Source organism: Erythrolamprus reginae, chromosome 4, assembly GCF_031021105.1.
Source record: "Erythrolamprus reginae isolate rEryReg1 chromosome 4, rEryReg1.hap1, whole genome shotgun sequence".
NCBI lineage: Eukaryota > Metazoa > Chordata > Lepidosauria > Squamata > Dipsadidae > Erythrolamprus > Erythrolamprus reginae.
This window is the reverse complement of record NC_091953.1, coordinates 76,463,919-76,536,007: the sequence shown is the minus strand read 5'-3', so window position 1 is coordinate 76,536,007 and position 72,089 is coordinate 76,463,919.

Sequence of the window (72,089 nt, the reverse complement as noted above, 5' to 3'; positions counted from 1 at the left end):
ACTCAGCTCTTGCAAAAGGAGGTGTATTCCAGTGGGGCAATGCTGAGCAACAGGCATTCATAACCCTCAAGAGAGCCTTCATGAGGAAACCCATTCTCCAGCACTGTGACCCTCACTGTCCCTTTGTTGTGGAAGCCAACACCTCCGATGTTGCCATCAGAGCTGTTCTTCTCCAGGCCCAACAGGATGGCAGTCCCTTGTTCCCATGTGCCTACCACTCCCGGAAGCTGATGTCATCTGAGCAGCACTGCACCATCTGGGAGAAAGAACTATTGGCCATCAAATCTGCCTTCAAGACCTGGTGGCACCACCTGAAAGGGGCCTGACATAAAATAGAGGTCCGGATGGACCATAAGAACTTAGAGTTCTTGCAGACCACCAGGAAATTAAACCAGCGCCATATGTGATCGTTCTTCTTTGCTTGCTTTAATTTCCAGATCCAATGCTCCCCAAGTTGACATAAACCCTGAGCAGATGCCCTGTCCCATAAACCCGAGTACCTCCACCCCAAAGTATCAATGCCACTGATGTCTGCACATGCGTCACCAAAGATTTTAGACGCAACCACAGGAGGCTCCCTGAAAAGGTTTTGAAAAGTTGTTAGAAACCTTGAAAAACTCTATGACCTTCTCTATCTTTTTTTGTGTAATCTCTCCCCCCTTTTTTGGAATCTTTTGTTCTCTCTCTTTCCTTTTCTTTTGTTTTTGTTATTGTTAGGTCAATTTCCCTCCCCCTTGCTTTAGGGGAAGGAAAACAAACTCCTCAAAAGGTGGATAGAAGGAGAGAGAAATCTAAGGAAAATAAAGAGAGGTGAGAAGGAAGTTTGGAAAAGCAAATGGCTATTGGATGTTACTGGATTCTGGAACTGAAAAATAGTGAGTAAGAGACAAAGGGAATATGGCTGAAGGTGGAGACAAGCTGGGCATGGAAGGAAAGGTAGATAAACTGCTACAAATGTTTTGTTTGATGGAGCAGAGATTCAAAGCCATGGAAGATGCATTTGGAGGTTTTGCTAAAGATGTACAGGAGCTTAAAAAGGGCTCACAAGAGCAAAAAGAGAAAATACAATCAATTGAAAGGAAGATGGAAGTCCAAGCTGGAAAAGTTAATGATATTACAAATCAACAAAACTCCAGAATAGCAAATTAAGAGGATTGCCAGAGGAGACGCAATTTACGTTTTCGTGGCTTTAAGCAACAGTTTGGAGAAGGAGTGAAATTACCTGAGGCCATTCAGGTGCGGCTTAAATCTTTTTATGTTGATATTGATTTATCTGATATCAAAAGAGCCCATTGGACTTATGGCCATAGAGATATGCAACAGAGAGACATAGTTGTTGCTTTTTCAAGTGAAAGCGAAGCTGAGAAACTTTACAGACATCTCCGTAGCCTGGCTGATTTAAAACATGGAGAAAATGAAATAAGAGTTTTGAGAGATGTCTCTAGACAGACTCTCCTGGAAAGAGCTTCCCTGAAACTAATCACAAGCATCCTGTTTCGAAATGGAATCAAGCTTATATAGGAATTCCGCACATTTTTTTTGGTGTTCCAGGGTGATCAGTCTTTCAGAACACGCTCATTTAAGGAGGGCAAGGAATTGCTGAAAAAGTTGGGGAAAGCATTTGAAGAAGGTGGCAAAACCAGCAGGGCAGCAGCTCCAGCTTCTTCTGAAAGAGAAGGAGAGGATGATACTACAACAGATTCTTGGAGCAGAAGAGGCACCCTGGAAGACCTCCTCCAAATTGATTTAGAGGAGCAGGAAAGGGAACGCCAGCTCAAGCAGCTCGAAAGCCAAGTGGCCGTCTTGAGGGGAAAAAAGGAAAGCAAGATATCCATGCATGAAGAAACTGTTGAAATGAAGCATTTTTAATTACCTTCTCTATCTTTTTTGTGTAATCTCTCCCCCCTCCTTTTTGGAATCTTTTGTTCTCTCTCTTTCCTTTTCTTTTGTTTTTGTTATTGTTAGGTCAATTTCCCTCCCCCTTGCTTTAGGGGAAGGAAAACAATTTATTATAAGTATAATATAAGAAGAGTTGAATTTTAAAGGGGGAATTGAAGGGAGGAGTTGGAAGGAAAGACTTTAAAAAAACTATTTTATTGACTATTAATGGAGCCGGTTGTAGGAGGTGTACTCAATAAGTGCCTTCGTGGAAGGACAACTATTTAACTTGTCGCCCTTCCCAATAAAGGGGAGAGGGAACCAGAGTGGAAGGCACTTGCAGGGGGGTGAATAGGGTATATAAGAGGAAAATATGTAAACTAGGAACATTGCAAAAGGGCAAAGGGAATATGCAATGAGTGATTGGTCTGTTATGACTTTAAATGTGAATGGACTGGGATCGAATTTGAAACGTCACAGGATTCTGAGGATGGCTAGGGATAATAGGATGAATATTATGGTTTTAATAGACATAAACATTTAACAGGAGATATTCTTGAGGATTGGAGAATGGCCAGTGTTGTGTCTATCCACAAGAAGGGCGGTAGAGAAGAAGCTGGTAACTACAGGCCAGTTAGCTTGACATCAGTTATAGTTAAAATGATAGAGACTCTACTCAAAAAGAGGATAAATCAACACCTAAAAAACAATAACTTATTGGACCCAAATCAGCATGGCTTTACTGAAGGCAAATCATGTCAGACTAATCTCATTGATTTCTTTGACTATGTCACAAAGGTGTTGGATCAAGGTGGTGCCGTGGACAGTGTTCCCTCTAATTTTTTTGGTGGGTATAGTGTCTGAGCGGCAGTCCCTTCGGGACTGGGCGGCACTCTTTCCCTCTCACTCTTTCCCTCTCGGCTTCTGGGCAGGTTTGAAAAACTCTGAGTTGATGATGATTTTTAAGTGAGCCATTGCTCACTGCTAATCTTAGAGAGAATTATGGCCGTGGATATTGCTATCTGGACTTCAGCAAAACCTTTGATACGGTTCCACATAAAGAGCTGATAGATAAAGTAGTGAAGATTGGACTTAATCCCTGGATAGTTCAGTGGATTTGCAGCTGGCTGAAGCGTAGACACCAGAGAGTTATTGTTAATGGCGAGTATTCTGAGCAGAAGCTGGTTACAAGTGGTGTGCCACAAGGGTCTGTTCTGGATCCTATTCTTTTTAATATGTTTGTGAGTAACATAGGGGAAGGTTTGGTAGGGAAGATTTGCCTATTTGCCGATGACTCTAAAGTGTGCAATAGGGTTGATATTCCTGGAGGGGTCTGTAATATGGTAAATGATTTAGCTTTACTAGATAAAAGGTCAAAGCAATGGAAACTGCAGTTTAATGTTTCCAAATGTAAAATAATGCACTTGGGGAAAAGGAATCCTCAATCTGAGTATTGCATTGGCAGTTCTGTGTTAGCAAAAACTTCAGAAGAGAAGGATTTAGGGGTAGTGATTTCTGACAGTCTCAAAATGGGTGAGCAGAGTGGTGGGCGGTAGGAAAAGCAAGTAGGATGCTTGGCTGCCTAGCTAGAGGTATAACAAGCACAAAGAGGAAGATTGTGATCCCACTATATAGAGCGCTGGTGAGACCACATTTGGAATACCGTGTTCAGTTCCAGAGACCTCACCTACAAAAAGATATTGACAAAATTGAATGGGTCCAAAGACGGGCTACAAGAATGGTGGAAGGTCTTAAACATAAAATGCCTCAGGAAAGACTTAATGAATTCAATCTGTATAGTCTGGAGGACAGAAGGAAAATGGGGGACATGATCGAAACATTTAAATATGTCAAAAGGTTAAATAAGGTTCAGGAGGGAAGTGTTTTTAATAGGAAAGTGAACACAAGAACAAGGGGACACAATCTGAAGTTAGTTGGGGGAAAGATCAAAAGCAACATGAGAAAATATTATTTTACTGAAAGAGTAGTAGATCCTTGGAGCAAACTTCCAGTGAGATATGGTAAAGATCAGTTGGAGAAAATAATGAGGAACTATTACGAAGAACTTTATAAAGAAGAACAGGTGAATGTTGGAATCATTAATGTTGGAAAAAAAGTGAATGAGGAAGATAGACAAATGTTAAATGCAGAAATTACACAAGAGGAAATAGTTGAATAATTAAAGGGATGAAACCAGCCAAAGCACCGGGCCCTGATACAGGGGAATTTTTATAAGACTTATATGGATGAATTGATATTGCATTTTTAATGATATCCCACAGACTTGGAGGACAGTAGAAATTGTTACCATCCTGAAAAAGGATCAAGGATCAAGATTTAAGGAATCCGGGTTCCTATCGTCCTATCAGTTTGGCAAATCAGGATTATTTATGAAGGTATTGGCGAACAGACTTGAAAATATTTTACCAAAAATTATTGAGGAAGATCAATAAGGGTTTGTAAAGGGAAGGAAGATAAGTGAACCAATAAGACATGTTGCTATTATGATGCACCATGCTACCGTAACCAAGAGAAATTTGGGCATTTTGAAATTAGATGTGTATAAAGCCTTTGATCCTGGCATCTACATGGAGAAACCCAAATCTGAGCTTCCCACACAGTTGAAAGTTCACATCCCTTGTCCTCCACCCACAAACCTGTCACATTGCCCACTCAGGTTGTGCGAATGTGACAAGTCCTTCTTCCGTTTCTACCCAGATGGTGGACATATGATAGCCTTGAACGTCTCAAAAGAATGCTTTGTGGCTGCATTTTCTGCCTCATGAAATCACTCCTCCCAAGTTCCCATAAACATCAGGCCTTCTACAGATAGTGTGGCAGGATGTTGATTTATCACCAACTTCTGCACTGGCTTGACATGGCTTTTACCATCAGCTGTTCATTAGGTGACTGCATTCACTGAATTATCAATCGCTGGCTGTAACTCGCCACCAGAGCTTCACACTCAGGCATCTGCATCACCAGGCCTCACTACTCTCTCTTAAGCCATTTTCTACCACCCACCATCTGAAAGAAATAATGCGTGCTTTGAGCCCAAACAGGAGATAGCCACTGAGTGCTTGCTTGCGGTCTCCCATTTCATAAGAATGTAAAAAGAGCATATACTGAATCAGGCCAAAGCCCATCAAGTTCAGCATTCTGTGTCACACAGTGGCCCACCAATTGTACATGGGAATCATGAGCAGAAAGAGAAGGCAAAACCCTCCCTTTCCCTTGACACCCAACAAATGGTATTCAAGGGAATCCTGCCTGCCTCTGGCTGGGGAGGAGAGCAGAGCAGAGCCAGCTCCTCACCTTCCCTTTCTTTCTTTCTTTTTTAAAAGTAATTTTATTGAATATAAATATTTTAAAAACATTTTCGATCAGCATTTCTGGGAGAGCAGAGCAGAGCAGAGCAGAGAAGAGAAGAGAAGAAAAGAGAAAGTTCCACGAGGAAACAAGGCAAGACATCAAACCGTGATTGATCCCTACTGCCCATTGAACATCACAAAGCCTTAATCTGCCCAGTGCACCCCAGGACCTCCAGCACCCTAGCACCATCAAACTTCTTGCCATTAGCCCGAACCCCCTGCAGAACCCAGCTTACCCTGCCACCAGCCAAGCTATCAACCAAGGCTTGGAGCCATCTGATGCTTGTAAGCCAAGAGAGTGACCAGGGAATGAGGTGAATAACCCTTAGTTTGAACAAGCATCAGGAGTCCTGTTAACAACAAAAGGACCTGTAAACGCTCCATTCAAAGGGAGACTGAAAAATCTTCTAAATCACCTCCGCAAACACCATTTGGGCTAATAAGGCAAGCTTAAACTACCAGGTGCTGGCTGTGAAGGAAGAGGGGGGTTTACTGTGCATTTGAAAGCCATTGTTCTTATCTGTTTCAACTATTTCCACTATTTGCCTCTCTGTTAAAGTTACAAACTGCTTAAGTGAAGTTGTTAAGTATACTTCTACAACCCTAATTGCCTCTCCCTCAACACACTATAAAGTCATAAAGAGGCCCATTGAGCAGGAAGCCAGAAACTCAGGCAGAGTAACCAAAAGACTTTCCTGAAGCACTAACTCCCCCCCCCCACATCCTAGGAGACAGACGCTGGTACAGAACAGCACAAAACAAAGCAGAAATGGCAATCAAAAAGAATATACAACAACAAGAACAAAAAGAACAACAAGCAACAATTGATAATCACAGCTATCAATGCTTTAAATGCAATGACATTATCAATGATCATGATGGCTTCATAAAATGCCAGACTTGCAATCAGTCTGCTCACAAAAGCTGCCTCAATATTTCTAAACAAGAATAAGAAATATCATCCACCTCCATCACTCACATGCACAAACAATTGCCCAAGAAGACATTTTGGAAGTTACCAGAATTGGACCTGAGCACAAGTATAACGATGGCTCAATAGCTCCCCGCTTCTGCAAAGTAGTATGCAAAAATGAACAAATAAAACAGCAATTCATCAAAACCATTAACCACATTGCCAGAAATAACAAGTCCTTCAACAAACTCAGATCCAGACCAGATCTTTCTCTCCTCCAACGTATTCGCTCTCGCGAACTACGGGCAGAACTCAAGAGACGCTATGAACTTGGTGAAACAAACCTTTACATAGATTACCGCACAGAAAGCATCAAACCCAAAACCCATAATTCTACCCACATCTTCCAGTCTAACTTTCAACCTACCATCTCACAACATCAAACTGACACCTGCCAGACTACCATCCCACAACAACAAATGGACAACCCTACCACCTCAAACCAAGAATAGGAAAGTGTGCCCCTTACTTCCTCTAATCACCCCAAAACCAATCCCCAACACAAGACCAATCTCAAATATAAACTATTAAATGCTAGAAGTTTAGTCAACAAGATATCTGAATTCCTCCTTCTACTTGACACCTCCAACTTTGATATAATTTTTATATGCGAAACATGGCTAAATGCTTCCTACCTGTTGTGATTCAGCCTGCGGCTCCTCAGGGACCAGCTGCGTCTCTGCTGGATCCATGCCCAGAGGAGGAGGACAGTGAACAGGAGGGGGAGGACCAGGCAGACGGGGGAGAGGAAAGTCAGGAAGAGGAGGAGGGAGAGCAGCCTGAGAGCCCCGGGGGGGCCTCTCCCCAGCTAGTAGCCTGGACTCATTGGATGAAGACGCACAGGCTATAATTGACATGAGACAGCGACGTGCAGCTCAGAGACGGGATCAATTCGAAAGGTATTTGCATCATTGAATTGGCAACAGCTGGGTTTGGGTGTGGTTCTCCTCAGCAGGGTTTAAAAGGCAGGCCCGCCCTTGCAGCCTTGTGGAGAGTTATCAACTGGAGGTTCTGTGACCCTGCTTCGCTTCTCGGCGTCTCTGATCTTGGCTTGTGGCCTAGAAGTCTGGAAGACTTGGGGGAGGCGTGGGTTTGTTATCTCCAGCGTTGTTTTTGACAGCAAGAATCCTGTTTTCTTTCATGGCCTTCGTGAAACCTCTGTGAAGTTCCAGCGTGTTCCTGTCTGTAAGAACAGTTTCTGTTACCTGTGTTTGCTTTGAATTATATAAACTGCCTTTGCTTTTTACCAGTGTGTCTAGTTTCTCTTTTTGGTTTGGTGTTGGCTTCTGGAGGGACCCAGACAGAACACTACCCAGACTCCATTATCACATCAAAAAACTACCATGTTTTCCGCTCAGACCGTGAATCCTGCAGAGGAGGCGGAGTATCTATATTCTACAAAAAATCGTTGAACCTAAAAATCTTCAAAATTGCACAGGATTTATTGGTACCTGAAACTATTGTCTGTGATTTATCCCTAAATACCACAATTCGCTTCTTACTCTGCTACAGAGCCCCGGACTACGATATCGAACATGCTAACAAATTATCCACATTACTAACGTGGGCAACCAACTGCCCATACCCCATTATCTTCCTCGGAGACCTCAACCTACCACACATTAACTGGTCCTTAAATGAATGCAGCATGGAACCCATCCATTCTACTATATATAATACCATCACCTATCTGGGACTCGACCAACTAGTAACTAACAATACCAGACTTGATAACTGTTTGGATCTCATCTTCTGCAACAGCAAAAGTACAGTATATGGCTTACAAATAATAGAACCATTTTCCAACAGCGACCACAGCGACCACAGCAAGTAGGATGCTTGGCTGCATAGCTAGAGGTATAACAAGCAGGAAGAGGGAGATTATGATCCCGCTATATAGAATGCTGGTGAGACCACATTTGGAATACTGTGTTCAGTTCTGGAGACCTCACCTACAAAAAGATATTGACAAAATTGAACGGGTCCAAAGACGGGCTACAAGAATGGTGGAAGGTCTTAAGTATAAAGCGTATCAGGAAAGACTTAATGAACTCAATCTGTATAGTCTGGAGGACAGAAGGAAAAGGGGGGACATGATCGAAACATTTAAATATATTAAAGGGTTAAATAAGGTCCAGGAGGGAAGTGTTTTTAATAGGAAAGTGAACACAAGAACAAGGGGACACAATCTGAGGTTAGTTGGGGGAAAGATCAAAAGCAACATGAGAAAATATTATTTTACTGAAAGAGTAGTAGATCCTTGGAACAAACTTCCAGCAGACGTGGTAGATAAATCCACAGTAACTGAATTTAAACATGCCTGGGATAAACATATATCCATCCTAAGATAAAATACAGAAAATAGTATAAGGGCAGACTAGATGGACCATGGGGTCTTTTTCTGCCGTCAGACTTCTATGTTTCTATGTTTCTATGATAAACTTCAGTCTCAACTTAAGCCACACTATGAACCACCAAAATAATACAACACCAAAATTCTATTTCAAAAAAGGGAACTACGAACTCATTGAAGCTCACCTCTCAACATTAAACTGGAAAACTCTATTCTCTGAATGCTACACTACTGATGACCTCTATAACACAGTCCTACTCGAAATGAAAATTTATTTATTTATTATTTATTACTTAGATTTGTATGCCGCCCCTCTCCGAAGACTCGGGGCGGCTCACAACATGTAAAAAACAAATCATAAGCAATCCGACAGATTTAAAATATTTAAATATTTAAAAAACCCCATATGCTAACAGTCACACACACAGACATACCATGCATAAATTAAACGTGCCCGGGGGAGATGTTTCAGTTCCCCCATGCCTGCCGGCAAAGGTGGGTTTTAAGGAGTTTACGGAAGGCAGGAAGAGTAGGGGCAGTTCTAATCTCCGGGGGGAGTTGGTTCCAGAGGGCCGGGGCCGCCACAGAGAAGGCTCTTCCCCTGGGGCCCGCCAACCGACATTGTTTAGTTGACGGGACCCGGAGAAGGCCCACTCTGTGGGACCTAATCGGTCACTGGGATTCGTGCGGCAGGAGGCGGTCTCGGAGATATTCTGGTCCGATGCCATGAAGGGCTTTAAAGGTCATAACCAACACTTTGAATTGTGACCGGAAATTGATCGGCAACCAATGCAGACTGCGGAGTGATGGTGAAACATGGGCATACCTAGGTAGGCCCATGACTGCTCTCGCAGCTGCATTTTGCACGATCTGAAGTTTCCGAACACTTTTCAAAGGTAGCCCCATGTAGAGAGCATTACAGTAGTCGAATCTCGAGGTGATGAGGGCATGAGTGACTGTGAGCAATGAGTCCCGGTCCAGATAGGGCCGCAACTGGTGCACCAGGCGAACCTGGGCAAACGCCCCCCTCGCCACAGCTGAGAGATGTTGTTCTAATGTGAGCTGTGGATCGAGGAGGACGCCCAAGTTGCGGACCCTCTCTGAGGGGGTCAATAATTCCCCCCCCAGGGTGATGGACGGACAGATGGAATTGTCCTTGGGAGGCAGAACCCACAGCCACTCCGTCTTATCCGGGTTGAGCTTGAGTCTGTTGACACCCATCCAGGCCCCAACAGCCTCCAGGCACCGGCACATCACTTCCACCGCTTCGTTGACTGGGCATGGGGTGGAGATGTAAAGCTGGGTATCATCCGCATATTGATGATACCTCACCCCATGTCCTTGGATGATCTCGCCCAGCGGTTTCATGTAGATGTTGAATAGCAGGGGGGAGAGGACCGACCCCTGAGGCACCCCACAAGGGAGAAACCTAGGAGTCGACCTCTGGCCCCCCACTAACACCGACTGCGACCGGCCAGAGAGGTAGGAGGAGAACCACTGAAGGACAGTGCCTCCCACTCCCAACCCCTCCAGCCGGTGCAGAAGGATACCATGGTCGATGGTATCGAAAGCCGCTGAGAGGTCAAGGAGCACCAGGACAGAGGATAAACCCCTGTCCCGGGCCCGCCAGAGATCATCCATCAGAAATTATCATCAGACTTCATGTACCTCTAACATGTACCAAATTACAAACAAGAAAAAAATCTCTCTGGAGGAAAAACAAAAAAGGACAACTTTCCAACTTCAAAAGCCGATATAAAAGCATTTGCAATCAAATAAAAACAGAATGCCTTAACTACTACAGCAAACAAGAGGAAAACCTCCTACGCACCAAATCTAATAGAGCTTTCTACAACTTTGTCAACAATAAACTCAAAGACTCTAGACCTATCCCACCTCTCAAAGGACCCAACAACAAAGAATACCATGATGATTCATCCAAAGCCAACCTACTCAACTCTTTCTTTGGCTCTGTCTTTATTAACAGCAATGGCTCATCCCCCAATTTCATCAATCGCACCTCAAACTCCCTCAACGACTTAACCCAAGTAGACTTCACTGAAGACCGAGTTGAAAAGGCATTATGGGACCTTAAACCTTCTCTATCAGTCGGACCAGATGGCCTATGTGCTTACTTCCTAAAAAAGCTCTCTTCTGCCATAGGTGAACCACTAAGCATAATTTTTGAAAATCCTTCAGAACCAGCACACTTCCTAAGCTATGGTCGAAAACAATGGTCATCCCCATCTTCAAAAAAGGAGACCCCTCTCTTGTAGATAACTACAGACCAATTTCACTATGCTGCGTTCCATGCAAAGTCATGGAATCAGTTATAAACAAATCAATTACTCTCCATCTAGAAACTAATAATTTGCTCTCTAACAAACAATTTGGTTTCAGAAAAAAACTATCCTGCAACCTGCAGCTCCTCCATTGCAAAAATATATGGACAACTCATCTACATCAAGGGAAATCTACAGATGCAATTTATATTGACTTCAGTGGTCCACGACAAATTACTCCTAAAACTCAAATCCTATGGCATCTCAGGATCCCTCCATAGCTGGATTACAGCATTCTTGTCAAACAGACAACAAGTGGTCAAAATAGGAAGCACCATATCCACCCCGTCCCAGTTAAAAGCGGTGTTCCCCAAGGTAGTGTACTGGGATCAACGCTCTTCATTCTCTACATCAATGACCTTTGTGATTACATCACAAGCAACTGTGTCCTCTTCACCGACGATGTAAAACTCTTCAACACAACTACTCTCCAAAAAGACCTTGACGCTGTTTCTGAGTGGTAGAACACATGGCAACATCAAATCACAACTAGCAAATGCTCTGTCCTACACATTGGGAAGAAGAATCTGAACTCCAAATACAAACTGAATAATCAAATTATCACAGATAATCCACACTCGGTTAAAGACCTTGGTATACTAATTACAAAAGATTTAAGTGCCAAAGCCCACTGCAACAAAATAGCCAAGAAGGCTTCAAGAGTTGTAAACCTAATCCTACGTAACTTCTGCTCTGGCAATCTCACACTACTTACCAGAGCTTACAAAACATTTGCCAGACCCATCCTCGAATACAGCTCATCTGTTTGGAACCCATATCGCATCTGAGACATTAACACCCTTGAAGATACTTCACCAGAAGAGCCCTTCACTCCACCACTCGAAATAGAATACCCTACAAGACTACACTTTCAATCCTGGGCCTAGAAAGTTTAGAACTAAGACGCCTTAAACAAGATCTAAGTATTGCCCACAAGATCATATGCTGCAATGTCCTGCCTGTCGGCGACTACTTCAGCTTCAACCACAACAACACAAGAGCACACAACAGATTTAAACTTAATATTAACAGCTCCAAATTTGACTGTAATAAATATGACTTCAGTAACCCAGTTGTCGAAGCGTGGAACTCATTACCAGACTCCATAGTGTCATCCCCAAACCCCCAACACTTTACTCTTAGATTATCTATGGTTGACCTATCCAGATTCCTAAGAGGTCAGTAAGAGGCGAGTACAAGTGCACTAGACTGCCTTTCATCCCCTGTCGTATTGCTCTGCTATATCTCCTATACCTTTCTTCTATTCCTATATCTCTTCTTCTATTCTTTCATTGATATGTTCTATTCCTATATCTTCCCTTCTATTCTTCCTTAGATATATTTTACTATGAGTATCTCCACTATAACCTTCATCATGTATTTTACTATGTGTATATAGATATACAGTGATCCCCCGGTTATTGCGTCCCCGACCATTGCGAACAGGGTAATTTGCGATTTTTGAACCCGGAAGTCAAACCACCATCTGTGCATGCGTGCCCTTTTTTCTATGGGCACGCATGCGTAGATGGCGCCCGGCAGATCAGCTGCTGGGCGGCTTCCCTGGGTCTTCCCCCTCTTGCTGGCGGGAGGGCGAAGCCCCCCCCAGCACCCGCTCGCCCGCCCTTCGCCCTTCGCCCGGGAAGTTCGCCAGGAGTCAGCGGAGAACGGCGCGCCTGTTTTAAAACGATCGGAGCCGGCCGACTCCGATCGTTTTAAAACAGGCGCGCCGTTCTCCGCTGACTCCTAAAGCGGGGAAGTTCGCCAGGAGTCAGCGGAGAATGGCGCAACTGTTTTAAAACGATCGGAGCTTTCCAATGAGTCCCGAAGACAAACGTCAAACTTCTGCGTTTGTCTTCGGGACTCATTGGAAAGCCGCGCGGGTGTTTTAAAACGTCGCCGCCGACATGGGGGGCTTGCTAGCACCCCCCCAAACCCGGGTTGGGGGTTCGGGGGGGTGCTAGCGAGCCCCCCATGTCGGCGGCGACGTTTTAAAACAGCCGCGCTGCCCCCAATCTTCGGCTCCTCGCTAGCGCTGCGGAAGTTAAAAACACCATCTGCACATGCGCAGATGGTGTTTTTACTTCAGCAGCGCTACTTCGCGAAAACCCGCTCGTTGTGGGGGGTCCTGGAACGGAACCCTCGCAACGAGCGGGGGATCACTCTATACCCACTAAAACCCTCATTGTGTATTGGACAAAATAAATAAATAAAATAAATAAATAAATAAATAAAACATAGAGGCGGCACATGGACATCTGTTTCAATAACCACCGATAAACTTGGCATCCATGAATCTGTCTAATCCTGCCTTGAAGCTATCAAGGCTGACAGCTGTCATGACCTTTTCTGGAAGTGAATTCCATAAACCAACGACCCTCTGGATGAAGAAATATTTCTCTTTATTTGTCCTCACTTTCTTACCTATGAGCTTTCCCCCTCGTCCTAGTATTGTGTGATAGAGAAAATAATTTTTCTCTATCCACCTTTTCTATCCCATGCATGATTTTATACACTTTGATCAAGTCACCCCTTAAATGCCGTCTTTCAAGGCTGAAGAGAACAAGGCGTTGAAACCTGGTTTCATAAGGGAGGTGCTCCATTTCCTTGATCATACCTGTTGCCCTTTTTTGCACCTTTTCCAATTCCATTATATCCTTCTTGAGGTGAGGTGACCAGAACTGTACACAGTACTCCAAGTGTGGTCTCACTATTGATTTGTACAGAGGCAACACAACAATTACTGACTTATTTTCGATTCCCTTCCTAATCATGCCAAGCATGGAATTTGCTTTTTTTATTGCTGTTGCACATTGGGTTGACATCTTCATTGAGCTGTCCACCAAAATCCCAAGATCCCTTTCTTGGGTTGTCTCAGAAAGTTTGGCCCCCATCAGTTGGTAGGTATAATTGGGGTTCTTTGCCCTGATTTGCGTAACTTTGCACTTTTTAAGGTTAAAATGCATTTGCCACTTTGTTGCCCACTCATTCAATTTGGAGGTCCCGACAATCAGTTTCACTTTTCACTACCTGGAACAATTTAGTGTCATTAGCAAACTTTGCTACCTCACTATTTACTTCTACATCCAGATCATTAATGAATAAATTAAAAAATAAATGTCCCCAAACTGAACCTTGAGGTACACCACTTCTCACTTCTTTTCCATCCAGAGAATTCTCCATTTATTACCACCCTTTGCTTCCTAAAATTTAGCCAGTTACCAATCCAGGACAAGACCTGTCCTCTAATTCCGTGGCTGAAGAGCCTTTGGTGAGGGACTTTGTCAAAAGCCTTTTGAAAGTCAAGATATACAATATCAACTGGGTCCCCTTTATCGATGTGCTTATTTACACCCTCAAAGAATTCTAACAGGTTAGTAAGACATGATTTACCTTTGCAGAAACCATGTTGATTTTCTTTCAGCAATGCCTGTTTTCCTATGTGCCCAGTAATTTTATCTTTAATCATGGTTTCCATCACTTTGCCTGGAGCTGAGGTTAAACTGACTGGTCTAAAATTTCCTGGATCACATCTGGATCCTTTCTTGAAGATCGGGGTTACATTTGCCTCCCTCCAATCCTCAGGTACAGTGCCTGATTTTAGAGAAAGATTACATATTTTAGCTAGAAATTCAGCAATTTCACACTTGAGTTCCTTGAGAACTCTAGGGTGGATGCCATCTGGACCCGGCAAGTTGTTGACACTTAGTTTAGAAAGGCATACAAGAACATCTTCCTTGTTTATCTCAATCTGGTTTAATTCTTCTAATTCTCTCCCTGAGAAAACTAATTAAGTGGCAGGCAAATGCTCTCTATTCTCCTCAGTGAAAATGGAGGTAAAGAAGTCATTTAGCCTCTCAGCAATCTACTTGTCTTCTCTGATTATCTCCTTCTGACCATTGTCACTGACTGTCCCAACTGTTTTTCTGGTTGGGTTCCTGCTTCTGATGTACTTAAAAAGTTTTTGTTATTATTTTTAATATATGCTCCTCAAAATCACTCTTGGCTTTCCTGACTATCGCCTTGCATTTGATCTGCCAGAGTTTGTGATCCTTCCTGTTCTCCTCGGTAGGAAGAGCCTTCTCCAATAACCTCCTTTACAATAACCTCCTTCTTTCCAATAACCTTCATAAGCCATACTGGTATCCTCTTGGACTTTCCAGTCCTCTTTCTTCTTTTAGGAATGCATTTTATTTGAGCCTGTTGTAATGTATTTTTAAACAGTTTCCAAGTATTTTGGAGGGATTTGACCTTTTTTTTTTACTGTTCCTTTTAGTTTCTTCTTTACTATTTTCTTCATTTTGGCAAAATTCCCTCTGTGAAAGTTTAAGGTCCCTGTGTTTATTTTTACTGGCAATTTGCTCTCTATGGTTAAGTTGAAGGTTATTGTGTTGTGATCGCTGGCTCCTATGGGCTCAGTTACATCATGAACCAAATCCTGTGCATTAGTTAGAACCAAGTCCAGGATTCCCTTTCCCCTGATTGGTTCCATGACCATCTGCTCAAGGGAATAATCAGCTAACATGTCGAGGCACGTTGACTCTCTTTCATGTGTAGAACAAGAATTTACCCAATCTATTCAGGGATAGTTGAAGTCCCCCATTATGACTACTCTATTCCTTTTTGAGGCCTCCTTAAATTCATTTTCCAAATAGCAATCTGCCTCTGGAGTTTGGTTGGGAGGGCGATAGCAGATCCCCAACGTCAGATTAGTTTCTTGTCCTGGGATTTCTATCCACAATGTTTCTGTGGGGGAGTTTGAATTTTCTTGAATTTCGGGTTCATGAGATTCTAACTGCTCATTTATGTACAAGGCCACACCACCACCATTTCTCCCTCTCCTGTCCATCCTATACAGTTTGTAACCTGGAATCCTTGTGTCCCATTGGTTTTCATCTGTCCACAAGGTTTATGTTATGTCAATAATATCAATATTATTTTTTTTCACCAAGCATTCCAATTTCCCTATTTTTGCTCAAAGGCTTCTAGCATCTGTGTATAGACAGATGTAATTTTCAGGTGCACTTTCAACTTTGACTGTAGATTTTGACAGTAGAATTTGACTGTAGAATTTGTAGATGTCCTACCACGTTCTTCTGTTTGACTATTATAATTTAGTTGTCCTGTTGACTCACCAATGTGTGCATAACTTCCACCCTCCCTATTTGGCAAACATTTAAAACATTGGGGCTCTATTTGCTGCTGGAGCACTGAGCTTGTGGCTAGTGCAAAGTGTGCTGGGACTGTTGGTCCGGTGAGTAGAAGGACTCACAGTTTCCCAAGGTCTGTTAATATACAGACACCATTATCACCCGGAGCTTGCACTGACAGGCGCCCAACAAGCAGTGGCTCATTGGCCATATAGTTGGGGCCCTCACTTACTATCTAGTTAGGCTGTGGCCATTCCTCTGAAGACTCTGAGCACAGCAACTACTTGTTGGATACGTAGCATAGTTTCATCAGTCCAGGTGGCCATTTTATTTTTTTCCCCATACAATTTTTATTTTCTCCAATATAAAATAAAAAACAATACATATTTTCCAACACAAAATCAAGCCTATTATCAAACATATACATTTTACTTTGTAGTCATTAATTGGAGGCTCTTATATCTCTTTCTTTAACAAAAGGACTCTACAAACATATATTACCTTACATATTCATAAACCTCTTAAAATACAGCTTTTCTTCATCCAATATTAAAACATTACAATAACCTATACATTAATCACTGGTCATCAAATTCACATCTTATTTTGATCTTACAAATCTATTGAACTAATTGTTCTGAAAACAATTTTCTTATAATACATAGTAGCTGAGTAAAATATATATAAGATAAATCTTCATATTACAACCAAAAAATCAAGGAAACTATAATCTTACATGTCTAATAAACTAATCATTCCAGTATAGTTATGTCATATTGTATAATAATAAAATAAATTACCGGTATATATAAAATAAATTTGTGTACAGTATTGCAACTAAAAAACAAAATAAAAAATTAAATATAATTTGAATATGTTTAAGCTAGTTTATTCTTATTTTAATGTGTTATATCAATACATAGTGCTACCACCAATACTCATCTTCTCCATATGGGTTATAATATTTAAAACTCAATCCTCTTATCTCGATTTTACCAGCAATGCCTCATTATTAAAATATCAAAACATCAATGACTATCCACCCATAAAATTTCCCCCCAAATTCTATAATAATCAGAATCTTTTTTGTCTTTAAGTTTCAAAGTCAATCTATTCATTTCTGAACAATCCATAATTTTCCTCAAAACTTCCCTTTCAGTTGGAATTCTATTCAGTTTCCAATTTTGTGCATAGGCAATCCTCACAGCCGTTACTATATATATAATTAAATATATTTCTTCTTTATTAAAGCCTTCTGGTAAAATACCTAGAAGGTATATTTCTGGTTTTAATCCCATAGTCTTTCTCAGAATCATCTGTATCCAGTGTTGAATCTGTGTCCAATATTTTCAAGCTTCTGAGCAAGTCCACAACATATGATAGAAGGAGCCAGGTAAGTCAGTACATTTCCAACATTTCATCAATAAACCTTTAAACATTTTAGCTAATTTCTCTGGTGGCATATACCATCTATAAAACATCTTACATGTTGTTATGCTGGGGTTCACGTTACGAGCCCCCAATTATGGCCAAAGTAGAAATTCAAACACACACGGTTGTAAAGTAAACAAAGTTGGTTTATGAAAAGGAAAATATTGTCCAAACGCACTTGTAATCAGCCAAAGTGCTCTCCCACAAACCCACAAGCCTTGAATGCTGTGAAAAACATAAAACAAAAGCAAAGCAGATAAAATGCAGCTGTGAAGATGTCACAGCCACCTCCCTTCAAGAGTCCTCATGCTGTACTTATCTTGAATTGTTCCACAAAGTCCTTGAAAAATCCTGAAGCAGTTCACAAACGTCTTTGTAAATCCTGAAACAAACCACAAGTCTCTCTCTCACAAAATGGATAATTTCCCATGCCACAAGGCAACAACACTGGCAATTTATCAGCAGCCCCACTAGCCTAATTGCCCCAGCCACAGGTGTTCTCCCTTATTTTCTATAATACTTGCGCAGTTGTTTTTTCCTTTTCACACACCTGCGCCTGCGAGCATCTGTGAATCCTTCTCCTTCTGATTCTAATGACAATGATGATGATTCACTAATGGGGTAATTAGCTAACGGGCTGCCTGCAATTACCTCCTAATCTGTTGCTGCTTCACTCCCAGAAGATTCCCTTGACACAGAAGTTTCACTGTCAGAAGCTGTTGGCAGTAAAACTGGCCTCTGATAATGTGAGGATTCTCCCAAACCAACCCTCCTCAGAGCAGGAGCTGGCCCAGAGCCAACCACTCCCATAATTGCTGTCAACTATCTATATCAATTGTATATCCTATATTTCTCATCCATTTTATCATGCACCCATCTGACCCAAGAGCTAAGTGGTCAATGGGAGCCAGTGAAGATCTGGGGGAAGATCCCCCTCCCTCTGATGTTAATGTAACTTAGAGGAGAAAACTGAAAACAGAGCGGAATGAGGAAAATAAAGAGAAGCTCCTGTTATCTGAACTGAGGCATCAAATAAGTTTTAGAAACATTGGAGAAACAGAGAAGCTGAGTCTCAGCTGGGAGGAGAAGCGAAATAGCTGGGGAGGGGGAACAGCAGAAAAGCCTTCAGGAAGCAGAGCACCAGCAAGCGTAGCAGCCCAGACACCCTCCAGTGCAAGCAGGTCCCAGAAGGGGGGGGGGAGTCTCTGCAGATGTCGAGTGCCTGATGCCCCCCCACTGGCTCAGAAATATGATGGACACCCTGAGGGATTGAGCCACTTACTCACCCACGTGTGGCAGTACATAGAAGATTATGGGGAAGAATTCCCCAGGGATCCTGTCGGGTGAGAGTAGTAGCAAGAGCCCTGGAAGGGAGGACAGCTGATTGGATGGTTGCATTGCATGATGCCAATGACCCTTTAATGAGACTTTTTGATGAATTCATGGCAGCCCTCCGAGCATGTTTCAAGGACCCTCTAGATGAACGCAAGATCAGAAATAAAATCAAGACCCTGAAACGGGGGAGGTCTGTGGTTGACTACACTCAAGAATTCCGTGAGCTAATGCCTTATGTGAGCACGTACCGAGCTGGAGTCCTCATGGAATATTACATGGATGGCCTGAGGGATGATATCTTCCAAAGCTGCATGTCAAGGCCCCCCCCAAAAGAGTTGGTCATTGATTCAAACTGGCAGCGGAGGTGGAGATTGATCTGGCGAGAAGCCGGCGGGAGGGGGCCAACCCCTACAATAAGATCTCTACTCCAACTGCAGAACCAAGTTCCAGGAAAGTTGGGAAGCCCGCTGAGTCCAAGCTGAGGGTGTTGGCATGCTTTAGGTGTGGAAAGGAGGAGCACCGTCAGCTGAGAGCTTCGTGAAACCTGTGCCAAGAGGGACCCTTGCTGGTGGAAAGAAACTCGAACAGCACACAAGAAAGCCTCCCTAGGTGGGGCATCAAGGGAAGGAGGACATAGGGGAAGTGCTAGGATCTCTAGTCTGCCTAGACGACAGCAAACCAGAAGATGACACTTTGGTAAGTACCCCCTGTGGATATTTTTACATCCCTATCACATTGTGGTACCCGACGGTGGGGGAGGGGGTAAGGAGGAGGATGTCAGACTCTGGGTGCACCCGAAACCTCATGAGTCCAGAGGCGGTAGAGAAGATGGGTCTAAAGCTACAACCCACAGAGGACCCTATCTCTTTTTGCCAGCTGGAAGGATCAGTGGCTGGCAGGAAACTGGCCAAGTATGAGACTGAGCCCATTTTGATGGTGATGGGGCTGTAAAATTTATTATGGGCCCCGGGATGGACAATCTTCTGATTTTTAGGTTACCATGGCTGAGGAAGTGGAACCCTAAGATTAACTGACAATTGCATACAATAGGGAGAGAGAGCTGGTCTCCACCCTGAAGGAATCAGGACTAGGAGGAATGATTGGGGAAGAGCGGATCGACGGAGAGGAGAAAATCCTGACAGAGTATTGGGACCTCAAGGGGGCGTTCAGTGAGAGGGATGCAGATAAACTGCCATTCTATTGGCCCATGGACTGTAGTATTGAAATGTTGCCGGGGATGAAACTACCAAAGCCTAAGATGTTCTCTTTGACCCCTGGTGAGCTGATGGAACTATGTAGGTTCATTGACAAAAACTCGGAGAGGGGTTTCATACACCCAGCTAGGCCACAAGTGGTGGCTCTAATCCTTTTCTGGGAAAATAAGGATTGGACACTGAGAATGGTGGTTGATTACTGCAACCTGAACACTGTTTGCATGCAAAATGTATACCCCTTACCACTCAGTTGGACCTGGACTACATTTGGGCAGTGTTGACTAAGGCAAGCCTTAGTCCAATTGTATGGGATAAGTTTGATCCAGTTACTCCTGATGAAGTGAACAAGACCATGGGAGTTGTTAGCTACTCCACTTGTTTATTGGACCTGTGCCCCTCTTGGCTGTTTTTGGGCAGCAGGGAAGTGACCCAAGGCTAGATCCAAGCATTGATCAATGCCTCCTTGAGTTAGGGGTCCTTTCCATACCACTAAAAGAGGTGGTTGTGTGAACCCTCCTCAAGAAGCTTTTCCTGGATCCAGCTAATTTGAAAACTATCATCCTGTCTCCAACCTTCCTTTCATAGGGAAGGTTGTTGAAAAAGTGGTGGCGCTGCAGCTCCTGCGGTGCTTGGACAAATCAGGATTCAGGCCCAGCTACAACACTGAAACTGCTTTGGTCATGCTGATGGATGATCTCTAGTGGCCCCGAGATAGGGGATGTTCCTCTATCTTGATGCTCCTTGACCTCTCAGCCATTGACCATCGTATCCTTCTGTGTCGACTGGAGGAATTGAGAATGGGAGGCACCATTTTATGGTAATTCTCCTCTTATCTCTCTGGTCGATCGCAGTCAGTGTTGGAGGGGGGACAGAGGTCAACTCCTAGGCTTCTCCTTTGTGGGGTGCTTAGGAGTTGGTCATCTCCCCCCTACTATTTAACATCTACATGAAATCACTGGGTGAGATCATCCAACAGCATGGGGTGAGGTTCCAGCAGTACGCTGATGACTCTCAGCTGTACATCTCCACCCCGTGTCAATACAGTGAAGCAGTGAACATGAGGTGCCGGTGCCTGGAGGTTGTGATGGTCTGGATGGGAGTTAACAGACTCAAGATCAATCCTGACAAGACTGAGTGGCTGTGGGTATTGCCTCCCAAGGACTGTTATATCTGTCCATCCTTAGTTTTGGAGAGGGGATTTTAACCCCCTCAGAATGGGGCCACAATTTGAGAGACCTCCTAGATCCACAGCTGCGATTAGAACAATATCTCTTGGCTGTGGCTAGGGGGGCCTTTGTACAGGTTGCCTGGCACACCAGTCCTGATCCACAACTGGGATCCAGTTGTGGATCAGGAATCTTTACTCACAATCACTGAGCTGTTGTGTGTGTGCCTCGGTTTACCCACATAACACCAACTGTACTGGCTTCTAATCAGTCTGTGAACTGTACTGGCTTCTAATCAGTCTCCGAATGCAATTTAAGGTGTTTTTTATCACTTATAAAGCCCTACATGGCTTAGGGCCAGATTATTTATGGGATCCTCTTCTGCCTCACACTTTCCAGAGACTGATTAGAGACCATAGGGTTGGCCTTCAGCTAAACAGTGCTGCTTGGCGGGGCCATGTGGGAGGGCCTTCTCTGTGGTGGCTCCAGCTCTCTGGAACCAGCTACCTCTAGAAATCTGCACTGCCTCCATCCTTCTGGCCTTTCAGAAAGCCTTAAAAACCTGGTTTTGCTGGCAGGCTTGGGGCCATTGAGCAATAGCACCTAGTTCCAGCGCAGGAGTATGAACGCTTTTATTAATGGATGTTCTGTCGAGCTCTCTGGTAGAATCCTCCTGAAACTGCACAGATACAATTTCAGACACACACATTGTTTGAAAATTCAAAACAATGTTCTTTATACCGAAAATGCAAATAAACGAAGCACTCTTTTTGTATAACAAAGAGCACTCGTCTCCAAACAAACTGGCAATTTGTACAAGTCCCTTATCAGTCCTGTGATACTTAGCTTGCAGCTGTGAGGCAATTCAAAGTCCTTCTTTCACAAAGTGAAACACACTTTGCTCTGGTTTAGTTTCAAAGCGGGGAAAAATCAGCACACAAAGGTCAAAGTCAGCAAAGCAGCACGAAACACAACAATCAGATAATCCTCCACAATGGCCAAACCCACAGACTGCTATTTATAGCAGCCTCACTAATTACCACAGCCCCACCCAACCACAGATGGCCTCATTTTCTTTGATAATAATCTCTCAGTTGTTGTTGCCTATGCATCGCTCTCCGCATGTGTGGCTGTATCATTAACTCTTGTTCCGAATCCAAGGAGGAGCTAGATAATTGATCTCCTTCTGAGCTGTCTGCCACACTCTCCTCCTCCCTGTCACTCATGTCTTCTTGGTCAGAGGAACCTTCATCAGGAGATTCCACCGGGAGCAAAACAGGCCTGCAGCATGTGGATGTCTTCCCCACATCCATAGTCCTTGGGGCAGGAGCTGGGCCAGAGCTAACCACAACAATGCGGTTTTAACTGTTTTACATTGTTTTATATTACCTTTACTTGTTGTATGCCACCTAGAGTCCAAAAGGAGTTGGGAGGATCACAAATCCAATAAAAATTAAATTAAATTAAATTAAATTAAATTAAATTAAATTAAATTAAATTAAATTAAATTAAATTAAATTAAATTAAATTAAATTAAATTAAATTAAATTAAATTAAATTAAATTAAATTAAATTAAATTAAATTAAATTAAATTAAATTAAATTAAATTAAATTAAATTAAATTAAATTAAATTAAATTAAATTAAATTAAATTAAATTAAATTAAATTAAATTAAATTAAATTAAATTAAATTAAATTAAATTAAATTAAATTAAATTAAATTAAATTAAATTAAATTAAATTAAATTAAATTAAATTAAATTAAATTAAATTAAATTAAATTAAATTAAATTAAATTAAATTAAATTAAATTAAATTAAATTAAATTAAATTAAATTAAATTAAATTAAATTAAATTAAATTAAATTAAATTAAATTAAATTAAATTAAATTAAATTAAATTAAATTAAATTAAATTAAATTAAATTAAATTAAATTAAATTAAATTAAATTAAATTAAATTATTCAATTTTTATGCCGCCCTTCTCCTTAGACTCAAGGCGGCTTACAATAGCGTTTTTTAACAGAGCCAGCATATTGCCCCCACAATCCAGGTCCTCATTTTACCCACCTCGGAAGGATGGAAGGCTGAGTCACCCTTGAGCCGGTGATGAGATTTGAACCGCTGACCTACAGATCTACAGTCAGCTTCAGTGGCCTGCAGTACTGCACTCTACCTGCTGTGCCACCCTGGCTCTTATGTGTCTTATCCTGACTGCTGGCTCCACCCATAATGGAGAGGGGGTATTGGTCATACCTGATACACCTCTTCTCATCAGATGGAACAAGCAGTTAGTCCCTCCCTCCCTTACTTACTTTAGACCTTGAACATTTTGGGGATTCTTCCCTGCCAATGTCCTTTGAGTTGACTTCTATGAGCACTGTCTGTAGATTCTCACTGGATTGGAAAATTTCTATATGGTTAATCATCTGTTTGGACATGAGATACAAACCAGTGAGCAGTTGCTTCAGAATGTGAGCTTCCCCTGGAAAGTGGGCTGATTTAGATTTTGCCATGTCAAATCTAGTCTTTGGATTTGTCAAAAGCTGCGTCCTAGCAGACAGATCCAGGGAAAAAAAATTGACCGACTCTGTCCTCATTGTTGAGTGAACAACCCATTCTGGCTGCTGGATCCACCTGATATGAAGAAGCATATCAGGTAAGACCAATACCCCTTTTATCCAGTTTAAACCTTTCTTTCAGTTGTTGATATGTAAACCAATGGCAAACATAACCCTTTGATTCAAGTTCTTCCCTCGTCTTTAATAATGGGTCACCAGAATTCAAAGATAAAATTTTAGTTTATGTCAACCAGTCTGGCTTTGCCACCATTTCTTTTCTAAAAAAGGCTTCCTGTGGTGATACCCAAAGGGGTAATTTCATAGAGCCTTATTTTATATTTACTTCAAACTCTTAATATGGTACATCTAACAAAATGAATATTAAAATCCACATTAACTTTACTTTTAAGTAGTGCCATCCAAACTTTAATTCATGGCCCTCTAATCTCTTATTCTGGAGACTAACCCATTCTTTTGTCTACTTCAAACAGCATGCATCAAAATACAATTTCATATCTGGCAGACCCAAATCCCCTCTTTCTTCAGCATCTTGCAGTTACTTATATCTAATTCGTGTTTTTTCCCCTTGCTGTGTGAACTTGAAATATCCTTCTGCCTTAGTTTTAAAGGATTATCAGTTGTAAATATTAGTAACATCTGAAATAAAAAAGCATCTTTGGTAAAATAGTCATCTTAATTACAGAAATCGTATCCAATAGTGTTAAAAGCAATTTATCCCATCTTTGTAAATCCTGTTTTATATCTCTCCAAAGGGGGAGATAGTTATAAAAAGTTTTATATTTGTATATATCAAAATAACTCCTAAATATTTCAACTTTTCTCAACTCTAAAACCCAAATTTTTATTCAATATATCACTATTGATATGAGAAAGCATATTCTTGATCAACATTGTTGTTTTCTGTTTATTTATATACAAAGCCCCGAACTCATTCAGTTTTGTCATCAAGTATTCTATATTACTTTTTTGGTCCTATAAAAATATAACCACATCACCAGCAAAGGACCTCAATTTATACATTTTTTTCTTAATATTTATACCCTTTATTTTATCATCTTGTCTAATACTTCTATTCTGGACTTCCAAAACCAAGATAAACAGCAAAGGGGACAAAAGACATCTTGTCTTGTACCCTTTTGAAATTCACATGAATTACGGTTGTTAAGTCACCATTTATTATAATTTTTGCATTTTGTGATGTGTAGATCGCTTTGATTCCTTGCATAAAATTCACTCTAAAATCCATTTTTTCCAACACCTTTAACCTAAAAGACCAATTTAGCTTGTCAAAGGCAATATTAAGGCAGCCTGTTTTTCATTAATTATTTATTTATTTATTTATTTATTTATTTATTTATTTATTTATTTATTTATTTATTTATTTATTTATTTATTTATTTATTTATTTATTTATTTATTTATTTATTTATTTATTTATTTATTTATTTATTTATTTATTTATTTATTTATTTATTTATTTATTTATTTATTTATTTATTTATTTATTTATTTATTTATTTATTTATTTATTTATTTATTTATTTATTGGATTTGTATGCCGCCCCTCTCCAGAGACTCGGGGCGGCTAACAGCAACAATAAAACAGTGTACAATAGTAATTTGGTATTGATGATTAAAAATCAATTAATATAAAAACCAAACATACATACATACATACCATGCATAGAATTGTAAAGGCCTAGAGGGAAAGAGGATCTCAATTCCCCCATGCAGAGGTGGGTTTTAAGTTGTTTACAAAAGGCAAGGAGGGTGGGGGCAGTTCTAATCTCTGGGGGGAGTTGGTTCCAGAGGGCTGGGGCCGCCACAGAGAAGGCTCTTCCCCTGGGTCCCACCAGGCGACATTGCTTAGTTGACGGGACCCGGAGAAGATCCACTCTGTGGGACCTAACTGGTCGCTGGGATTCATGCAGCAGAAGGCGGTCCCTGAGGTAATCTGGTCGGTTGCCATGAAGGGCTTTATAGGTCACAACCAACACTTTGAATTGTGACCGGAAACTGATCGGCAACCAATGCAGACTGCGGAGTGTTGGTGTAACATGGGCATATTTGGGAAAGCCCATGATTGCTCTCGCAGCTGCATTCTGCACGATCTGAAGTTTCCGAACATTTTTCAAAGGTAGCCCCATGTAGAGAGCGTTACAGTAGTCAAGCCTCGAGGTGATGAGGGCATGAGGGCATGAGTGACTGTGAGCAGTGACTCCCGGTCCAAGTAGGGTCGCAACTGGTGCACAAGGCGAACCTGGGCAAACGTCCCCCTCGCCACAGCTGAAAGATGTTTCTCTAATGTCAGCTGTGGTTCGCCCAAGTTGCGAACCTGTGTAATATTTTGCATGTTTATGCGACGTTTCGGCGAAATCACATTCACCATCATCAGGCTGAAGTTTCCAAGCTTCGAAGCTTGGAAACTTCAGCCTGATGATGGTGAAGGTGATTTCGCCGAAACGTCGCATAAACATGCAAAATATTACACAGGGCAAAACCCGAACTCAGAACAATCTACATACATATACCCGTGAAAATTTACGAAAACACACACACACATATATATATATATATATATATATATATATATATATATATATATATATATACCTGTAGAATCTATTTATTTATTTATTTATTTATTGCAATACACAATACACATTGATGAGAATAAACATGTAGTAATATATATCAAGGAAAGGATAGAAGAAAAGATATAAGAATAAAATACGTCAATGAAGAATAGAGGAAAAGATATATGAATGGAAGAAAAGATATAGGAGATATAGGAGAGACAATTGGACAGGGGACAGAAGGCACACTAGTGCAGTTATGCACGCCCCTTATTGACCCCTTTGGAACCTGGAGAGGTTAAGTGTGGATAGTCGAAGGGGAAAATGTTGGGGGTTAAGGGTTGACACTACAGAGTCCGGTAATGAGTTTCACGCTTCAACAACTCGGTTGCTAAAGTCATATTTTTTACAGTCAAGTTTGGAGTGGTTAATATTAAGTTTGAATCTGTTGCGTGCTCTTGTGTTGTCGCATTTGAAGATGAAGTAGTCATTGACAGGCAGGACATTGCAGCATATGATCTTGTGGGCAATACTTAGATCATATTTAAGGCATCATAGTTCTAAGCTTTCTAGACCCAGGATTGTAGGTCTAGTTTTGTAGGGTATTCTGTTTCGAGTGGAGGAGTGAAGGGCTCTTCTGGTGAAGTATCTTTGGACATTTTTGAGGGTGTTGATGTCCGAGATGTTATATGGGTTCCAGACAGATGAGTTTTATTTGAGGATGGGTCTGGCGAAAGTTTTGTAAGCTCTGGTGAGTAGTGTGAGGTTGCCAGAGCAGAAGCTATGTAGGATCCTTGCCATTCGTAAGTCATTAAAAACTCATCTTTGCCACCAGGCATGGGAAAATTGACACCCCTCCCAATTGTCAACGTTGGTGTATGGTATGATTGGATTGTATGATTAGTTTATTATAAGGGTTTTAAATTGTATTTTTTTAAAATTGGGTTTGTACACTGTTTATGTTGTGGTGAGCCGCCCTGAGTCTCCGGAGAGGGGCGGCATACAAATATTATTATTATTATTGTTGTTGTTATTATTGTTATTATGTCAATACAACTCAGCAAACGAGATCACTATGCTGGATTTCGTATTTCATCACCAGTCGGGTGCTTCCCAAGCACCTAGGACTGTGTGATGTAGCGGCGAATTATGTTTGCCGATCCCAGTAAAGCAGCCTTTTGCAATTGACAGATGGAGATTTTGTCAATTCAGATGGTTTTCAAATGTCCACTGAGCCCAGCACTGCGCCCAGCGTACCAAGTACGACTGGGACCACTTTCACTGGCTTATGCCAGAGTCGTTGCAGCTCGATTTTTAGATCTTTGTATTTCACTAATTTCTCTAGCTGCTTCTCAATTCTGCTGTCCCCTGAGATTGCGATGTCAATGATCCATACTTTCTTTTTTCCCCACAATCAAGATGTCTGGTGTGTTATGCTTCAGAATTCGGTCAGTCGGAAGTCGGAAGTCCCACAATAGTTTTGCTTGCTCATTTTCAACCACTTTTTTGGGCTTATGACCCCACCAGTTCTTTTCCACTGGTAAATAGTAATTCTGGCACAAGTTCCAGTGGATCATCTGTGCCACAACATCATGTCTATGCTTGTAGTCAGTCTGTGTAATCTTTTTGCAGCAGCTGAGTATGTGATCAATTGTTTCATCTGTTTCTTTACAGAGTCTGCAATTTGGATCGTCTGTTGATTTTTCAGTTCTGGCTTTGATAGCATTTGTTCTAATGGCCTGTTCTTGTGCCGCCAGTATTACTCCTTCTGTCTCATTTTTGAGTGTTCCACTTGTAAGCCATGACCAGGTCTTTTCTTTATCCACTTTGCCTTCAATCTTCTCCAAGAACTGGCCATGCAATGCTTTGCTACCTCAACTGTCCATACGACATTGAGTTACAGTTTTTCTGTACTGGTCTTTAGTTTGCTTTACACTGAGAAGCTTCCTATTGTTGACCTCCATCAACACTGACTCTTTGCTTTCCTTCACATAGTCAGCTAATGCATGCTTCTCTTCTTCCACTGTCTGCTTCACTTGCAAAAGTCCTCTGCCGCCTATTTTTCTTGGTAAATACAGCCTGTCAATGTCACTGCAGGGGTATAGTGCATGATGGATCATCATTAATTTTCTGGTTTTCCTATTCAAGTTGTCCAGCTGTGCTTGAGTCCATTTCTCTATGCCAGCTGTGTATCTAATGACAGGTATGGCCCAAGTATTTAAAGCCTCGATAGAGTTGCCACCATTCAATTTGCTCTTCAAAATTTTTCTCATCCTCTGGATGTACTCTTTGCTGATCACTATTTTCACAAGACCATGCTTGATATTATCCAGTTGCAAGATGCCCAAGTATCTGTAGGCTTCGGGCTGGTGGCACTTGATGGTTTGACCATTTGGCATTTCAATGCCCTCACTTTCAGTGATTCTCCCCTTTTTCAGTGCCACTGTGGTACATTTATCCAGGCCAAACTCCATGCTGATGTCATTGCTGAAGATTCACACAGTGTTGGTTAGTGACTGAATCTCAGTTTCTCATTTTCCGTAAAACTTCAGGTCATCTATATACAGCAGGTGTGAAATTTTTGGTGAATTCCTAGCAGTTTGGGAGCCTAGATTTGTTTTCTGTAGGATGAGTGACAGCGGGATTATAGCAATGATGAATAGCAATGGGGACAAAGAGTCCCCCTGGAAGATGCCCCTTCTGAAAGCCGCATAGCTTTCATTCCCAACAAAAAGCTCAGTCTTCCAATATTTCATCGCCTTTTCTATGAATTTCCTGATATTTTCATTGACTCCAATGACTTGCAGGCATTTTATGATCCAGCTGTGTGGCAATGAGTCAAAGGCTTTCTTGTAGTCAATCCAGGTCATGCATAGGTTTGTTTTCCTGTTCTTACAATTCTCTGAAATCATTTTATCAATTAGGAGCTGGTCTTTTGTACCTCTGCTTCGTCTTTTATTGCCCTTTTGCTCCACTGGCATGATGTCATTTTCTTCTAGGTAGTCCTGAATTCTGTCAGCTATACCTGTCACCAGTTTGAGCATGGTCAGCAAACATGTTATTAGCATGTAGTTTCCTGGTATGGCTCCTTTTGCTGCGTCTTTCTGTATTAAATATGTTCTGCCAGTTGTAAGCCATTCACTGATATTTCCTGTCTGCAGCATTTTGTTGAACAATTCGGCCATTTTTGCATGCAGGCTGGTCAGGTATTTTAGCCCAAAACCATGCACCTGATCAGTGCCAGGGGATGTCCAGTTCTTTACTTTCTTCACTCTTTTTGCAATCACCTCAGGTGTTATTTCCAGCTGCTGCATATTGCTCTTTGAGAATTTTTTCTCAAACTCCTTTATCCACCCAGCAGTTTTGTTATAGTCCTTTTCAACCTGCCAGAGATCTTTTCAGAACTTTGTTGTTATTTTCCCCTCTGGCTTTTCAATTTTCTTATCTGTTTGCTGATGCAGGTTCTGGTAGAACTGCCTCTGGTTGGATTGAAATGTTTGATTCTGCCTGTACTGGGTGATCCTAGCTTCATATCACTCAATTTTCATGGCTGTCGCTGTTATTTGCTGCTTTACAGTTTCAAGAGCTTCCTTGATCTTTCTTGTACTAAGCCAGTACTTTTTTGTCAAATAGTCTTTGATCTTCTGATTGTTCAGTTTCTGCTCCTTAATGTTCTTCAAGTTACTTGCATCTGATCTCAAGTTTTGATTTTCAGTTCTAGTCGGATTTTCCATTTTCATCCATTCATTCATTTATTTGATTTTTATGCCGCCCTTCTCCTTAGACTCAGGGTGGCTTACAACATGTTAGCAATAGCACTTTTTAACAGAGCCAGCATATTGCCCCCACAATCCAGGTCCTCATTTTACCCACCTCGAAAGGATGGAAGGCTGAGTCAACCTTGTGCCGGTGATGAGATTTGAACCGCTGACCTACAGATCTACAGTCAGTGATTGGTTTCTGTTGCAGGAGCCCTAGTTCTTCAGTTACTATCACAGCTGTACTATAGGCAAGCTGATTCAATTCTTCAATTGAAGTTACATTGACAGTTGCAAGTGCAGAGTTAATATCTTCCATCAGTGGGACAAGTCGTTTCTTGCTTATGTTTTTTAAGGCTGGCAGTCTCTTTCGCTCTGCATTGGACCCTGCATGAACAAGTATTTGGTCCTTCAGTTCTTGCTGCTTTTGAGTCATAGTGCCAAGTGTCTCATCTGCAGCTTCTTGCTGTCTTTCCAAGTTTTCATCAGGTTCCAGTTGTGCAGTGACTCCAGATCTTATTGGAGCTTCTACTGGTGCCTTATCAGATTTTGGTGTTTCTATTTTGCAAATTTTCTGTATTTCTTCTAATTTGACTTCACTGAACATTTGGTTTCTGATTATGAGTCGTCGCTGATCGGCCAGTCGAAGTTCCGTTATTTTTGAGTCTGCATGTTCTTGTTTCCATAATTGGTACATCCATCTTTGATATCCACGTTTTTTAGGCTCCAAGTTGTAATAACACTTCACGATTGTGCGATTCTCTGACATTGAGAATTTCTGCTGCTTTTTCATTTGTAAGCTTTGTTTGTTTTGTTCCTGTAGCTCATTTTTCGATGGCTGCATAGGTTCCACAGCAGCCACTGCGGTCCTTTTTATCCTGGGCGATGACCGAGCCAGTATGGACTTCTTTTTGTTTTGTTTCTCCATTAGTTTAAATGGGTTAGGTATGTTTAGTCTGGCTCCTTTGCTTTGACCACTCTGGCAAAGTTAGACCTACCAGTAGTTTACACTACCGCCGGCACAGCTCTCAGCTTCATTGAAGCACACAAGCCCCACTACCATGACAAGGCATACCCATCAGTGGGGATTATTATTATTATTATTATTATTATTATTATTATTATTATTATCAGGTTAACAACTCTAGAAGCCTTTTTGGCGATATTGTTGCAGTGGGCTTTGGCACTTAAGTCATTTGATATTAATATTCCAAGGTTTTTTACTGAGTGGGGGTTGTCTGTGAGATTTTGTTTATTTAGTTTATGTATGAGGTTCAGATTCTTTTTTGCCAATGTGGAGGACAGAGCATTTGTTGGTTGATATTTGAAGTTGCCAAGTGTTAGACCAATCTGAGACAAAGTCAAGGTCTTTTTGGAGAGTAGCTGTGTTGTCCGTGGTGTTACATCATTGGCGAAAAGAACACAGTTGCTTGTGATATGATTGCAGAGGTTGTTGACATAGAGAATGAAAAGAATAGGTCATAGTACGCTGCCACTTTTAACAGGGACAGGAGTGGAAATGGAGCTTCCAATTTTGACAACTTGTTGCCTGTTTGACAGGAATGCTGTAATCCAGCTGTGGAGGGATCCTGAGATGCCATAGGATTTGTGTTTTAGGAGTAGTTTGTCATGGACCACTGAATCAAAGGCTTTGCAGAAATCAATATAAATTTCATAAATGGATTTTCCTTGATCTATGTGGGTAGTCCATATGTTTTTGCAGTGAAGTAGTTGCAGGATAATTTATTTCTGAATCCAAATTGTTTGTTAGAGAGTAGGTTATTAGATTCTAAGTGAAGAGTAATTGATTGATTTATAATTGATTGCAAGACTTTATATGAGATGCAGTCTGTAGTTGTCAACGAGAGAAGGGTCTCCTTTTTTGAAGATGGGGATGATTACTGCTTTTGACCATAGCTTGGGGAGTGTGCTGGTCCTGAAGGATTTTTGAAAGATAATTCTTAGAGGTTCAGCTATAGCAGAAGAAAGCTTTTCTAGGAAGTATGCACAAAGAATGTCTGGTCCGACTGATAGGGAAGGTTTGAGGTCTCAGATTGCTTTTTCAATGTGGTATATATTGAAGTTGATTTGGGTTAGGTCGTTGAGAGAGATTGAGGTGTGATTTGTGAAGGTGGGGGATGAGCCATTACTGTTAACAAAGACAGAGCCAAAGAAAGAGTTGAAGAGGTTAGCTTTGGATGGATCATCGTGGTATTCTTTGTTGTTGGGTCCTACGAGAGGTAGGATAGGTCTTTGAGTTTGTTGTTGACAAAGTTATAGAAGGCTCGGTTAGATTTGGTGCGAAGGAGGTTTTCCTCTTTTTACTTTGATAGTTGAGACATTCTGCTTTTATTTGCTGGCAAATACTTTTGTAGTGGCTTTTGAAGTTGGTTACTTAGCCTTTTTTGTTTTTACGCCAGAGAGATAGAAACATAGAAACATAGAAGACTGACAGCAGAAAAATACACATGGTCCATCTAGTCTGCCCTTATACTATTTCCTGTATTTTATCTTACAATGGACATATGTTTATCCCAGGCATGTTTAAATTAAGTTACTGTGGATTTACCAACCACGTCTGCTGGAAGTTTGTTCCAAGGATCTACTACTCTTTCGGTAAAATAATATTTTCTCATGTAGCTTTTGATCTTTCCCCCAACTAACTTCAGATTGTGTCCCCTTGTTCTTTTTTTGGTTTGTAGTTTCCTTATTGAGACAGGTAAGTTATTTTTTCCTTTATCTCTGGTTGATGTTAGTAGTACATATAGTCTGATAAGTCTTTTAATTTGGAGTAAGAATGGGATGTAGAAGTCATCAGTAGTGTTGCAGTTAGAAAATAAAGTTTGCCAGTTAAGAATTGAGAGATTGGCATCTATGAGTTCATATTTGGCTTTCCTAAAATTGTACTTAGGTGTTACGTTATTCAGGTGAGTGTTAGGGTGGTATAGATTAAGGTTGAAGTTCTTTAGTCTTTCTACCAAAATGGCAGCAAAGAGTTTATAATCTTTATTTTATAATGAGATTGGTCTATAATTCTTTGTCTTTGTAATATCTTGACCTTCCTTTGGGAGCAGCACAATATTGGTTTTTTCCCCATGTCTGGGGTATATTTCCCTTCATAGTATATCATTCGTTATATTCTTTAGTGGTTGAAGAAATTAATCCTCGAAGCACTTATAGAATTGACTTGTGAGACCACCTGGACCTTGGGCCTTGCCTGCCCTAATTTTTAAAATAGCTTCTGATAGTTGTTGGATTATTTATAAGTTGTCTCTGGGTTTGTCATAGTTTACATAACTGTTGTCTTGAAAGGTATTTATCTATTTTTAACATATCAATCTCCTGTCTATTAAACAAGTTTGAATAAAAAACATGAAATGATTTTTTAATAAGTTGAGTGTTTGTTATTATATTATTATCTTTGCAAATTTTCCCAATCACTGTCTTTTCTCTTTCTCATTCCTGTATTTTCTCAACAACATTAATAATTTGTGGGGCACTACCTTGACATGGTTGTGGGACTTGTGTGCTCTGAGGAAAATGAGAGCTATGCCAGAGAGTCAACCATACTGGAGAGGGGTCATCTTAGGAGTCAGACAAAGAGTATCTCTCATATAAAAAATATGATGAGATTAAATTATAGAAATCCATACTGGCTCAATTGTTCCCTTGTGTTTACAAGGACTACACTAAATGTTCCTGAACATCTGGTGAGTGTTCTGGCTACAGGACTCAGGACTGCAATAAGGATAGGATACAATAGGACAGGACAGGATAGAATAGAATAGTTTATTGACCTAATATGATTGGAAACACAAGGAATTTGTCTTTGGTGCATAAGCTCTCAGTGTACATATAAACGACAAAGTAATGTAATCATAATAATGATACCAATAAGAGAAGGTAGAAAAAATTGAGAAGGACAATAGTAATAAAACCACATTACATGGGTAAATATCCATAGACATAAGACAGTGCTGTAGTAGTTAGGTATTTAGAAAGTTATGGTACTAGATAAAAACAATCTCAGAATCTAGTTTATTTTATTTTATTTATTCTTTGTCCAATATACAATACATATGGAAGAGAATAGACATTAAGTAATATATATAACGATAGAAAGTAAAAAGAAGAGAAGTAGATGGGAGGGAGAGAATATATATGATATAAGAGATAAGGAGAGAATATATATGATATATATATATATATATATATATATATATATATATATATATATATATATATATATATATATGTCGGATCACCCTGGTATATTTCAAGGAACGTCACAGCTCCTTTTTGCCTCTAGGCCCAACCCAGGGCCACTTCAAAAAACATATAGCCCCTCCCTGGTACACAGCTGGAAGGGATCTGATCTGATAGCACCTCTGCTAAGTCTCTGCCTTACAAGGCAGAGTCCACAGGATCAAATCCCAGTAAGGAAGGGTGTGGCTAGCTGATGAGGCCAGAACAAGGCCGAAATGTGACCATCCTAATCTCCCTTAATTTTAAAATTCCAGCTAAAAAACCATTTGTCACATACAGAATATAGTTGTCGGCTATAAATAAATTAACTGCCTTGAAGTGGCCCTGGGTTGGGCCTAGAGGCAAAAAAGAGCTGTGACGTTCCTTGAAATATACCAGGGTGATCCGACATAAAAAAACATATAGCCCCTCCCTGGTACACAGCTGGAAGGGATCTGATCCGATAGCACCTCTTCTAAGTCTCTGCCTTACAAGGCAGAGTCCACAGGATCAAATCCCAGTAAGGAAGGGTGTGGCTAGCTGATGAGGCCAGAACAAGGCCGAAATGGGACCATCCTAGTCTCCCTTAATTTTAAAATTCCAGCTAAAAAACCATTTGTCACATACAGAATATAGTTGTCGGCTATAAATAAATTAACTGCCTTGAAGTGGCCCTGGGTTGGGCCTAGAGGCAAAAAGGAGCTGTGACGTTCCTTGAAATATACCAGGGTGATCCGACATAAAAAAACATATAGCCCCTCCCTGGTACACAGCTGGAAGGGATCTGATCTGATAGCACCTCTGCTAAGTCTCTGCCTTACAAGGCAGAGTCCACAGGATCAAATCCCAGTAAGGAAGGGTGTGGCTAGCTGATGAGGCCAGAACAAGGCCGAAATGTGACCATCCTAGTCTCCCTTAATTTTAAAATTCCAGCTAAAAAACCATTTGTCACATACAGAATATAGTTGTCGGCTATAAATAAATTAACTGCCTTGAAGTGGCCCTGGGTTGGGCCTAGAGGCAAAAAGGAGCTGTGACATTCCTTGAAATATACCAGGGTGATCCGACATAAAAAAACATATAGCCCCTCCCTGGTACACAGCTGGAAGGGATCTGATCTGATAGCACCTCTGCTAAGTCTCTGCCTTACAAGGCAGAGTCCACAGGATCAAATCCCAGTAAGGAAGGGTGTGGCTAGCTGATGAGGCCAGAACAAGGCCGAAATGGGACCATCCTAGTCTCCCTTAATTTTAAAATTCCAGCTAAAAAACTATTTGTCACATACAGAATATAGTTGTCGGCTATAAATAAATTAACTGCCTTGAAGTGGCCCTGGGTTGGGCCTAGAGGCAAAAAGGAGCTGTGACGTTCCTTGAAATATACCAGGGTGATCCAACATAAAAAAACATATAGCCCCTCCCTGGTACACAGCTGGAAGGGATCTGATCTGATAGCACCTCTGCTAAGTCTCTGCCTTACAAGGCAGAGTCCACAGGATCAAATCCCAGTAAGGAAGGGTGTGGCTAGCTGATGAGGCCAGAACAAGGCCGAAATGGGACCATCCTAGTCTCCCTTAATTTTAAAATTCCAGCTAAAAAACTATTTGTCACATACAGAATATAGTTGTCGGCTATAAATAAATTAACTGCCTTGAAGTGGCCCTGGGTTGGGCCTAGAGGCAAAAAGGAGCTGTGACGTTCCTTGAAATATACCAGGGTGATCCGACATAAAAAAACATATAGCCCCTCCCTGGTACACAGCTGGAAGGGATCTGATAGCACCTCTGCTAAGTCTCTGCCTTACAAGGCAGAGTCCACAGGATCAAATCCCAGTAAGGAAGGGTGTGGCTAGCTGATGAGGCCAGAACAAGGCCGAAATGTGACCATCCTAGTCTCCCTTAATTTTAAAATTCCAGCTAAAAAAACATTTGTCACACACACACACACACACACACACACACACACACACATATATGGAGAGAATATATATGATAAATGAGATAAGGAAAGACAATTGGACAGGGGACGATAGGTTGTTTTGGCATGCAATGCCCTATAGCATTGCATGCCATAGGGCATTGGTGAACCTTTTTTCCCTTGGGTGCCAAAAAAGCATGCATGTGCACTATCGTGCATGTGAGTGCCCACGCCCATAATTCAATGCCTGGGGAGGGCAAAAACAGCTTCTCCCACCCCTCCGTAAGCCCTCTGGTGGCCAGAAACAATCTGTTTCCCTACTTCTGGTGGGCCTAGTAGGTTCGTGTTTCACCCTCTCCGGGCTCCAAAGGCTTCCCTGGAGCCAGGGGAGGGTAAAAATGCCCTTCCCCATTCCCCTGGAGGCTCTCTGTAAGCCAAAAATGCCCTCCCAGGGCACATACATGTTGGAGCTGAGCTAGGGCAACGGCTCACGTGCCAGTAGATTTGGCTCCGCATGCCACCTGTGGCACCCGTGCCATAGGTTCGCCAACACTGCCCTATGGCAATATCCTGAGGGCAGAGTTGAAATAGTTTATGTCTAGGTTGTGAAGCATCTGTAGATATTTTATCAGCCCTCTTTCTGACCCATGCAGTATATAGGTCCTCAGTGGATGGCAGGCTGGTTATAGAATAATAATAATAGAAGACTCAATAATTCCCCAATAATAGCTCCTAGGGCAATCTGAACTTTCTGAGTTGATGCAGGAAGAACTTTCTTTGTTGTGCCTTTTTAAATGATGGTTCTAATATTAGATGCTCATTTCAAATCCTGGGAGATTATAAAAGAAATTTGAATTGTCCCTACTGTGTTGTCTAACATAATAAGAGATGGTAGAATAGGAAGGCTGCTTGTAAAATCTCTTTTATCTCTGCAATTTTAAATGTTGTTCTGGCTGAACCACAGGGCCAGTTGTTCAATCTCCCATCTATATGCGAATATAACCATCTTGAATGAGAGCAATGACTGTTGTATCATCTGTGAACTTCAGTACTTTAACAGAGAGATCCTTAGAGATCAACTTGAATGTAGTATGGATTGACTACAAAAAGTCAATCAAAAACAGTTCTTAAGAGAGATGAAGCTAAACAGTCTCAAATACGGACATGCCTGGACATTCTGAACATTAATAGTAATACCTGGCTTTAAGCTGTTTGAAATCCATAGTAGTGGTTTGTGCTTTTTCACTCTCACCCCTCTCCTGTGGGAGGGCCTTCTCTGTGGGAGGGCCTTCTCTGTGGTGGCTCTGGCCCTATGGAATCAACTCCTTCCTGAGATCCACACAACCCCCAGCCTCCTGGCTTTCTGAAAGGCAGTAAAACATGACTTTTCTGGCAGGCCTGGAGCCAGTAAAAGGTTTCATCTTGTCCTGGTTGAATGAATGAATGGTTTAATTTAAGGGTTTTTAAAATTGGGTTACTGTTTTTATATTGTGTTTTTATTCTGATGTTTGCTGTCCAGAATACACAAGGAGTTGGCTGGCCTACAAGTTGAATAAACAAACAAACAAACAAATATTGGAATTAGTAAAGTAGGCTTCTCCTGCTTTTGAAGAGCTATGTAAATGAGCTGACATAAAACACAAGGACAAGATAAAAATACCAAGGGTTCTTTTCAAAAGGCAACTACCTGGTTTTCCCCCCTTGAAAACATTGCTTCTTAATCAAGAAGCTTCTTCAGCTTTTCAGTTCAGAACTGAAGAAAGTCCAGTTGCCTTTTGAAAAGAATATTTGGAATGAGCATGGCCTGGATGATTGAGAATCTCCATATAAAAGTTAAAAATCTGTACTGTTCTTGGTTACAGGTAGTACAATTTCAGGATGATATGCAGTACATCTGGTACAGTGGTGGGACTCAATTTTTTTCCTACTGGTTCTGTGGGTGTGATTTTGTGGTGGTGGGTCATGTAACTGAGTGGGCATGACCAACTTCATGTCATTCAGTCACATGACCCCCCAAGCCACACCCACAGAACCTTCTAGGAAATAAATTTGAACTTACAGCTATTGCAGCCTTTCTTTCTATCTATTTTCTGCCAAGGTCTGGCCTAATCTGTAAAAGGCTATCTCCTGCATACCACCCATTCTCCCTTTGTCAGTCACACGCATTGCTTCACAGGTTCTGGCCCTAGCCCTGCTTCCTCCCCCATGACTACCTCTTTCTTTGGGCTTACCTTCCTCCCATGGTGGCTAGTGGCAGAACTTCAGCTCTCTTTTTCGCATGTGACTATGAGAAGCTTCCCATCTGCCACCTCTTTGCTTGTAGTGGTGGCTGGCTGGAGGCTGCTGAAACCTACTGGAGATCTCAAATGCGTCAAAAAAGCCACTGCAGCTCCACTGAAGTTCCACTCCTTCCCTTTAATTTTAAGCTGCAATTATGTACTCAAGAATCAGAGACTTTTACTACAACTACACCAAAGCAATACAAGAGGTCAATTCAGCATTCAGGCTCTAACTCTTGCCTAGGCAAAGGGTGGATTGTTGTTTGTGCATGTCCCATTCCTTTATGAAAATCTGGAGTCCCTGCAGTAAGGCAAGCACATTCATTGGACATTTGTCCCCTCTGCCCCTTGATCACATAATAAAAAATAATATTTTGTATGCTCTTTCATGTCTTTTATAACTCCCTCCACCTTGAAATGTCTAGTACATTTTACCTGTATTGGTAGAACATAAATATATCACCTATTCAGCATGAAATGGGTTTTAATGAACAAAAAACATCTTTGTAATCAAGCAAATAGGTGAAACAGGGGCTGTTGTCTGAATAATTTTAACTCAGTTTCTTTTTTCTCCTTAAAAACGTGGAGTACAATGCATGAAAAAGAACATCTTTGCAGCATGAAAAAATATTGCTTCTTTTCTACAGAAAAACTATGGGAAGGGAGAGAGAGGATGAATGTCCAATAAATGTGCTTACCTTACTGCAGGAACTTCAGGTTTTCGTAAAAGAATAGGACATGCACAAAGAGCAACCCACCCTTTGCTCAGGCAAGTGTTAGAGCCTGAATGCTGAATTGAGCTCTTGTATTGCTTTTGTGCAGTTGTAGTAAAAGTCTCTGATTCCTGAGTACATAATTGCAGCTTAGAATTAAAGGGAAAGAGTGGAACTGTTCCATTTCAGACCAGCTGAGAGTCTATCCCAATATAAATAGGCTTGTGCTTTGAAAGAAAAGGGAATAGAATGAAACAAGATTAGGTTTATATACAAAACTGAGCACCAAACTAATACCGGTACTTAGCTGTGTTCTATAAAAGCTGGAAAACCCTGCAGAAGATTGACATAAATGTGTTTAAAGTGTTGAAAGAAACAGAGCAAATTGTGTCTATTGGTCTTCGAAAGTTCAAGAATCTGAATATTTCTTCTGAATCTCTTACCCTTTTTGGAGTTCCCGTGACTCCGAGGACACAGATAAACCTCCAAGTGGCCTCAATGACTCTCTAAAAGAATGCAAATGACCAGCTGTCTGCAAGGAATATAAATCCTTCCATACCCTACCATTCAATCAGAGCTGAAGAAACTTTTGGGATGAGAAGTGAAATGTCTTTAAAAACACTTCTCTCCTGAACCTTATTTAACCCTTTAACATATTTAAAGGTTTCGATCATGTCTCCCCACCTTTCCCTTCTGTCCTCCAGACTATACAGATTGAGTTCATTAAGTCTTTCCTGATAGGTTTTATGCTTAAGACCTTCCACCATTTTTGTAGCCCATCTTTGGACCCGTTCAATTTTATCAATATCTTTTTGTAGGTAAGGTCTCCAGAACTGAACACAGTATTCCGAATGTGGTCTCACCAGTGCTCTGTACAGCGGGATAACAACCTTCCTCTTCCTGCTTGTTATACCTCTAGCTATACAGCCAAGCATTCTACTTGCTTTCCCTATTGCCTGACTGCACTGTTCACCCAAGTCTTCAGAGAAGAGCGGCATACAAATATTATTAATAATAATAATAACAACAACTGAAGTAAACCCAGAGACAGGGTTAGGTGAGAACGGTACCTTTATTTCAGCTCAGAAAAGGTAAGTGACTTTCAGCTAGTACCGTCTGCTCTACCTGGGAGAAACCGCTCCTTTTATACATTTGCGGTTCCCGCCAAAGCAAGAGCAGCCGCGTCTGAGCCAATCAGGAGCGACTTCCTGATTCTAGCTCAGACAGCGCTTTAACAAGGAACAAACTATTTACAGAGATACAAGGTAGCCATTACAGGATACAACACCCCTCCCTCCTTAGTTTGGATACATCCATCACGAAAGCCATGTGACGAAGTCCTCCAATCTGCTGGGTCTCCGCGAGGCTCGCTCCGACCTGTGCAGTTCAGTTGTGTCCTCGCTACCGATGGTGGAGGTCGGCTCGCTGTTGCTCCCCCGGCGCGGCTGGGGCCTGTTTTGGGCTCCGGCCTGCTGATTCGGCCTGGCAGGCCCAACGCTGACTTCGGAGGAGGAAGATGGTTCGGCGTCGCTGGAGGATTCTCTCTGACCCGATAAGTCCATTTGAATGTCTATAAAATCGGGTTGTGTGTTAAAGTCTGTTGAAATGGGAGAGTCTGTGTCAGCGGTTTGCTCCAGGGAGTTTTCCATGCGTTTCCGTACGTGGTCAATGTGCCGCTTCCACATTCGACCATCCTCCAGTTTTACAATATATGTTTTAGGAGCAGTTTGTTTAACAATAATTCCCTTCATCCAGTTTACACCCCCATCAAAATTTTTTACAAACACATTTTGTCCCAAATACATTTGTCTTTCAGGGTTTACATACATTGGGTTATTTGTACAAAACCTTGGGTGTAACCTATCTAGTGGGGACCTTAATTTCCTTCCCATTAGTAACTCAGCAGGGCTTACGTGCGTGTGAGTGTTTGGGGTAATGTGCTGGGTTAGCAAAAATTGGTCCAAATTCTGTTGTACATCTCCAGGGCCTGACCTGCGCAATGCTTCCTTTGCCACGCGAACGTAGCGTTCTGCCAAACCATTAGCCCAGGGCGAGTAAGGCGAGATGAGTGCGTGTCTGACTCCTAGATTATCTAAGAACAATTCAAACTGCCTGGCCGTTAATTGTGGCCCATTGTCAGACACTAGGATATCAGGGCAACCATGGGTAGCAAACAGCCTGCGCAGCACCTTGATGGTGGCACTTGTGGTTATGTTGTTCATTGCTATGATTTCCACCCATTTGGAAAATGCATCAACTACTATTAAGAAGTATTGTGATCCCACTGGCCCTGCAAAATCAATATGGACCCTGGACCATGGCCCCGCAGGTTGCTCCCACTCTGCTGGAGTTGTTTTGGGGGGGGGGGTTAGGCCGTGATTCTTGGCATGGATCACATTTGGCTACCCAGTTTTCAATATCAGCATCCAAACCTGGCCACCATAAGTGCCCTCTAGCTAGGCCCTTCATCCTGACAATCCCAGGATGGCCCACATGTAACATTTCGAGTACCTTTACCCTTAGGCTTTTAGGAATGATCACTCTATCCCCCCACAACAGACAACCTTTTACATATGACAATTCTAGTCTTTTGGTTTTGAAGTCACACAATTCAGGTTTCACAGAGTCATTTTGCCATCCCTTAAGTACACAGTTTATCACCTGTTTTAGGATTGGATCTTGCTGCGTGTGTGCAGCCACCTCCTTTGCAGTAGTTAGTGGGTTGTCTTCAAGTTCTATCATTAAGACATCAGCAGATGGGGCAGGGTCCTCCACTAACTCTGCCATGGGGCACCTACTGAGACCATCTGCGTGGTTGATGGTTTTACCCCCTTTATGGATGAGCTCGTACTGGTATCCTGAGAGGAAAAGGGCCCATCTGATTAGTCTTGGGGACATAAATGGGGGAGTAGGCTTGTTGGGGGCTAAGAGACCTAGTAAGGGCTTGTGGTCGGTAACCAATTCAAAACTTCTCCCAAAAAGGTAATTATGAAACTTCTTCACCCCTGCCACTAAAGCTAGAGCCTCCTTATCTAGTTGGCTATAATTTCTTTCAGTATTGGTCATCGTTCTGGAAAAGAAAGCAATTGGGGCCTCTGTATTATTAGGCAGAACGTGAGCCAAGACTCCTCCCACGCCGTAAGGGGAAGCGTCGCACGTCAGCCTGATGGGTAGCGAAGTACTATACTGGACTACCACACTTTTAGAAGTTAATAATTGTTTTATTTGTACAAAGGCTTCGTGTTCAGTTCTCCCCCATGTCCAAGGGGTTTCTTTCTGGAGTAAGCGGTGTAGAGGCTCTGCTGCTGTTGCCTTCTGTTTTAAAAAGACGGAGTAAAAGTTAAGAAGGCCTAAAAAAGCTTGCAATTCAGCCTTATTTTGTGGCTCTGGGGCTTCTCTAATGGCTCTCAGTTTCTCAGTCGTGGGGTGGATACCTTCCTTATCGATTTTATAACCTAGGAATTCTACACTGTTGGTTCCCCAGACGCATTTATCAGGCTTAATTCTTAACCCTTTGTCCTGAAGTCTCTGAAGTACTTCCCTTATTCTTTTGTTGAGCTGTTCTTGGTTTTCCCCTGCAATTAAGATGCCATCAAAATAGGGAATGGCCCCCTATATCCCAGATAACAAACGTTCCATTATGCTTTGAAATATTCCTGGGGCTATGCTTACTCCAAACTGTAATCTGGTACATTTAAAGGCACCCCTGTGGGTCACAATTGTTTGCGCGTTTGCTGTCGGTTCATCGACAGGTAACTGTTGATAAGCTTGTGCGAGATCGATCTTTGCAAACCTTTTTCCTTCCCCCAGGGAGTGCAGGAGTTGTTGTACCACCGGAATGGGGTAAGGGTGATGTTGGAGGGCTTTATTTAGCGTAGATTTATAGTCAGCACAAACCCTTAAGGAGCCATCTGGTTTTAGAGGCGTGACTATGGGTGTTTCCCATGGCCCCTGCTCCACAGAGACTAAAATGCCTTGGCTTATGAGCTTATCCAGCTGCAGGTCAAGTTTGGGGAGGAGTGGAAGGGGTACCCTGCGAGGTTTGAGTCGGACAGGCGGGACCTTGGGGTCAATAGAAAACGAGATAGGGGGCCCTTTATACGATCCCAAGGTGGGGCTAAACACTTCAGGGAACTCCTGTAAAAAGTTAGGCATGCTATCACAGTTAACAGTACAAATACCAGAAATTTCAATTCCCAAAGGTTCCATCCAAGCCAACCCCAGGATAGAGTGCTTAGCCCCTGTAACAACAATCAAAGGCAGGGTACATTTAACATTCTTAAACACGATAGGTACATTCACTTTGCCCAGAACAGAGATTATCCCCCCTTGAAAATCTCTAATTACCAATGAGGTTTGTAATAGCTCAGATTTAGACAGGCTAGGCATGTACAATTTAACCTTTTCCCACGGCATAATGGTGTATTTAGACCCGCATCAAGCTCCATAGAACATGGCTTGTTGTTTAGTAGTAGTGAAATTACAATCTTGCCCCCATTTTTTGTTGCCGTGTTATTCACGGAAAATTGAGTGTTACCTCTTGAGTAGTCGCGGTTAGCGGCTGAGTAGTTCTTTCGGCCCGAAAAACGGGAAGGTCGGTTTTCTCGTGGTTGAGGTGTTTGATTCTGGGGTCGTTGATGGCGCGGAGTGGAGAAGGTTTCCTCCGGTGCAGATGCTCTGCAGGCTTCGGCGATGTGGCCGCGTCGGTTGCAGCGGCGGCATATGGCGTCCCGGAAGGGGCATCGTTGGCGCTGATGGTTTCCTCGGCAGCCGGCGCAGGGGGCGGCAGGGTGAGGAAATCTGTGTTGTCTCGGCTGGTCTTGCAACAGGAAACAGCTGTCCTCGTTGCGAGCTGGTGGGCTGAGGTCGTCTGGGTCCTCGGCGCAGGAAAACATGGAGTCTATCTTGGCGATGACTTCTTGTCTTTCGTGTTCCTTCAGCTCTTTAGCAGCGGCGTCGACGACCTCTGCAGTTTGTGCTAGCTTAATCACTGTTTGTAGGGTCGGTTCGTCTTCGGTGAGGAGTTTGTTCCTGACCGAGGCGTTTCTCATGCCGAAGACTAAGGCATCGGTGAGGCGAGCTTCCGGGTTGTCAAACTTGCATTTCGCAAGTACCGTTCGAAGTCGCGTTGCAAATTGGTTGATTGATTCCGCTTCGCGCTGAGCCATTCTGGAGAACTGGTGCCGGAAAACCATGGCTGGTTTTGTTGGCTTGAAATGGCTCGCGAGCTTGGCTTGCAGGACGTCCCAAGCGACGGATCTTGCTGGCAGCAGGTCGGTGAGAGTCTGGGCGAGGGCGCGGATCTCTGGACCGCAGTAGTTTAGGAAGATGGCCCGTCTCCGATCGGCGTCGGCGTCCCGTATTCCTGCTGCCTCGAGGAAGATCTCGAAGTTGGCTAAGTAGTCGTCCCAGGAAGTCTTCTCGGGATCGAAGAACTCAGGAGCCCGGCCGATTTGGAGGTTCTTCATGTTGCACGCGTGGTTTCTTTCGTCCGTCGTCGCCAGTGAAGTAAACCCAGAGACAGGGTTAGGTGAGAACGGTACCTTTATTTCAGCTCAGAAAAGGTAAGTGACTTTCAGCTAGTACCGTCTGCTCTACCTGGGAGAAACCGCTCCTTTTATACATTTGCGGTTCCTGCCAAAGCAAGAGCAGCCGCGTCTGAGCCAATCAGGAGCGACTTCCTGATTCTAGCTCAGACAGCGCTTTAACAAGGAACAAACTATTTACAGAGATACAAGGTAGCCATTACAGGATACAACAACAATAACAACCCCACTGATGGGTACGCCTTGTCATCATAGTTCCCTCTAAGCTGAGCAGTGAGCAATCGCTCACTTAAAAATCATCAACTCAGAGTTTTCCAAACCTGCCCAGAAGCCGAGAGGGAAAGAGTGAGAGGGAAGGAGAGAGAGAGGAAGAGAGGAAGAGAGAGCAACAGATAGAAAAAAGAGAGGAAGGAAAAGAAAAAGAAAAAGAATGGGAGTAAGGAAGAGAGAAAGAAAATCAAAATCTAGTTTGAAACTAGCTGAACTATTTAAGTGGCATTTTGATATTGATAGAGTTTCCCTATTATGAGCTCACTGTTATAGACACACAGTACAGTATTTTATTTTGAAATTCTCTGAGGCAAAACAGGGTGGGTTTTTTGTTTGTTTGTTTGTTTGTTTGTTTGTTTGCTTGTTTGCTTGTTTATTTATTTATTTATTATTTCTGTGCCACCCAGTCCCGAAGGGACTGCCGCTCAGACACTATACTTTTCCGCCCACCCCCCAAAAAAATTAGAGGGAACACTGCTTGTCGTGGTAATGGGGCTTGTGTGCTGCAATGAAGCTGAGAGCTGTGCCGGCGGTAGTGTAAACTACTGGTAGGTCTAACCTTGCTGGAGTGGCAGAGGAGCCAGACTAAACGTACCTAACCCATTTAAACTAATGGAGAGACAAAACAAAAAGAAGTCCATACTGGCTCGTTCGTCGCCCAGGATAAAAAGGACTGCAGTGGCTGCTGTGGAACCTGTGCAGCCATCGACAAATGAGCTACAGGAACAAAATAAACAAAGCTTACAAATCAAAAAGCGGCAGAAATTCTCAATGTCAGAGAATCGCACAATCATGAAATGTTATTACAACTTAGATCCTGAAAAATGTGGATATCAAAGACAGATGTACCAATTATGGAAACAAGAACATGCAGACTCAAAAATAACAGAACTTCGACTGGCCGATCAGTGATGACTCATAATCATGAACCAAATGTTCAGTGAAGTCAAATTAGAAGAAATACAGAAAATTTGTAAAATAGAAACACCAAAATCTGATATGGCACCAGTAGAAGCTCCAATAAGATCTGGAGTCACTGCACAACTGGAACCTGATGAAAACTTGGAAAGACAGCAAGAAGCTGCAGATGAGACACTTGGCACTAAGTTCTGAAAAGATCTCTGGCAGGTTGAAAAGGACTATAACAAAACTGCTGGGTGGATAAAGGAGTTTGAGAAAAAAATTCTCAAAGAGCAATTTGCAGCAGCTAGAAATAACACCTGAAATGATTGCAAAAAGAGTGAAGAAAGTAAAGAACTGAGCATCCCCTGGCACTGATCAGGTGCATAGTTTTAGGCTGAAATACCTGACCAGCCTGCATGCAAAAATGGCCGAATTGTTCAACAAAATGCTGCAGACAGGAAATATCAGTGAATGGCTTACAACTTGCAGAACACATTTTATACAGAAAGACGCAGTGAAAGGGGCCATACCAGGAAACTACAGGCCAATAACATGTTTGCTGACCATGCTCAAACTGCTGACAGGTATCATAGCTGACAGAATTCAGGACTACCTAGAAGAAAATGACATCATGCCAGTGGAGCAAAACGGCAATAAAAGACGAAGCAGAGGTACAAAAGACCAGCTCCTAATTGATAAAATGATTTTGGAGAACTGTAAGAACAGGAAAACAAACCTATGCATGACCTGGATTGACTACAAGAAAGCCCTTGACTCATTGCCACACAGCTGGATTATAAAATGCCTGCAAGTCATTGGAGTCAATAAAAACATCAGGAAATTCATAGAAAAGGTGATGAAACATTAGAAGACTGAACTTTTTGTTGGGAATGAAAGCTATGGACTGATCAACATCAGAAGGGGCATCTTCCAGGGGGACTCGTTGTCCCCATTGCTATACATCATCGCTATAATCCCACTGTCATTGATCCTACAGAAAACAAACCTAGGCTACCAAACTGCTAGGAATTCACCAAATGTTTCACACCTGCTGTGTATGGATGACCTGAAGTTGTATGGAAACTGAGAAACTGAGATACAGTCACTAACCAACACTGTGTGAATCTTTAGCAATGACATCAGCATGGAGTTTGGCCTGGATAAATGTGCCACAGTAGCAATGAAAAAGGGGAAATTCACTGAAGCCTACAGATACTTGTGCATCTTGCAACTGGATAATATCAAGCATGGTCATATGAAAACTGTGATCAGCAAAGAGTACATCCAGAGGACCAGAAACATTTTGAAGAGCAAATTGAATGGTGGCAACACTATCCAGGCTATAAATACTTGGACCATACCTGTCATCAGATACACAGCTGGAATAGTGAACTGGACTCAAGCACAGCTGGACAACTTGGACAGGAAAACCAGAAAATTAATGATGATCCATCATGCACTACACCCCCACAGTGATGTTGACAGGCTGTATTTACCAAGGAAAATAAGCGGCAGAGGTCTTTTGCAAGTGAAGCAGACAGTGGAGGAAGAGAAGCATGCATTAGCTGACTATTTGAAGAAGAGCAAAGAGTCAGCGTTGATGGAGGTCAACAATAGGAAGGTGAAGCAAACTGAGGACCAGTACAGAAAAACTGTAACTCAAAAAGGAGACAGAAGGACTAATACTGGCAGCACAAGAACAGACCATTAGAACAAATGCTGTCAAAGCCAGAATTAAAAAATCAACAGACGATCCAAAGTGCAGACTCTGTAAAGAAACAGATGAAACAATCGATCACATACTCAGCTGCTGCAAAAAGATCGCAGAGACTGACTACAAGCATAGACATAATGCTGTGGCACAGATGATCCACTGGAACTTGTGCCAGAACTACCATTTACCAGTGGCAAGGAACTGGTGGGATCATAAGCCCGAAAAAGTGGTCGAAAATGAGCAAGCAAAACTACTGTGGGACTTCCGACTTCAGACTGACTGAATTCTGAAGCATAACATACCAGACATCCTGATTGTGGAGAAAAAGAAAGTATGGATCATTGACATCACAATCCCAGGGGACAGCAGAATTGAGGAGAAGCAGCTAGAGAAATTAGTGAAATACGAAGATCTAAAAATCGAGCTGCAACGACTCTGGCATAAGCCAGTGAAAATGATCCCAGTGGTACTTGGCACGCTGGGCGCAGTCCCAAAGGATCTCAGCAGACATTTGAAAACCATCGGAATTGACAAAATCTCCATCTGTCAATTGCAAAAGGCAGCTTTACTGGGATCAGCAAACATAATTCGCCACTACATCATGCCGTCCTATGTGCTTGGGAAGCACCCGACCGGTGATGAAATACAAAATCCAGCATAGTGATCTCGTTTGTTGTGTTGTGTTGACATAATAATAATAACAACAACAACAACAACAACAACAACAACAATAATAATAATTTATTAGACTTGTATGCCGCCCCTCTCTGGACAGAGGTGACAGTGGTGAGGGAATTATTTGTTTAGCAGAGTGATGGCATTCAGGAAAAAACTTATTTTGTCTGGTTGTCTTGGTGTGAAGTGCTCTATAGCATCGTTTTGAGGATAGGAGTTGAAACAATTTATGTCCAGTATGCGAGGGGTCTGTAAATATTTTCCCAGCCCTCTTTTTGACTCATGCAGTATACAGTTCCTCAATGGAAGGTAGGTTGGCAGTAATTGTTTTTTCTACAGTTTTGATTATCCTCTGAAATCTGTGTCTGTCTTGTTGGATTACAGAACCAAACCAGACAGTTATAGAGGTGTAGATGACAAACTCAATAATTGCTCTGTAGAACTGTATCAGCTGCTCCTTGGGCAGTTTGAGCTTCCTGAGTTGAAGCTGAAAGAACATTCTTTGTTATGCTTTTTTGATGATGTTTTTTAGGTTAGGTGACCATTTTAGGTCTTGAGATATTATAGAAGCTAGAAATTTGAAGTATTGTAAGAGGTGGTAGGATGGGAGGGTTTCTCATAAAGTCTACCACCATTTCCATGGTTTTGAGTGTGTTCAGTTCCAGATTCTTCTGCTCGCTCCGCAAGGCAAATTTAACCTTCTGTGTGTATGCGGATTCATCATTGTCTCGAATGAGTCTGATCATTGTTGTATCATCTGCAAACTTCAGTAGATGGATCGTTTGAGATGCAGTCATTGGTGTATAGAGAGAAGTGGTGAGAGTACACAGCCTTGGAAAGGCCCTGTGCTAATTGTACAAGTACAGTAGTACCTCTAGATACGAGCTGCTCCATATGCGAGTATTTCAAGATATGAGCCACGAGGGGAGAGAAATTTCTGTTCCAGACCCGATCTGAAATTCGGGATACGAGCCGAGTGTCCACTAGGTGGTGCAAGAATCCTTGCTTTTGGTTATCTCAGAGGGGAAAAACAAGGTCTAAAGCGATTTGTTCCAGATACAAGTTGCTCGACATACAAGCTCCCTTCTGGAACCAATTATACTTGTATCTAGGGGTACTACTGTATCTGGTGTGATTTTGCCTAGCTTCACCTGCTGCTTCCTCTCTGTTAGGAAGCTGGTGATCCACTTGTAAGTGTGTTCAGGTACCACTAGCTGATATAGTTTAGTTAGAAGAATGTCTGGTATGATGGTATTGAATGCTGAACTATAGTCTACAAAGAGGACCCTAGCGTAGGTCTTTGGAAATTCAAGACGTTGTAGGGTATAGTGCAGAGCCATATTAATAGCATCATCTGTCAATCTATTTGCTTGGTATACAAATTGCAGGGGTCTAACAGTGGAGCTGTGATGGTTTTCAAGTGGTACATCAAAGATTTTCACAACTACAGATGTTACAGCAACTTTTCTCTTCCTTGACAGAGGACTTCTTCTCTTTCTTAGTTTCACAAATGTATAATTATATTGTTTCGTTCATTAATTCATCTTTTTACTCTTAAATTCTAAGTCACAATCTTTCATATTAAAAGATTACAAGTATTTTTTAATGTTAGGAAAGGCTACTGTCTTAGTTGTATTTGTGGAAGATGATCAGCATGAGTCCAAGGGAGGAGACAAGCATTATCAGTTTTGAGTCCCTTCATGCCCATAGCTCATTTTGAATTCTGTTGACATTTATGTACTGCTAATTTATTTTGACTGTTAGTACAGATTCTTGTAGAGAGTGCTAGCATGCAATAAATCTATATTCATTTGAACTGCCTTGGCTCCTGCGCTTGACAGTATTAATGCCATTTGCAGAGTGGTCCATATATATTTATCATTCTGCCTATAATAGGAGGTTTTCTTTTAACCAATATAAAAACAGAAAACTAAAACATTTCGCTAAATTTAGACCCAAAACTTTTTTTCATCCTGTATCTGTTTCCTGAAGTATTCTTTTCTTTATTAGAAATAGGCCTGGGAAGTTTAAGTTAGGGATAGATTTTCCTGGAGAAAATGTGTTTATGTGGTTTCTAAAAGTTGACATCTGTTTGATGGCCCATAATCAGTCAATTCTAAATAGAACATCCCACATTTCCAATTAAGAGTAAATTCCCATGGTAGTTAATAAGATAGAATTAACCCAAGAAGCGTAACTAAAACGAATCACACCAAAAGTTGATTTTTAAATTATTTGTGCAACCACTGAGATTTATAGTAATATTTCTCTATAGCAGGGAAATATAATTCAAAATAACAGTCATGATGTTCATCAATTTTACTATAGATAGCAAAACAAACAAAGAGATTTCCCCCTACTTTATATGTAAAGGCCATATAATACTGTGTTAGAAGTTATGTTAAGTTAGGATTGGTGTGAGATCCTGCAATATGTCTCTTTGGGTATGGACAAGCTAAACACCAGCATTGCCATCTTGCTTTGATAATAGTAATAGTGGAAAGAAAGGTATTGCTGTGGTTCACAATATTATGGTTTATTTTCTTATTAGACTTAAGAAAAGAGCAAACTGATTTTATTTTGAAGAAAATTATTTCCTTTTTGGAAGATGGGAGCTACTTCAGCTCTTTTCCAGTCCTTTGGCAGTTCCCTGGTGCTCCAAGATCTTTCAAAGATATGGTTCTGGGATCTTGTCTGCCAGTTTTTTCAGAACCTTGGGTGAAATCCATTTGGTCCTGGTGATTTGAATTCATCTAGTGTAGACAGGTGTTCACTGTTGGAATTCTAGAAAGACCGTTACCTTAAGCAAGGTGCTCAGCCCGCTGGAACTGAGCCAGGACCTTCCGGAGGTGATGGTTATTAAAGTACAGACAGAGCATGTTCAAATGAACTAGACTTTTATTAGAAAAGTAGAAAAATAAAGTTTGTCTGAAGAGACATAAAAAGGCACATCTACATGGTTAATGAAGATGAAGCGTAATAGAGATTCTCTAAAACTAGAGACCACCTTCTTCTCCAAGAAGGAGCATGTGAGCAAACAGGTTACATCACAAAGGAGGAGCTACATTAATAAACAGAGTTAACTATCTAACTACTGGATGTTTCTCAATGTCTTTGGGGGCTGTCAAATTCACAGCGTGACACCCCTTCTTTGTCAGTCATCAGGGACATAAGGGACATCAGGACATCAAGGCATCAGTTCACTTAAGGCACATCTTGTTGGTGAGGTATTCATGTTGATCAGCTGGCAACGGCTTATTCAGCAAGTCAGCGATCTGCTCAGAAGTAGCCACATACTGAAGTTTTACGAATCCTTCTTTCACCTTCTCTCTGGTATTTTGATACCGGATATCAATGTGCCGTGAACGAGCTCCAACAAATTCAGCTTCAGCAATATATGTGACTGAAATGTTATCCTCCATAATAACAATTGGTTTCTTTGGACTTTCCCAAATACTATCAATGAGATTAAAAAGAGAGGTTAACTCATTACAGCAATCAGAAACACATGCATATTCAGACTCAGTTGAAGAGCAAGAAATAAACTTCTGCTGCCTAACTTTCCAAAAGAAAGGACAACCATTTAAAAACAGTACATAACCAGAAGTACTTTTTCGTGTTTCTGTGTCACTTGCCCAGTCAGCATCTGCATAACAAATCACTTCAGGGTACTCAACATGATTCGGCTCGAGGTACAACTTCTTGTCCTTTGTGAGCTTCATGTATCTCAACAGTCTGTTAATGCAAGACCAGTGAAACGTGGTTGCATTGCCAACGTATCTGGACAGTAGATTCACACTCAGCGAAATGTCACGTCTTGTCCAACTGCTGATGTACAATAGCGATCCAATCACTGACCGGTACAGTGTTTTGTTGTCAAAAGCAGGATACTCTTCTCGGGTTAACCTGTAAAAATCAGTCTGCATAGGAGAACGACAAGTTTTCGCATCAGACATATTACAATTCTGCAAGAGCTGGTCAACCTTACTTTCTTGTGAAAGAGAGAACCCCTTCTCAGTTTTCTCAAACTGAACACCTAGATAATCATTAATATGCCCTAGGCTTTTTAAGGTGAAATGTTTCTCAAGACCCTTAGCAAAAGTTTTACTGGTGCTTTCATTTGGACCTATGTAAACAATATCATCAACATAAACAAGAACAATTTCATAAGTCTTACCTTGCCCTTTTGTGAACACGCATTCATCAGGGATGGACTTAATAAAGCCCATTGAATTTAGCTTTTGGGATAACAACTTGTACCACATAAGGGCGCTCTGTTTGAGGCCGTATAAAGACTTGCTCAGAGACCAGACTTCACCTTCTCGGTCCTGGAACCCGGGAGCACCCTTGACGTAGATCTCTTCATTCAGATCAGCGTTCAAATAGGCAGTCTCTACATCAAACTGAAAAACCTCTAAGTCCAAAGCAATAGCAGTGATTAGGGCAATCTTGACACTCTCATTTTTGACTGTGGGTGAATATGTGTCAGTGTAGTCATCCGGATAAACTTGAGAGAATCCTTGAGCTACAAGTCTAGCTTTATACAGTTTTCCTTCATTAGGTTTCTGTTTGAGCTTATACACCCAGCGTGTGCCAATGACTTTCTTCTTGTTGGGAGGCTCCACCTGTTGGAACACCTTAAGCTTTTTTAAGCAGTCCAGTTCGCGTTCCATAGCCTCATACCATTTTTCTTGTTCAGATTCAGGCAAAAGTTTGATCTGGTGAAAATGATCAGGTGGAAGTGTAAGATTATTACACATGAAAAGAAAAGGAGATTCAGATACTTGCTGTGCAAATCTCTTTGGAGGAGTTCCTTTAGTGGTTCTCTTTGAACGTCTTGGAACGCTGGTCCATCCTTCATCATCATCTCCGCCTTCAAGTTCATCGCCAGGGGTTTCCTCTGCGACTGTCGAAGGCTGTCCATCATCTGGAACATCAGGAATATCTGGCACAGCTCCCTGGGCATCAGGTATCGCCACACCTTCCTTAGGAAAATAAACTGAAGTATCATTACTATGTATACTGGACCAATTTGTGTCTTCCTCAAATTTGGCTGAATTAGAAATATAAACTCTGTGATGAGAGTCAGCAAATTTGTGGTACTTGGAGACTTCATCAAAGCCGATGAATCTCATTCTTTCTGACACAGGACCTCCTTTCCTTCTTTGTTCAAGGGGAATGTTAACAGTGGCATAACAACCAAAAATGTAGATGTTTTGAACATCAGGCTTCTTGGCATGAAGCAAGTAATAAGGAGTGTCTTGTATGACGCTACTCCATGTTCTGTTAACAATGTAATTAGCATACCTTACTGCTTCGCCCCAGTATGAAAAGTCCAAGTTAGCATCCTCAAGGAGACAACGAAACATCGTCTGCAAGATCCCGTTACGGCGTTCACAAATACCATTTTGAGCGGGCGTCGCAGGTGCTGAGGTCTGCTGGCGGATTCCATTCCTGGCCATCCATCCTTGGAACTCTTGGGACATAAATTCGCCTCCACGATCACTTTGAATTCGCTTGATCCAGATGTCGTGTTGGGTGAGTATCTCTGCAGCAAAGTCTTTAAAGACCCCAAACGCCTCTGATTTTTGTTTTAAAAGAAAAACATAGCCAAATCATGAGTAACTGTCAACTACAGTTAAGAAATACTTACGTTTACCAACAGTAGGCTGAAATGGACCGACAACGTCGGTGTGGACCAATTCAAAAATGCGTGAACACAATCGGACAGCAACCTTAGGTATCGGTTAATTTTTGGACTTGGCTGAGTTACAAATTTTGCAGTCTAAGTAAACTTGGCAAGTCCCATCAATTTTAAAACCATCAACATATTCAGACATCTTTGCTAAGACGGGGCAAGAAGCATGCCCCAAGCGACGATGCCATCTGTGAACACACCTGGAATGAAAAGATTTGTTTGTTAATATAGGTTTAACATTTGTAACAGTATTAGGAACCTCAGGGATTTCATTGGCTTTAGAAGCCTTTGAACTAGAAGTTGCAACAGGCTTTCTATCTGGACCTGTGCTTTCGCCCATTGGAACGCTTATACTTGCATCACCTTTCATTGGAGGTTTAGGTTTTAAATAAAAAACACCTTTAATGGGAATGGCAGTAGCAAGAATTTTGCCATCCTTGATGATGTTAGTGTCTGTGAGTTCAAAGTTTATTACAACTTTCAATTCTTCTCTCAGGCAATATCCACTAAGGATGTTGTTCTTGGCAGTTGGAACGTAGAAAACATTTGAGACAAGGGAGTCCAGTTCTTTGACGAAGACTTTTCCTTTTCCTTCCACCTTGGAGTGTAGATCCCCGAATGCAATCAGTTCCTTGACATCTGTCTGGTGTAGCTCAGTGAAGAATACCTTCCGGTACGCGACGTGCACCGCTGCTCCGCTGTCTAGGGTCCATAACTCACGTATATCGTAGAGTGGACTCTTCTCAGGAACAGTGTTGAGGAGGATGGTACTAACATAAGTAGCTTTCTCATCTTTGGAGTCTTTGGGAGTTGTCTTTGCAGTCCCAGAACTCTTTCCTCGGGATCCTTTCTTCTGTGCGCCCTTTGGTTGAGTTGGATAAGGTGGAGGGTCATTTGTGCCAGAGTGGACACTATGCAAATCAGCTGACTTGTGAGTGTCATCCTTCTTAGGTTGCTTCTGGTGTGGGTACTTTGGAGTACTAGTTTTCTGTTGACCGCTCTTTGCCAAGTTAGGTTTAAATGCTGCTGACATAGGTCTGAGGCCAGTGTGCAGCAACTCTTCTTCTTCAGTTAGCATGTTACAGAGTCTCTGTGTGGTCTTTTGGGCCAGTGGGAGTATACTGAACTTGTAAATGACTTCCTTCCATTCAGGACCAAGGGAAGTTATGATAGCCGCATTGACTTGATTATTATCATAGCGGTATCCTCTTTCTTCTAAATCTCTATGCATGGTTAACATCTTAGATAAGTGTGGAGCAAGTTCACCCCCAGTTGGAAGTTTAGTGTTAGTAAACTTGGATATCAGTATGTAGTTGCCTTCATCTGATACGGGCCTAAACATGCCGTCTAGTGACTCTAGTATCTCAGCAGAAGTGATGTCATGAGTGTACCTCATTGACAATTGTGAGTCTATGCTCATAAGAATGAGTAGCTTGGCTTTTATGTCAGCTTCTCTTTCTTCTTCAGTCCAGCGCCTTACTGGGGGATTGTGAGCAATCCCATCTATGTCGTGAGCCAGTAGGTGCAAATTTATCCTGTGAAGCCACTTCCTGTAGTTGTGTCCATTTGGTAACAGCACGAACTCACCTTTCAAAGCAGAAGATGTGATGGTTTGCCTTGTAGATGCAGTTGTCTGAACTGCTTGCAGCGGTTGGAGTTGGGCCCCAACCCCTGCTGGCAAACCTGGTGGCTGAACCATCTGGGGAAGCTGCGTTGGCATCTGTGGAGTAAGGACTGGTGGCCTCTGTGGTGAAACAGAAGTGCCTGGAACTTGAGGGATTTCCCTTTGCATCTGTGTGGCGAGAAAAGCTCTAGAAACATTAGGCTTCACATTATACACATTGGCTTCAGGAATAGCTTGTGCCTTTCCGGCATTCCATCCACTAGTGGCCGCTGCTGCATAAGTTGCTGCAGTGGGGGAATCTGCCCCCCCCGCCACTCCCGGCTGCAAAAGGCAAATGTTCCATTTTTTTTCTTTGGGCAGGCTTGCCCTCCCTTCTTTCCCTTGAAGGGCCTCTATGTTAGATAAGGCGGCAGGGTAGAAATGAGTGATCACCGAAGCGTGTCCTTTGTGCGCATGTGTATCTTCGGCTGGACAGGAGGAGTACATTCCTACGCTATCTGCTTTCTGAGACTGGGCATACGTAGCTTCTTCCAAGGACACTGACTCCATCTTTTCTGTAATTAATTTAAGTTGGAGTTTCTTCAAAGATCTTAACTCAGTTCTGGCTTCATTTGCTTTTTCTAAGTAACTGAAGTAAATTTCTCTCTGCGCATTATTTTTCATAGTAGGTAAATTATCAAAGTGAAGACAGCAAGACTCTAACTGATTTATTTCTCTCTCATGTTTTTCAATGATTCCCTCAATTTTCTCCAGATTCAGGGGTGTACCCTTTATTCTAGCAGAAGTGAGAGAAATCAAATCATCAAGATGCTTTGTTTTGGCTGATGCCTTTACAGTCAAAGCAGATGATTGAAATTCTTGAGATGGGAAAAGAGTTAATGTTTCATCCTCTGCTTCTTCATCACTAGGCTGATTTGAAATACTGCCTGAGGGGCACCCTTGGGCAGATCTTATTTCTTCCTCCCGAATCCCAAAACCATCATCAATCAGACTTACGGTTTGGTGAATGTCGCCAGCCTCAGAGAGTTCCGTCTCAGGTTGCAAAGACATAATCGGTTTCCTTTTACTATCCGTAGCACGAATAGTCTCTTTTAGTTCAGCAAGCTGCTGACTTGAGAGGGAGTCGATATAGGATTGCGTGAGAGGATTCTTCTTTTTCTTAGCTGGCATTTGGAGGACAGCTAGTGAGCTTACGGAGTGTAAGCAGCGTCTGTTTCTTTAATAATAAACCGTCCATGCTACCATGTTGGAATTCTAGAAACACCGTTACCTTAAGCAAGGTGCTCAGCCCGCTGGAACTGAGCCAGGACCTTCCGGAGGTGATGGTTATTAAAGTACAGACAGAGCATGTTCAAATGAACTAGACTTTTATTAGAAAAGTAGAAAAATAAAGTTTGTCTGAAGAGACATAAAAAGGCACATCTACATGGTTAATGAAGATGAAGCGTAATAGAGATTCTCTAAAACTAGAGACCGCCTTCTTCTCCAAGAAGGAGCATGTGAGCAAACAGGTTACATCACAAAGGAGGAGCTACATTAATAAACAGAGTTAACTATCTAACTACTGGATGTTTCTCAATGTCTTTGGGGGCTGTCAAATTCACAGCGTGACATTCCCTTACCATTTTTCCCACTATTTTAACTTGTGTTCCTAATATGTTGTTTGTGATGCTGTTTTTGATAGATTGGACTGTTTTTTCCCTTGGTGTAAAAACAACAGGTGCAAAAAACCATGTTAATTACCTCTGCTTTCTCCCTCTTGCTTGTCACCTTCTTGCCACTTTCTCCCTGCAATGGACCAATTGTTTCCTTGACTTTTTTCTTGTTTTTAATATGTTGGAAGAAGCTTTTTTTGTTATTTTTTATTTTTGTCGCAAGCCTTTGTTCATTGTGAGCCTTAGCTTTCCTCACTTCATCTTTACAGATTTGGGCTATTTCATCTTTACAGACTTGGGCTATTATTCTGCCTTGGTTATTTCATCTTCTTTCAACTCTATCTATCTATCTATCTATCTATCTATCTATCTATCTATCTATCTATCTATTATTAGAGTTGAAAGGAACCTTGCAAGCAGGAAACCCTACACCACCCCAGCCAGATGGCAGTCCAATTTCCTTTTGAATGTGTCAAGTGATGAGGCATTCAAGACCTCCACTGGCAGGCTGTTCCACTGGTTGATCGCTTTCACCATCAGAAAGTTCTTCCTTATTTCCAGGTTGAATCTCTCCTTGGTCAGTTTCCAATTATTGCTCCTGGTTTGGCCCTCTGGTGCCCTGGAAAATAATGTGACCTCTTTCTCTCTGTGGCAACCCCACAAATATCTATATACTGCTATCATGTCCCCTCTAGCCCTCCTTTTAGTTAGACTGTCCATGTCCAGGTCCAGCAACCTCTATTTGTATGTCTTGGTTTCCAGTCCCTTTATAATTTTAGTTAGATTAGATTAGATTTATTAGATTTGTATGGCGCCCCTCTCCAGAGACTCGGAGTGCCTCACAACACAAAATACGGTATAAATTCCACAATAAAAAGCAATTAAAAACCCTTAGTATAAAAAACAATCATACATCTTAGACAAACCTTTCGTAAAACGGGAAACAGCCTGGGGGAATCAATTTCCCCATGCCTGATGGCAGAGGTGGGTTTTGAGGAGCTTGCAAAAGGCAAGGAAGGTGGAGGCAATCCTAATCTCTGGGAGGGAGTTGATTCCAGAGGGTCAGGGCCACCACAGAGAAGGCTCTTCCCCTGGGTCCTGCCAGACAATATTGTTTCATCGATGGGACCCGGAGAAGGCCAACTCTGTGAGACCTAACCGGTCATTGGGATTTGTGTGGCAGAAGGCGGTTGCGGAGATATTCCGGTCCGATGCCATGAAGGGCTTTATAGGTCATAACCAACACTTTGAATTGTGACTGGAAACTGATCATCAACCAATACTGCGGAGTGTTGGTGTGACATGGGCATACCTGGGGAAGCCGATGATTGCTCTTGCAGCTGCATTCTGTACAATCTGAAGTTTCTGAACACTCTTCATGTATTGTTTAGATTATTCTCTAATGTCAGCTGTGGATCAAGTAGGATGCCCAAGTTGCGGACCCTCTCTGTGGGGGTCAATAATCCCCCCCCCGGGTAATGGACGGACAGATGGAATTGTCCTTGGGAGGCAAAACCCACAGCCACTCTGTCTTATCTGGGTTGAGTTTGAGTCTGTTGACACCCATCCAGAACCCAACAGCCTCCAGGCACTGGCACATCACTTCCACTGCTTCATTGACTGGACATGGGGTGGAGATGTACAGCTGGGTATCATGGGTGTACTGATGATACCTCACCCCATGCCCTTGGATGATCTCACCCAGCTGTTTCATGTAGATATTAAATAGCAGGGGGGAGAGGACTGACCCCTGAGGCACCCCACAATGGAGAGACCTAGAGGTCGACCTCTGACCTCCCACTAACACCGACTGCGACCGACCAGAGAGGTAGGAGGAGAACCACTGAAGGACAGTGCCTCCCACTCCCAACCCCTCCAGCCGGCGCAGAAGGATACCATGGTCGATGGTATTGAAAGCTGCTGAGAGGTCAAGAAGCACCAGGACAGAGGATAAATCCCTGTCCCGGGCCCACCAGAGATCACCCATCAATGTGACCAAAGCAGTTTCCGTGCTGTAACCGGGCCTGAAACCCGACTGCTGAGGGCCTAGATAATTGGCTTCTTTCAAGGACCGCTGGAGCTGGAGCGACACCACCTTCTCAACAACCTTCCCCATAAAGGGAAGGTTGGAGACTGGATGATAGTTATTGAGTACGGCTGGGTCCAGGGAAGGCTTCTTGAGCAGGGGGTGCACAAGTGCCTCCTTGTAGGGAGCTGGGAAGGACCCCCTCTCCAAAGAAGCATTGACAATCAAAGTTGGTCCAGAATAGACATGGACTGGGTTAACAACAAAATAGGGAATCTAATAAATCAGATTCAAATTGATAAGAATGAGTAGGTGGACCACAATCCAATAAAAATCATATGGAAAGGTGAAGGCAAGAAAAACGAGATGGATGTTAAACCTACAATTATTAAAAGAACAAGAATATATATACTGGATCAAAAAAGAAATGCAATTATTCTTAAAAGAAAATAACAATTCAGACACCTCCCTGCAGAATTTATGGGATACAGCCAAAGCTTATCAGAGAGGATTAACAATAGCATATACATCTAGAAAAAACAAAGAAAAAAGACAAAACCAAAATGAGGGAATTGGGAAAACTAGAAAAAGAATCCCAGAATGATCCGGGAGATCAAAATACAAGGCAACATATCATGTTAATAAAACATAAATTAGAATTATTAGATCAAGAAGAAATAATAACGAAATTAAGAGCAGTAAAACAAAATCAATTTGAGGCTTCCGGTGGCAACGCGACTGCGCTAGGAAGTGTCAAAGCGAAGCTCCGCTGACACTTTCACTTTTTTCATTTGAAGTACCGCTTTTATCGGTGCGATCTGGCTTGGAGGGTCAGGATTGTTGAAGGGGATTATCTGAAGCTCTCAGGGCAATTCGTTACTGCCTGGGGGGGCGAGGAATATACCCCATAAACTTCACTTGAAAAGAACTGGCGCTTCGGCAGCCGGCCGAAGCAGCAGCATCCACACAGCAGGAAGAGGAAGAGTGATTGGAATCAGACCAGAGAAAACAAGATACATGAAAATTAACTAAAAACTCATAAAGATCTAACAACCCCAGGTACTGTTTAAATATTTAACATAAAAGGCGAAAAAGAATAGTGTAATTGAAAGGACCGCAAGTTTTTTTTACCTTGAAAGACCGAGGAATTTAAAATCACATGCTGCGAAACTGACAGCTAATTGAAATTAAATTTTTCACTACATTTTTCTTTTCTTTTTTTGATGGACTATAAGTTAAAAATAATTAGTAGCTTTATTTGGAAGAAGACTGAATATTTATAGTGCAAAGAGGAGGCTGAAAAGAAGAAAGGGAAAGTGTTCAGGAAGTTGCTGATTGCTGCTGTGTTTGCTTAGAAAGAGCCGGCCGGTTAGAGCCGTACGATTGGCGTCCCTATCCAAGGTTCTGATAGGGCGCTTTCCATAGTTACTTTGTAAGCGGGAAAGTTACTGTGTATTGATTGGTTCCTGCCTCAGCCTGCGGTGCTATATAACTCTGTATGTATTTGAATGTTCTCTCTAAGCCTGTACCTGCCTTGCTGGCATGCATTCCGTATTAAATCTATCAGTTATCTAAGGCCTCCTCTGTTTTACTGGCGACGAGGATTCTAGCCATTTCTTCGGAGAATTCTATGCTCGGACTCTATAAGTAAGTGAAGATGTCAGTGCAGCTTACTTTCGCCCCCTTCAATCCCCAAGGGGAGACGTGGGACTCCTATGTCACCCGTTTCGATTGCTTCTTAATCTCCAATGGGTACACGGGGATAGGAAAAGATCATATTTCCTGGGGTTTTGTGGCCCCGAGATGTTTGAAACTGCCCGCGCATTGTTTGCCCCTACTTCGATCCACGACGTTTTGTGGGAGGACTTTTTAAAAACATTGCAGGACCATTATGCCCCAGCTCCCTCACGGTGTGCACGGCGCTATAAATTTTATCAGCGGAACCAAGCCGAGGGGGAGTCTATAAACGACTATGTGGCCGCCCTTCGCCGAGCAGCATTGTATTGCGAATTCGCTGACCTGAACGATTACCTCCTTGACAGGCTTGTAATTGGGGTGAGAGATGGTCGTCTTAAGTGGCGTCTCCTGGCCATTAGGGATCTGACATTCCAAGCGGCGCTAGCGGAGGCTCGTGCGTTTGAGCTGTTAACGCAGTCGCTTGCAGCCATGGACAGCACCATGAATGTCACCCACAAGAGTGCTGTTTCCACGGATAAGGCCGCCGTTCTTCCTGAAGAGGAAGGCATTCTTGGGGCAGAGGAGGAGGAGGTGTGCAAATTGGTAGTGAATAGGAACCGAGATGCTCCTTCTACACGACCCCGGCCGCCCCAGTCTCCTTGTCGGGGGTGTGGGGGTAATCATCTGAGGTCCTCCTGCCCTTCCCGTGATTCGGTGTGTTGGCACTGTGGTGCCAAGGGGCACCTTTCCAGGGTCTGCCGTTCTCGCAGAGTTTCCACAGCCGCGACCCAGGAGCAACGAGAGCCCCAAGGTTTCACTCCCCGATGGCAGCGGAAATTCCCTTCAAACCGGCGGGAGGATTGCAACGCTATCTATAGCCGGCCACATTTGGCTACCACTTTTGTGAAGGAGATGTCTAATTCGGCGGAGAAGATCTCGTTGGAGGTCCAGTTGGGAAGCTCGAGGTGCCCAATGCAAGTGGACACTGGATCTGCTCACTCCCTAGTTTCGTGGGCAACATTGAAGCGCTGTTTCCCAACTATCAGCAGAGGTCGCCTGTTCCCATGTGCTGTGCAACTGAAGGACTACCAAGGGGCACCAATTCCTATCCTGGGGGAGGGTCGTTTTCCAGTCCGTTTCAAAACTTTTGTGGGCAAATTGCCTCTGATTGTAATTAATGGGCCGTTCTCTAACCTTTTAGGATTGGACTGGTTCAAGGCATTGGGACTCTCTGTCATTGGGGTAAATGCTGTCAGTGATATGGGGAGGTTTGAGGTTCTTGCACAGGAATTTCCGACAGTATTTGATGGCCAGTTGGGCTGTTATACGGGAACCCCGATTTCATTTGGGTTAAATACACAAGTACCGGCGGTTCGTTTAAAAGCCTGCCGGGTGCCCATTCCTCTTCGGCCGAAAGTTGATGAGGAGCTGGATAGGCTAATTGCCCAGGGGGTGCTGGAGCCGGTGGATCAGACCAAATGGGAGACCCCGGTGGTGATTGCTTTCAAGGGGGATGGGGGAATTAGGCTGTGTGGGGACTACAAATGTTCCATTAACAAAGCGTTGGCACATCACTCATATCCGCTGCCAGTGGTGCAACAGCTGCTGCATACCCTGGGAAAGGGTCGGGTGTTCGCGAAGCTTGATCTCTCTCAGGCTTACCAGCAGCTCCCCGTCGACCCCCTAGCTGCGGAAGTGCAGTCAATCATCACGCACCGGGGGGTCTTCAAGTGTCACCATTTACAATTTGGGGTCTCCATTGCCCCAGGGATATTCCAGGGCCTGATGGAAAGGTTGCTATATGGGCTCGAAGGAACTGTGCCATATTTTGACGACGTCCTGGTGTCGGGGAGTTCCACAGACGAGTTGATGGCACGAGTAAGGATGGTTTTGTCCAAGTTTAGGGACGCGGGACTTAAGCTGAAGGAAAAGAAGTGTGTCTTTGGAGTCCCGAGGGTGGAATTCCTGGGTTTTATTGTGGATGGAGAGGGAATTCACCCAACCCCTGAGAAGACACGGGCGATTAGGGATGCCCCCAGGCCACAATCCAAGGCAGAGCTGCAAGCCTTTTTAGGACTCTTAAATTTTTACGCGGTTTTTATTCCGCATAAAGCTTCGGTGGCCGAACCGTTGCACCGTCTTTTGGACAAGCATTCGAACTGGCACTGGGGGGACAGGGAGGAATTAGCATTCAACGGGGTCAAAGCAATACTATTGTCCAACAATGTGCTGGCCCAATACTCACCGGGATTACCTTTAGTATTGACCTGTGACGCTTCACAGCACGGGGTGGGCGCAGTTCTCAGCCACCGACTGCCCAATGGAACTGAAGCCCCTCTGGCATTTTTCTCTCACACGTTGGCAAAGGCGCAGAGGAATTATGGACATATAGACAAGGAGGCACTGGCACTCATTGCAGGGGTCAAGCGGTTCCACGATTACCTATATGGCTGGCATTTCGAGCTGGTTACTGACCACCAACCATTGCTGGGGCTCTTGTCTGGCAACTGTCAAAGTCCAGTGGTCCTATCACCCAGAATGTCACGCTGGATCGTCTTTTTAGCGAATTACAATTACACACTGACCTATAAGCCAGGACGCCACATAGCACACGCTGATGCCCTAAGCAGATGTCCGCTGCCAGATGTTCTAGTCGACCCCGCTCCAGCGTGCTCTGTGTTCGCGCTATCTGAGAGTGCTATCCCTATTTCTGCAACTGAGGTAGCTGGAGTAACTGGGCGGGATGCCATACTATCCCAAGTGAGACAATGGGTGTTAAGGGGATGGCCATCTGCAGCCCCCGCAGACATATTTGTTCCATTTTTTAGATGCCAATCGGAGCTCTCTGTAGAGAAGGGGGTGGTGCTGCGAGGCAGCAGGGTGGTGGTTCCAGAAACTTTGCGCAGCCAGGTGTTGGCACTATTGCACAGGGGTCACCCGGGCATAGTGCGCATGAAGAGCTTAGCTCGTGACTATGTTTGGTGGCCAGGAGTGGACAAGGCGGTAGAGCTGAGAGTGGCAGGTTGTGCTGCATGCCAGGAAAGTCGTCCTTTCCCTCCCCGGGCCGAGCCGCTGGTTTGGGAACCGCCAGCAGGACCTTGGGCTCACATACATATTGATTTAGCCGGTCCCTTTATGGGACAGACCTTCCTAATAATCGTGGATGCCCATTCGAAATGGGTGGAGGTCGTCCAGCTTAGGTCTACCTGCGCTCAGGCAATCATAGATGCTCTAATGACCTTATTTGCTACGCATGGATTCCCCGACCTCCTCGTCTCGGACAACGGTCCACAGTTTACAGCAGTGCAGTTTGAGTCATTCTTGGCATCTGCTGGCATCAGACATGCGTTGAGCTCGCCGTGGCATCCGGCTAGTAATGGCCAGGCGGAACGGGCAGTTTGGTCTGTAAAAGACGCCCTCAAAAGTATGCCGCAAGGTTCTTGGCAGGAAAGGTTAGCAGACTTGTTGCTAGCGCAACATTCCACCCCCTGTGTGGCCACGGGCAAAACCCCGGCTGAATTATTGATGGGTCGCAAGCTCCGAATCATCTAAGACAGACTGCACCCATGGTATTCCCAAACTGTCCAGTGGCCAGTAACCCCGGCCAGACAGGTAAGGGTAGGAAATGCCGTTTTCGTTCGCTCATACTCTGGGGGACGAAGTTGGGAAAAAGGAAGAGTAAGCAGGGAACTGGGGCCTCGGTCTTTCGAAATCGAACTATTGGATGGTAGGATTTGGAAAAGGCATTTGGATCAGATCCGAATTGACAGGGTGGGCGACCTCCGAGGAGAAAGGGATCCTGGGCAGACAGAATCTGCTCACAGTGAGTTATTGTTGCCCGCAAGGATTTTGGGGGAAAAAGCCTCCACGGAGTCATTGAGGGGTGAGGCATTTCTGGATACTGAAGAGGGAGTACAAGAACCAAATTCGGGGAAAGTTTTAGAGCCGGCGGTCATGCCTCGGCGCTCTGAGAGAGTGCGCTACAAACCGGCATATTTAGAGGACTATGTATGTGTCAGGAGTGCTGTGTTTGCTTAGAAACAGCCGGCCAGTTAGAGCCGTGCGATTGGCGTCCCTATCCAAGGTTCTGATAGGGCGCTTTCCATAGTTACTTTGTAAGCGGGAAAGTTACTGTGTATTGATTGGTTCCTTCCTCAGCCTGCAGTGCTATATAACTCTGTATGTATTTGAATGTTCTCTCTAAGCCTGTACCTGCCTTGCTGGCATGCATTCCGTATTAAATCTATCAGTTATCTAAGGCCTCCTCTGTTTTAATTGCAGACACCATTGCAACATAATAACAGCAAGAGAGTGACTGAGCAGAAAACGAAAGTTGTCAGTATAAGCGGAAGAAAGTGAGACTGGGTTTCGGAAAAGAGACAGAAATATAGAAACCCCTTTTCTTTGTTTTTCTTTTGACAGAAGAAGATACTACAAATTCAATTTTTCCTTTACTTTTTACTTCTTTACCTCCTGATCTACTGATAGTAAAATTAATTTTTGTTCTTCCTATATTTAATTATTCGGTATTCTTCTATTTTTATTTTTATTTTTTTTCTCTCTTTTTTCTAGTGGAAACTTTTTTCGAAATTTTACTGGACTAATCTAACAAAGAAAAAGTTTTTCTCCTTATTGTTTTTTCTTAATCTTTTTCACTTTTTGCATTTTTTCTCTCATTATTATTATTAATAAATACTTTTTCTTTCTTTTTTGCTTGCTACATTTATTTTTTTTTTAAATAATTTTTACAGATACAAAAATATTTTTACTTTAATTCATATTTTTTGAAATATTTACATTTTTTCTTTTTTTCTCTCTCTTTTAAATCTTTTACTGTTCTAGACTCTTTATTTCTATTAACTATTATTGCCACTTCTCACTCCTGTCCCCTTTTTTCTACTTTTTGTAGTTTTGATATGAATAGTAATTGAATAACCTCTTTTTCCTCCCGGCTTGTATTAAAATTTATTAGAGTACCTTATCTAGATTAATTTAATTTTGAAGTTGATTGTGATTTGTCTCTATTTCTGATAAATATATTAATTACATTAAGTAAAAATTTATTACAGCGCGGGATATAGATGAACTTTACCGGATATATACCAATTTTGCAAGAAGGCATCATCTGCCGCGAGAAGTACATATTAAATTCACTAGATGGATGGTGAGAGATGAAATATATAAATGGTCACGCAGCCAATCGATATCATACAGACGTAAAGAAATAATAATTCTTAAACAAGTGCCACGTAAGATTCGTGAAATTAGAAAACAATATCAATTCCTGGCAAGAAAATTGATCCAAAGGAATGTAATGTTTAGATGGCTACTACCAGAAGGGATGATGATAACTTGGAAAAAAGGAGAGTTAGAATAAATACACTGGAGGAAGCAAGACAATTCTGTGAAGAAAACGATTTACTATATGAGGAACAAGTTAACAAGGAAAGTAGGGGAAGTAGAGAGGAATTAGAGACAGCAAGTCGGGAGGAAGAGGAACCAAGGGAAGAAAGAGAGAAACCAAGGTTGGAAGAAGGAAAACAGGAACAAAAGGAAGTACAACAGGAGAGAAACTTAAAAGAAACAAGGAATCAGAAATACTACGCATAGTTAATGTTAGAAGACACAAGAATAACATCTATTAATGAAAATGGACTTAATAATCCTAATAAAAGAAGATTGATATTCACAAAATTAAAAAAATTAAAAATGGACGTGATTGTTTTGTAAGAATTGCATATAAGCAAACGAAATGTAGACCTATTAGTAAATAAGAAAGTAGGAATTCTTTATACATCTTTAGCAGAAAAAAAAGGGGGGTGGCAATATATGTGAAAGAAACGATTAATGCAAAAGAAATATACAAGGATAAGGAAGGCAGAATTTTAATAATAGAATTAGAAAAGAATCAGAAATTGCTAACATTAATAGTAATATATGCACCGAATGAAAATCAATTAGAGTTTTATAAAAAACTACATGAAAAAATCATTGAATTAAATTTAGAAAACATAATTCTACTAGGAGATTTCAATGCGGTAGCAGATAAGAAATTAGATTATAAAGGAAACAGAAATATATATAAAAAGAAAAACCTCCCTAAAACCTTTTGGGATATAGTTAAGGAGCTAAACTTGAAAGACTCTTGGAGAGAAAAACATGAAAAATACAAATAATATACATATTATTCAAATCCACACCAGAGTTGGTCGCATATAGACATGGTTTGGGCAACACCGCAGATAAACAATGAAATTGTAAAAATTGAAATAGAAGCAAACACTTGGGCAGACCACAACCCAATATCATTAACTTTACAAATTTAATAAAAACAATATATCTGGAACAAAACGCCAAAATTATAATTAATGGAGAGCAAACGGAAAAATTTAAAATTGAGAAAGGAGTGAGACAGGGATGCCCTATCTCTCCACTTCTGTTTATATTAACGATGGAAACACCACTAATTAAAATAAGAAAAAATGAAGACATAAAAGGCCTAAAAATAAGAAAATAAATTTATAAAGTCCAGTCCTTTGCAGATGATTTGGTATTTATAATTGAGGAAAATAATCACCAAAAATTGCACAAAAAAACAAATAAAACATCTAGAATAAATTACCAATATGCAAGTAGTCAAAAAAGTGAAATATTTAGGAATATGGCTTACAGCCAAAACATCGACATTAAAAGAAGATAATTATACAAGTTTAATAAATCAAATTAAAGTAGATTTTAAAAATTGGCAAAATTTACAACTCTCATTAATAGGTAGAATTAATTCGATTAAAATGAGTGTCCTGTCCAAGCTCCTCTTCCTTTTCCAGACAATTCCAATAAACCCAGGTAAAAAATTCTTTAAAGAATTAGACAAGGTAATATTAAAATATATATGGTTAGGTAAAAAAGCAAGAATCAAATTAAAGGCATTGCACGATGTGAAGGAAAGAGGAAGTCTGGGTCTACTAAATTTTAAACTATATACACAACATCATTGGTATGGATCAAAGAGTGGATCACATTAGAAAATAAACGTATATTGACAATAGAAGGGCACGATTTATTATTAGGCTGGCATGCCTATCTCTGGTACGGAAGAGATAAAACTCATACATATTTCAAAAAGCATATATTACGAAATTCTCTTATCCAAATATGGAAAATAATAAAAAAACAACAATATACTAAGGTACCAGAATGGGTTTCACCAGTAGAACTAACATATCATCCAAATTTAATCGGGCCTCACAATACAATTAGATATAAAGAATGAATATAAAAACAAAGGAAGAATTGGAATATAACGGTAAGAAATTAGATTGGTGGACATATCTACAATTAAAAGATGCATACCAAAAAGGCAAAAAGGAATATGGTTTTCTGGTGGGGAGGGGTGAACTGGACAGGACACTATTAAAAAATGATGAAAAATTAATCGGTAAAATATATAAATTTTTGATCCGTTATGAGACAGAAGTGGAAATTGTAAAAGAGAATATGATAAGCTGGGGAATGAATTTTGGCTACACAATCGAACTAGAAAAATGGGAAAAATTATGGATTAACAATTGGCAGATGACAAGATTGATCGCATTCAAGGAAAACCAATTAAAAATGTTCTACAGGTGGTACCTATCGCCAGAAAGACTTGCAAAAATGTTCCCAAAAACCTCTCCAATATGTTGGAAGTGTAAAAAAGAAAGAGGCACGTTCTACCACCAATGGTGGACATGCACACAGGCAAAGAAGTTTTGGAATAAAATAACAAATTGGTTAAAAGAAATAGCAAATGAAGAAATCGAAAAAACCCCAGAATTATATTTATTGGGTATTTTTAATAAAAAAATAGAAAAAGAAGTAAGATACCTAGTTATACATATACTAACAGCTGCCAGAATAGTGTATGCCCAACAGTGGAAAACAGTTAAAATACAGGAAGAAAACATAATAATTAAAAAAATATTAGACTGTGCGGAGATGGACAGGCTATCCAAAAGTTTAGAGGGAAAAGAAGAATCAGATTACTATAAAACATGGGCAAAATTTTATGATTGGCTAAAAGAAATAAATAAATAAAAATTTATGCAAAGCAACATGTCAAGTAAAAGAATTCAAAACTTAATATTATGTAAAAGAAGTGTAATTCTCTGATCAAATATCCCAAAAAAAGTGGGGAAACTTTCATTTCCCAAATGTTGTATATATATGTTTTATGTATGTTTTTTCTTTTGTCTTGTATGTCATATTTGTAAAACAAAAACAAAAACAAAAACAAAAAACAAAACATAACAAGACCATAAAGTCATGGTGTCAGGTTTTGATAAAAACTGTGGGTTTGTTATTGCCTGTTTCCCCAAAAAGAAGACATCCCCTAATAATAAGCCCAATTGGGCTTTTCAGTGCATGGCAATAAGGTCAGAGTTCAAAAAAAATATAAGATGGTCTTATTTTGGGGAAAACATGGCAATGAGAAACTTATGCAGGGAACCAACATACATACAAATACAAATCTAATAAATTATTATTATTATTATTATTATTATTATTATTATTTACTGTGAAAATTGGCTGCCCTTGGGGTACCTTTGCTATTGTTATTAAGGAGGCTCCTGACAGCCTCTTAAGAGAAGTTAGCTGTTATCTTGCTTAGTATGTATGCTTTTTGTTATGCTTTTAAATCTGATTGCTTGAGCTAACAATAAAGCTTAAAATTTAAAAAACAAACAAACAAAAAAACCAAAATCAATTTGAGCATGGGAATAAACCCGGTAGGTGGTTATCCTATAAACTGAGGAAAGAAAGGGGAAAAAAATTAATTCAACAATTAACAGATAAGAATGAAATAACACACTACCAATTGGAAAAAAAGAAATAGCATTAGAATATTACAAAGAATTATATCACAAAGATAACATTAGCAAAGAAGATATATTAACATACCTGGAGAAATTCAAAATTAAACCTATAAGCAAAGAAGATAAAGAAATGTTGAATAAAGAAATAACTAAAGAAGAGCTAGAAAAAATAATTATGAAACAGAATAATAATGGGCTTCCAATTGAATTTTATAAAGCAACATTACATATAACAGGAGAATTATTAATAGAAATCTACAATGATATGTTAAAAAATGCTGTATGCCAACCATCACGGCAAGAAGCCAATATAACACTGATACATAAAGAAGAAACAGAGGCAAATTACATTAAAAATTATAGACCAATATCGCTATTGAACGTAGACTACAAAATATATATGTCAATTATAGTGGACAGATTGAAAAAAATACTAAATAAAACAATACACTCAGATCAGAATGGTTTTCTGCCTAATAGACAAATTAGAAACAATATAAGAATAACCCTAAATATGTTAGAATATTACGAAATTCATAGTGACAAGGAATTTGCAATGCTGTTTTTGGATGCTGAGAAAGCCTTTGATAATTTAAATTGGGACTTTTTAAAAAAACTGATAAGTATTATGGATTTTGGGACAAACTTTGAAAATATGATAAATAAAATATACTCTAAACAAAGGGCAAAGATCTTAATTAATGGAGATTTAACAAACACATTCGATATTATGAAAGGACTGAGGCAAGGGTGTCCACTATCTCCCTTAATCTATATAATGTCAATTGAAATTTTATTGAATCAAATTAGAGAGAATACACAAATACAAGGCACCAAAATTAAACAAAAAAATTATAAAATACAGGCATTCACTGATGACTTGGTTTTTTTTCTAGAAAAGCCAGCCAGCTCAATGTCATACCTAATAAAAGATTTAGAAGCTTATGGCAATGTAGCCGGTTTAAAAATAAACAGAAATAAAACCAAAATATTAACTAAAAACTGTGAACAGGATTAAATTAAGATATTAACAGGAGAAACCGGATTTCAAATGGGAAAAAAATTAAATACTTAGGAATTTGGTTCACAGCAAGATATTCTTCATTAAAGGAACTAAACTACATAAAATTATTAAACAAAACAAAAGAGGATTTGGAAAAATGGTCTAATTTAAATTTATCTTTAATGGGAAGGATTAACACTATAAAAACCAATATATTCACAAGATGGCTTTATCTCTTCAAAACAGCTCCAATACAATTGGACAAAACATTTTTTCTAAAAATAAATGGAATAATTTCAAAATTCATTTGGCACAACAAAAAACCAAGAATAAATCTGAAAGCATTACAAGATTTGAGAATAAGAGGAGGCTTCGGCCTCCCAAACCTGGAACTATACCACCAGGCAGCCAAATTACTATGGATCAAAGAATGGATTAATTTAGAAAATACTGGAATATTAACAATAGAAGGCCATAATATTAATGAAGGCTGGCATGCACACTTATGGGAAAAAGAACATATAAAGCATTCACACTTTAAACAGCACCAGATACGGAATACCTTGCTGGAACATTGGCGGAAAGTCAGGAAAAAACACTATATTGAAATACCCAGATGGCTATCCACATCGGAAGCTCAAATCCACCCGAATATAATTAACCAAAAAACAAATAATAACATATGAAGACCTTTTAAATACTAAGGGAGGTATAAAAACCAGGGGAAAACTCAAGGATGAAGGTATAGAAATAGTCTGGTTGCCATACTATCAAATACAAAGCAGATACAAAAAAGATTTAGTAGAATTCGAAATACACTGGTACCTCATCTTATGAATGCCTCTTCTAACGAACTTTTCAAGATACGAACCCGGTGTTTAAGATTTTTTTGCCTCTTCTTCCGAACTATTTTCACCTTACGAACCCAAGCAGCTGCTGCTGGGATGAAGGGGTTTATTTTTTTCCCCTTTTTTGAAGAAAGAAAAGGGAGGGGCGGCTTGGAGGAGGAAAGATTTTGCAGAGAACAGCTTGCTTGCAGACGCACTGAAACGTGTCTTTTGAAGAAAGAAAAGGGAGGGGCGCCCCCTTGCCTTTCTTCCTTCCCACTCACCCTTTAGCCTAGCCTTGCTTCTTCCACCCGCCCCCTTTAGCTGCTCC